Raw genomic sequence first — 62,243 nt, forward strand, 5'->3', positions numbered from 1 at the left:
CCAAATATTCCAAGTTTTTGCATGTCAGTATCATGTCATTACACATGAATAGCAGTTACTTTTGGGTATGTCTATTTAGGGTGTCTGAGTTTAAGTACTCAGCTATGTGGTCTGATGAGAGGCCAACGTGGAAGAGACATGTTGAGCATATTGAAATGAAGTGTAGAAAGGTGCTGAACCTCATGAGGGCAGTGGCAGGATATGATTAGGGGTCGGATAAACAAACACGGTTGTATATGTACCAGGCATTGATCAGGTAATCTTTGGATTATGGGTGCTTTGCATATCAATCGGCAGCCATAACGCTACTACAGCTCCTGGATAGCATACAGTCAATGGCTATGAGATTGTGTGTGGGTGCATTCAGGACGACACCTGTTGAGGTTAGTGCAGGTAGATAGTGGGGAACTGCCACTGAGTAAAAGATGTGACAAACTTGCATTAGTGTACTGGGTGAGGTTGAACGGGAGTTCAGAAGGACATCCTGCAGTCAGGATAACTGGGGGAATGCTGGGTTTGAGGAGTGTGTAAGCAGAGGGTGTACGGGTGGACAATCGGGCAGAAGGTGGTAGAATATGAACTGGGGGAGAGAGAGAGGCGGCTGGCAATTGCATTGGGGAACATTCCTCTGGCTGTTTCCGAAACCAAGTGTAATTTGGACATGATTGAGGGCAGGAGAGAATGGGGTGAGGATGTGAGACTGGGTGGAGAGACACCACATGACCAAAGGTATATGTGGACACCTGCTCATCGAACATATATTTTCAATAATAAGGAGTTGGTACCCCTTTTGTTACAGAAGCAATCTTCATTCTTCTGGGAAAGCTTTCCAATAGATATTGGAACATTGCTGTGGGGCTTGCTTCCATTCTGCCACGAGCGTTAGTGAGGTCAGGCACTGATGTTGGGCGATTTAGGCCTGACTCAGTCGGTGTTCCAATTCATCCCAAAGGTGTTCGATGGGGTTGAGGTCAGGGTTCTGTGCAGGCCAGTCAAGTTCTTCCACACAGATCTCGACAAGTATGGACCTCACTTTGTGCACGGGGCATTGTCATGCTGAAACAGGAAAGGGCCTTCCCCAAACTGTTGCAACAAAGTTGGAGGCACAGAATTGTCTAGAATGTCATTTGTATGTTGTAGTGTTAAGATTTCCCTTCACTGGAATTAAGGGGCCTAGCCCAAACCATGAAAAACAGCCCCAAAACATTATTCCTCCTCCACCAAACCCAGATTAATCCGTCAGACTGCCAAATGGTGAAGCATGATTCATCACTCCAGAGACCGTGTTTCGACTGCTTCAGAGTCCAAGGGTGGCAAGCTTTGTCCCACTCCAGCCGATGCTTGGCATTGCGCATGGTGATCTTAGGCTTGTGTTTGTCTGCTTGACCATGGAAACCCATTTCATGAAGCTCTCGATGAACAGTTCTTGTGCTGACATTGCTTCCAGAGGACAGATGATTTTTACATGCTTCAGCACTCGGCGGTCCCCTTCTGTGAGCTTGTGTGGCCTACTTTGTGCTCCTAGTTGTTTCCACTTCACAATAACAGCACTTACAGTTCACCGGGGCAGCTCTAGGAGGGCAGAAACTTTACAAACGGACTTGTTGGAAAGGTGGCATCCTATGACTGTGCCACTGAGCTCTTCAGTAAGGCCATTCTACTGACAATGTTTGTCAAGGGAGATTGCATAGCTGTGTGCTCGATTTTTATACACCAGTCAGCAACGGGTGTGGATTAAATAGCTGAATCAACTCATTTGAAGGGATGTCCACATACCTTTGTGTATATGGATATTTGTTTTTATTTGTTTTTAAGGATATATACAGATGGTTCAAAGGATTCAGTCAGTGGTAGGGTGGGGGCAGGGATGTATATCCCAGATTTAAATGTTAGAGAAATGTAAGCGGATAACTAATTTTGTCAATGTATGTGGCCGAGTTCATGGCCACTCAAGAGTGGTGATCTGCTCTGATTAGGCTGCAGTGTCGAGTAGTGTATAGACGAGCAGGTCGTTTAGGGGAGAATTGTTTGTGGAGGTGGTGGTGCTGTTAATGGGATTGAAGAGGATGGGAGTGGTGGTAAGTGTTTGCTGGGTTCCCGCCTATGTGGGTGTGGAGGGTAATGAGAAGGCCAATGCGGTGGCTAAGAGTGCTGTGAGGAGAGGGGTAGATATTTGGGTGCCGCTTGGTCGCAGGAAGTTAAGTCCTTGATCCGGGGAAAAGGGCTCAATCTTTGGCAAAGGGAGTGGGATGCTAGTATTAAGGGGAGGCAATTGTATTGCTTGCACTGGTCAGCAAAGGAAGAGGTGGTGTCTAGGGCTCTTTCACTTAGAGTAAGAGGAACAATGAAGATCATTTAATGTAGGTTGGCCATGACTGGGCTTACACTCCAGTACAGTAGGTGGCAGTGTTTGCACCTTAACGTTGGATTCAATCTGTCAACCCAATCCCAAAGAAGAACTGCGTGGTCAGCTGACTAGCAGCGTCTTTGGCTGTCACAACACACCGTATGCTGTGTTCAAAGTGCTGCTACAAAACACTATTGCGGCTCGACTAGGGCGTTATGTTACGGATAGCCAAAACCAGCTAGGCCTACACCTCCGGAATGGCGGCAGAAATACAACCCAAACCGCAGACTCGGACTCCTGTTCTGCTCAACAAAATCGAAGCTTCCCAAGATGTTGTGAACACAGCGGTCATAATTCCAAAGGAGGACGGGGTGATCAGCGTCTCAGAGGACAGGTAGGATGATACTGTTTAAGACCTTTTGAAAATAAAAGAGAGCCGCACACTATAGGAGCTCAGATGCAAAAATGTAATAGCAACGTTTCGACAGCCAAGCTGTCTTCATCAGGGTATAATCAGAAGCACTGCGGGATGACTCGTTTATATAGTGTGTCAAAAGACACAGGTGTCTGTAATCATGGTCAAGAGTGGCCTAATATCATTGGTTAATAATCAAATATTAAAATGTCATACAAAGAACAGCATTACAAACAACACATGGACAGCATACGATCATAGATTAATTTAACTACACAAGTTTACGAACTGCAAAAATCTCTGAAACTGGAAACACTTATCTCCCTCACTAGCTTTAAGCACCAACTGTCAGAGCATCTTACAGATTACTGCACCTGTACATAGCCCACCTATAATTTAGCCCAAACAACTACCTCTTTCCCAACTGTATTTAATTAATTTATTTATTTTGCTCCTTTGCACCCCATTATTTTTATGTCTACTTTGCACATTCTTCCATTGCAAAACTACCATTCCAGTGTTTTACTTGCTATATTGTATTTACTTTGCCACCATGGCCTTTTTTGCCTTTACCTCCCTTCTCACCTCATTTGCTCACATTGTATATAGACTTGTTTATACTGTATTATTGACTGTATGTTTGTTTTACTCCATGTGTAACTCTGTGTCGTTGTATCTGTCGAACTGCTTTGCTTTATCTTGGCCAGGTCGCAATTGTAAATGAGAACTTGTTCTCAACTTGCCTACCTGGTTAAATAAAGGTGAAATAAAAATAAAATAAAAATTACAAAGTCACAATAATCACAAGAATGGCTTCAGATCAAAGTCTACGTTGAGACCGAAGGGCGCAAGGGTCTTTAAATTAAACTGTTTGAGACCATGTCAAATATGTGACCACAGTAGGTAAAATATAATATTACAGATTGTGCACTATTTATAGCAACGCAAACATGTACTGGCACTATAAGCTCCCTATCGCTACTCGTTAACGTCATCATGGTCGGCGTTAAAACGGAGACAAATTACCATCTCTTCACGCCACTAAGATACGAAGTCATTTTTGTAGCAGGTTAGGAGAGCATTTTCTCTAGCCCTAAACCAAACTATAACCTCGGAATCCTAACTGAGGAACGCGCAACTCCGTTCTTACTTCGAGACGGAGTTGAGTATTGATAACTGGTTGCGCCATTTGCTAGCAATAACAATGCGTCACCATCAGTCAATGCTTGTAAAAATGTAAATTCTGATAACTGTTAGGCCTGCCAGTACCTACAATTGCGGTCTTTCCGCGGGGTTCTGAAATCATTACTTGTCATGACTTTTTTTCAAATATATCCACCGACTTATGAGGAAAAGGTCGGTGGTTTTATTCGCTAAAAGTATGAACCCCACAGTAGTACAGGACAAGCATGGGTACAATAATTTTCAGATTTGACATTTTTACAAGTATCGACAGGTGGCGACTCAATGGTGTTCCAAGCAAATCGCGCGACCAGTTATCGATAGTCAACTCCGCCTCGATATAAGCGAACGGAGTTGAGCGTTCCTCCGCTCTCTTCTAACCTGCTGCATAAGTTCTCATAACCTGTTATGAAAAAGTCACTTCGGTAACGAAGTGGCTTGAAAATAGTTTTCTTAACTAAAAGATGCAGAGATTGAAACTCAGCAAAAAATGAAACGACCACTCAGTGTCAATTGTGTTTATTTTCAGCAAACTTAATGTGTATATATTTGTAGGAACATAACAAGATTCAACAACTGAGACATGGCACTGAACAAGTTCCAAAGGTATGTGACTGACAGAAATAGAATGTGTCCCTGAACAAAGGGTGAGGGGGGGTCAAAATCAAACATAACAGTTAGTATCTGGTGTGGCCACCAGCTGCATTAAGTACTGCAGTGCATCTCCTCATGGACTGCACCAGATGTTACCCCACTCTTCCACCAAGGCACCTGCAAGTTCCTGGACAATTCTGGGGGGGAATAGCCCTCGCCTTCACCCTCCGATCCAACAGCTCCCAGACGTGCTCAATGGGATTGAGATCCGGGCTCATCGCTGGTCATGGCAGAACACTGACATTCCTGTCTTGCGGGAAAACACGCACAGAACGAGCAGTATGGCTGGTGGCATTGTCATGTCAGGATGAGCCTGCAGGAAGGGTATCACATGAGGAAGGAGGATGTCTTCCCTGTAACGCACAGCATTGAGATTGCCTGCAATGACAACGAGCTCAGTCTGATGACTCAGTGACACACCGCCCCAGACCATGATGGATTCTCCACGCTCATTCCTTTGACGATAAACTCGAATCCAACCATCACTGCAGGTGAGACAAAACCGAAACTCATCAGCGAAGAGCACTTTTTGCCAGCCCTATCTGGTCCAGTGACGGTAGGTTTGTGCCCATAGGCGACGTTGTTGCTGGTGATGTCTGGTGAGGACCTGCCTTACAACAGGCCTACAAGCCCTCAGTCCAGCCTCTCTCAGCCTATTGCGGACAGTCTGAGTACTGATTGAGGGATTGTGCATTCCTGGTCTAACTTGGGCAGTTGTTGTTGCCATCCTGTACCTGTCCCACAGGTGTGATGTTTGGATGCACCGATCCTGTGTGTTGTTCCACGTGGTCTGCCACTGCGAGGACAATCAGCTGTCCGTTCTGTCTCCCTGTTGCGCTGTCTTTTGTGTCTCAAAGTACGGACAATGCCATTTATTGCCCTGGCCACATCTGCAGTCCTCATGCCTCCTTGCTACATGTTCATGCAGATGAGCAGGGACCCTGGGCATCTTAGTTTTGGTGTTTTTCAGAGTCAGTTGAAATGCCTCTTTAGTGCCCTAACTGTGACCTTAATTGCTTACCGTCTGTAAGCTGTTAGTGTCTTAATGACTGTTCCACAGGTGCATGTTCATGAATTTTTATGGTCCATTGAACAAGCATGGGAAACAGTGTTTAAACCCTTTACAATGAAGATCTGTGAAGTTATTTGGATTTTTACGAATTATCTTTGAAAGCAGGGTCCTGAAAAAGGAATGTTTCTTTTTTTGCTGAGTTTATTATATGCTACTGTATTTTAGTCAATACCTCTCTGACATGGTGGTGCCTACGGCAGTTTGATAGTCGCGACCAATACATAACCAGAATGGCTTTATGTGACCCGCAGGACGATCCGGATATGGCTGAAGAGAGACAGTGGTCAGTACTGGCCCAGCATTTACCACACAATGCCAGGTGAGTCATCACCTTTCATGTGTTACTGGGCGATTCCGCGACAGCAGGAGTGGAAATGTTTGGTATCTCTGATTGTTCTGGCAATTCTCACGTTAGAACTTCATTGGGAGGAAGAATGTTTCATATGTTTTTTACATTTGTATTGCAAACAATTTTTTGGGAAAATCATGATGACATTTTGCCATTTTAGGTCCTATTTTGACCTATACATGCTTCCTGTAAGACTTTATGATCCGTGAACCGTACAACAACATTGTGTCGTGATACTCCTTTATAATGTGCTCTAACACATGGAGTATGTCTAGATTAGAGGTCGACCGATTAATCGGAATGGCCTATTAATTAGGGCCGATTTAAAGTTTTCATAACAATCCTAAATCTGTATTTTTGGACACCAATTTGGCCGATTTTAAATTATTATTATTTTATTTTTTTACACCTTTATTTAATCTTTATTTAACTAGGCAAATTTAGAACACATTCTTACTTGCGATGACGGCCTAGGAACGGTGGGTTAACTGCCTCGTTCAGGAGCAGAACAACAGATTTTTACCTTGTCAGCTCGGGGGATTCAATCTTGCAACCTTACAGTTAACTAGTCCAATGCTCTAACCACCTGATTACATTGCACTCCACGAGGAGACTGCCTGTTACGCGAATGCAGTAAGAAGCCAAGGTAAGTTGCTAGCTAGCATTAAACTTATCTTATAAAAAACAATCAATCAATCTAAATCACTAACTACACATGGTTGATATTACTAGTTTATCTAGCGTGTCCTGCATTGCATATAATCGATGCGGTGCGTATCGTTGCTCCAATGTGTAACTAACCATAAACATCAATGCCTTTCTTAAAATCAATACACAGAAGTATATATTTTTAAACCTGCATGTTTAGCTAAAATAAATCCAGGTTAGCAGGCAATATTAACCAGGGGAAATTGTCACTTCTCTTGCGTTCATTGCACGCAGGGTCAGTGTATATGCAACAGTTTGGGCCGCCTAATTTGCCAGAATTTTACATAATTAAGACATAACATTGAAGGTTGTGTAATGTAACAGGAATATTTAGACTTACGGATGCCACCCGTTAGATAAAATACAGAACGGTTCCGTATTTCACTGAAAGAATAAACGTCTTGTTTTCGAGATGATAGTTTCCGGATTCGGCCATATCAATGACCTAAGGCTCGTGTTTCTATGTTATTATTATGTTATCATTAAGTCTATGATTTAATAGAGCAGTCTGACTGAGCGATGGTAGGAAGCAGCAGGCTTGTAAGCATTCATTCAAACAGCATTTTCGTGCGTTTGCCAGCAGCTGTTTATGACTTCAAGCCTATCAACTCCCGAGATTAGGCTGGTGTAACCGATGTGAAATTTCTAGCTACTTAGCGGGGTGCGCACTAATAGTGTTTCAAACGTCACTCACTCTGAGACTTGGAGTGGTTGTGCCCCTTGCTCTGCATGGGTAACGCTGCTTTGAGGGTGGCTGTTGTTGATGTGTTCCTGGTTTGAGACCAGGTAGGAGCGAGGAGAAGGAAGGAAGCTATACTGTTACACTGGCAATACTAAAGTGCCTATAAGAACATCCAATAGTCAAAAGGTTAATGAAATACAAATGGTATAGAGGGAAATAGTCCTATAATTCCTATAATAACTAAAATGTCTTACCTGGGAATATTGAAGACTTTCATATGTTCTCATGTTCTGAGCAAGTAACTGAAACATTAGCTTTCTTACTTTTACTTTCTTCTCCAACACTTAGTGCAAAAACCATTTAAACCAAATTGAACATGTTTCATTATTTATTTGAGGCTAAATTGAATTTATTGATGTATTATATTAAGTTAAAATAAGTGTTCATTTTGTAATTGTCATTATTACAAATTTTAAAAATAGGCTGATATAATCGGTATCGGCTTTTTTTTGGTCCTCCAATAATCGGTATTGGCGTTGAAAAATCATAATCGATCGACCTCTAGTCTAGATTTCGAAATTCATCTTCACATTAATTTATTAAACATAACATGAATATCTTAAAAGTACCCTTTGTGATGTAGTTAATTTTAAGACTTATTGTTTGGAACAATATACAATATAAGTGCATAACATTTCCAGAGAGGGCTCTGCTAATTCTGAAGTTTACGAGCACCACCAACAATAAATGGATTCAAAGAGAACCCTCTGCTGAATGTGCAATCCTAAAAGAGGATTGTGATTGGTTAATGACCTATGGTCAATTTCTATGTATGAAATGTAAAGTAACAGAGAACCCACTGGAAATTTTATGTTTGAAGATAATTGGTGTGGAAAAATTCTTACACATAGGGACACTCAATTTCAATCTTGAATGAGTCATTGTTCATTGTCAGTGCGCAGGAGAGGTTCCAACCAACTCAATGCACCAAAGTACACATGTCAATCAGGAGCTTCTCCTTGGGTAGACCCAGCAGCTGTCTGATATACGGCTATACACAGACAAGTTATATTTGCATAATTCATGAATCATTACCATTTTGTTTCATTCATGTGACCTATCAACACCTCACAAGGCTTCTCTCTAAGCTGAGAACTTGAAACTGAGATATCGTTAGTTTGTTCTTAAAACGTCTAGGCGTACTGCCAAATTGCAGCTACTGATAAGTGAGGATTTGTAAACTCAGCCACTTGCATGAACACAGAACTTGGTTTAGAGAACAGCACATGAATAGAACACCTATATTAGTTATAAGAAAAGCACGAACATTCAAATTCCCATTACAGTATATTGTTCCAAACCATTTGTCAGAAAATAAGCCAAATCAAAAAGGGTAGTTGAGATATTTACATTTTTAATGTTCAGGAAATGAATGTGAAAAAATGTATTTCAGAATATAGACCTCCAAATTTCAGAGCACACTATAAAGAGTATAATGACACCAGGATGTTGTCTGTATCATGAACCAATCACGGCTCATAGGGTTTTACAGTATTGTATTGGTCTAAATAGGACCTAAAATAGAAAAAAATTCAATAAATCCTCTATTGGGAAAAATGAGTGGTGGAAAAACAATTGGAACCGTTCCCAGGTTGTGAGTATGATGACTCGTACTGTGGTACTCTATGGCCACTGGCATGGATTTGCCCTACTTATAAAAAATGATTGGTCGCGTACACATATTTTGCAGATGTTATCGCTGGTTTAGCAAAATGCTTATAACTGAGTTAGGCGCCTCGGCCTAGCTATTCCATTGGCCTCATTTTGTTAACAGCTCTTCTGCCTGTGTGGTTTTAACATCTGTTCCAGTTTGAATGAGTTAAACAACCATTTAGTCTATATTTCTGTTTGACCCAATGTTTTAAAGGTCCAATGCAGCCATTTGTATCTCTATCAAATCATTTCTGAGTAAGGGCCTCCCGGGTGGCGCAGTGGTCTAGCTCCACCAGAGACTCTGGGTTCGCGCCCAGGCTCTGTCGCAGCCGGCCGCGACCGGGAGGTCCGTTGCGACGAGACAAGATAGTAATTACTAACAATTGGATACCACGAAATTGGGGAAAAAAGGGGTTGAAAAATATTTTTAAATAATAATTTCTGAGTAACAACTAAGTACCTTAATTCAATTAAAATAGTCAAAATACAGCTTCTCATCCAAAAAATGTTGCTGGGCTGTCTGGGAGTGGGCTGTCTGGGAGTGGGCTGTCTGGGAGTGGGCTGTCTGGGAGTGGGCTGTCTGGGAGTGGGCTGTCTGGGAGTGGGCTGTCTGGGAGTGGGCTGTCTGGGAGTGGGCTGTCTGGGAGTGGTCAGTGTGGGCAGAACAAAACTAGCTGTTATTGACAGAGGTTTGGAACACTCTTATTGTCTAACTAATGTACTGCCTGGGGATGTCACCAGTAGAGCTGGGCGATATGGACAAAAATCCATATCAAGTTAAATTGACTGAATATCACTGATACATTTAACAATACGTTTATACCATGTGCAACAGTTATTTTTTTAAACATTTTTTTATATTACCCTAAACTACTGCATTGAATGATGAAGCTATCAATTGTCCCATTAACAATCACCCATATTAGCTAACTTCTTTAATTTCGAGCTTCACGTATCTCTAGTAGGGGCCTGTAGGTTATTTATCGTAATGAACAATATCAGCAAAATGTCCATGATACAGTGCATTTGGAAAGTATTCAGACCCCTTGACTTTTTCCACATTTTGTTACGTTACATCCTTATTCTAAAATGTATTACATTGTTTTTTCCCCGTCATCAACTACATACAATACCCCATAACGACAAAGCAAAAAGTTTTTTAAAATTTTGTATCTAAACTGAAATGACATTTACATAAGTATTCATACCATTTACTCAGTACTTTGTTGAAGCACCTTTGGCAGTGATTACAGCCTCGACTCTTCTTGGGTATGACGTAACAAGCTTGGCACACCTGTATTTGGGGAGTTTCTCCCATTCTTCTCGGCAGATCCTCTCAAACTCTGTCAGATTGGATGGGGAGCGTCACTGCACAGCTATTTTCAGGTATCTCCAGAGACGTTTGATCGGGTTCGAGTCCGGGCTCTGGCTGGGCTACTCATGGACATTCAGAGACTTGTCCTGAAGCCACTCCTGTGTTATCTTTGCAGTGTGCTTAGGGTCATTGTCCTGTTGGAAGGTGAACCTTCACCCCAGTCTGAGGTCTTGAGCACTCTGAAGCAGATTTTCATAAGGATCTCAACTTTGCTCTGTTCATCTTTCCCTCGATCCTGACTAGTCTCCCATTCCTTGCTGCTGAAAAACATCCCCACAGCATGATGCTGCCATCACCATACTTCACCGTAGGGATGGAAGGTTCTCCAACCTCCACAGATTCTTGGTCACCTCCCTGACCAAGGCCCTTCTCCCCCGATCTTCTTCCATTTAGAAATGGAGGCCGCTATGTTCTTGGGGACCTTCAATGCTGCAGAAATGTTTTTGTACCCTTCCTCAGATCTGTGCCTCGACACAATCCTGTTACAATCCAATTACTTCGACCTCATTCATGGCTTGGTGTTTGCTCTGACATGCACTGTGAACTGTGGAACCTTATATAGACAGGTGTGTGTGCTTTTCCAAATCATGTCCAATCAATTGAATTTACCACAGGTTGACTCCAATCCAGTTATAGAAACATCTCAAGGATGATATATGGGAGCAGGATGCACCTGAGCTCAATTACACGTCACATAGCAAAGGTTCTGAATACTTAAATAAATAAGGTATTTGTTTTTTAAATTTGTAATACACATTTGTAAAACATTTCTACAAACCTGTTTTCGCTTTGTCATTAGGGTTAGATTGTTGAGGATTTAAAAAAAATTAAATACATTCGAGAGTAAGACTAACAATGTAGAAAGTCAAGGGGTCTGAATACTTTCTGAAGTTTCTAGTTTGGACATTGTCAATAATTTTTGGTTTATTGTCCTAGCTCTAGTCACCAGCTAGGCCAAAACTCCATCTCACCAAAACAGGCTAACATTTCAAACAGCTCTTACACTAATTGTCCATTATCATATTGTTCACAGTTTCACAGTATTAGGCTATTCCAACCTCCATAGTGTGGAAATGTATAAAACACAGGAAAATCACTTGACTGCACTGGGCCTTTAATGACTAATTGGTGCATTGTGCCTGGCAGGCTTAAGTTTTAAATGCATTCCAAATTGGGATTCCTAGAGATAAGCCTATGCATGTGCCTGTCTGGAAAGTCTGTCTTAAGTTATTCAGGAAGTCACCACCCTCTTCAGTTCCATTTCCTCAAGTGTACTGCAAGTAATCATCTTCATTTTGACATGTTCCCTACTTCCCTTGTTTTTTCTTTCTGCATGTTGTGCAATCACTTAAATTCCATCATGTAGTCACTACCCCAGTCAGTGATTTCCCCCTCAATGCACATGGCAATGGCACTGGAGAGTGGAGACACCCCACACTTGTATAAGTTACAGGCATTTAGTTCCTTTCTCTTCCTAGATTCTTGCTCCTGTATGTCCTTTAACCCAGAGACCAGGAGGCTGTCTATGGGGATGGAGAATGGAACCATCTCTGTAAGTGACTGTTTCTGTTGTCTAAGATACTCATGATTGGGAGTCATACTTTTATACCAAGCATCCAGCCTTATCCCCCAGTCAAGCCTGATACACATACTAAAACCCCAGGGCCAGATTGGGGTCTGGTTGTGTTGGTTCAAGTCATGATTTCATGTTTAACATTTAGCGGGCCACTAAGTAGCTAGCTACTGTCTCTTGCTCTCTGCTGAGTCTTTGCTTCTCCATACAACAGCACTGATCAATACTGCCAGAGGGGTTGCATCTGAGTAACCTAATCTTCTGCGTGATTGGCTAAGCAGTCAGGTGGATCAATCAACACATGGATACTAAATATGTCTATCTACAGGAGGTGTAGACCTGGGTTTCCTTATGGGATTCATAGCCTAAAACTAACATGGATATACTTTGCTAAACCTAAGCTCTTCCTTTTGAGTCAGAAGGTAATTACAAGCGTTGTGTAACTTTGACCTAAAAGTATGCCCATATCAAAGAAATACTGTGCTTTCTCTTGGGAAAACCAGTGAGTGACATACTTTCTGTTTTTCAGGAGTTCATCCTGTCAGAAGACTACAACAAGATGACCCCGGCACAGACCTATCAGGGTGAGATGGGAAGTGTGGCCACAGGCTGTGTTCTTTGTTTGTGTGACTCAGCTGACTCTGGTCAATGGCAGGAAGGGATGAAACATGGCAAAATAATGTATTTTTTTCTATTCATGGCGCTTTGGTTGGTTTTAGCTACAAGGCCTCTGAAAGCAATGTACTAATATTGAGCTTGCTGCCAACAGCTCTACTGTACGACTGCCATCTTGTCTGTTTTTATCCATTTTAAAGGATGCAAAGAACACCAATCCGTCTACTTTTTTTGTACAGTATATGACCAGTATTTTTTGTTTATTATCATGACATTGTGTGTGTTCTGTATCAGCCCACCAGGGCAGAGTGACAGTGGTGCTGTTTGTTTTGGAGATGGAGTGGGTCCTCAGTACAGGACAGGACAAGAACTTCACCTGGCACTGCTCTGAGAGTGGAACACAACTGGGGTTATACCGCACCACCGCCTGGGTCTCTGGACTGCAGTATCCTTCATCTTTTACAAACCACATTCCTCTATTCTATTCATTCCATTCCATTCACATGCTGTTGCTGATTGGGTAAAACAAATCACTACAGTTACATATCGCAATATTATTTTGGGATGATATTTGATTCCAAGTATCAATTTGTAAAAAATAATAAAGATTTAAAATAATATGCTACTGTAGGTAGCGTTAGCTATTTTTCAATCTATAGCTTTTGTTCTCCATCTTCTTTATAAATATTGAGCCAACATGTTTTCAGTACTTTTACTTCCCTGACTGATCAAAACTAGTTTTCTCATGCTGTCTTGTCTCTCTGCAGAAGACATATAGTGAGCAAAATGTTTGAGAGATTAAATCGCAAAATCAAATCATAAGAATCGCAATACATATTGTGTTGGCACCTAAGTATCGTGATAATATTGTATTGTGAGGTAATTCCCAGCTCTAGTTGCTATCTAGCAAGTATCTTAACAAGTACTACCTGTGTGTGAAGTCTAAAGCCACAGACAACATTTCAAGTGGTAACAGCGCACTCGACTGGGTCTCCTTCACCTCAAACAAGTATATATTTGAGGCGTTAAGGGAGGATGTGGCCCGCTTGTGCTTTCTCCTACAATGCAGTAGACCAGAGAGGGAGCCAGGTAAGCGTCCCAGTAGCTTTTCTTAATTGGGAACGCTAACGATAGCCTTCAGTCATGTGGCCCAAGGCAATGGTCCGGGAGATTTCCGTAATGGCAAGATAAAAGGTCTGGGTCCACTCTGCTGTGGTGGGCTCTCGATATCAACTAGCTCTGTGAGGTCTTGAGACTGACTTATGCTTCAAAGACCGGGATAAACAATTCCAATGTTAAGTACAACAACAACAAAAAAATCTGATTTCTTCCTGACATTCATATGGCAACCATTTTGTTTGTTTTGGTTTTGTATAGCTTTTTACAAACCCAGAGAAGTCATTATTACATTTGCACACACTGTACATAGATTTTTATATTGTTATTGACTGTCCGTTTGTTTATCCCATGTGTAACTCTGTTGTTTTTGTCGCACTGCTTTGCTTTATCTTTGCCAGGTCGCAGTTGTATATGAGAACTTGTTCTCAACTGGCCTAACTGGTTAAATAAAGTTGAAATAATTGGTATTATATTTTTTATTATGTTATTCAAAATTCTTGAAATGAACTACTTGGAATGTATTTATTTAGTATTTCATCCAGCAAATGTTTCTAAAAAACCACGGTTCCGAGTTGGCCTGGGATCAGATTAGTACAGCAACCTTTTTCAGGAGGAGAAATGTGTGTTCTTAGAAGATTTGTCTTATTGTTTTCTCTCTTTTGATTGCTTTTATTTATCATTTTGGCCTCATTTTGGTCTCTTGAGTTCAGAGACTGAATACGTATGATTTTGTAGCTAATGAACAGTTAACTGTGGTAAGTTTTATCTGATGTGGGTTGTTTTTGTTGGAAATTTAAGAGGTGTAAGGCAGTCAGTCCTTCACTGAATAGAATGAACCACATACGAGGTAGGTTTCAACCAGGAAACACTGATTGAATAGAATAAATACAGTGTGTGCAAATCCCTGAAGTTGTTCCGATGCAAACAGTTCAGTTAAACGATCATTGGCATCCTTGACCCTGCCCCTCCCAGGTTCGACGTGGAGACTAGGCACGCCTTTGTGGGTGATTACTCTGGTCAGGTGACCATCCTCAAGCTGGAGCTGGACAGCTGTAGTCTGGTCACCACCTTCAAAGGACACACCGGTATTACTACTACACCCCATGTTGCAAAACAACACTAGTCCCCTAACCCCTAGTACCCCATCCTCCCCCAGCCTTGAAACACCACCATTTGGGACTCCTCAATTGGTTTCAATACACAGAGGAAGCAAAATAAAGTGCCCCTAAAAATTTGAAAGAAAGCACACATACTATTTTAAACCCTTGGAGATTTTATAAATCGGTCTACTACCCACTTTTTATTTTCACCCTAACTGACCGTCCCTCCTGTCCACTCGGGCCACCTGCCAGCAGGGCTAGAGGTAGTGTGGGACATTGTATACGCCAGAGGACAACCCTCACAGCTATTTATAAACCCTCTGTTCTGATCTGGGGTCAGTTGTTTTAACACTCTCACATCTCCTACTTCCTATATTGACAGAAGAGCGTGTGACAATGCTGCTGACAGCACCACTATTCCAGGCCTATCTGTTATCAGTGGGGTTACACATGTTTGTCATTATGCAAATATCTGCCGGTGAAAAGCACTGGAACATATTTCTCTTTGAATTAGACACAAGGGTGCTCAAGATGGATGAATTGTGGTTCATTAAAAGCAAAAGACTTGGCAGTTATTGAGAGGTTAGTTAATTTCAACTTGAATTTGCTCTGAGTCACTTTTGTCCACTTTCTAATAATTGAGGCCTTTTAGTTTCTTGTTTTTGTTCCACTTGACCAGGTCAAGTTTAAGATCCAGTGATGAGCTGAGGAATGTGTGTTTTGTGTTCTGTTCTCTTTAGGCAATGTGACAGCTCTGTGTTGGGACCCGGTCCAGAGAGTGTTGTTCTCCGGCAGCGCCGATCACTCCATCATCATGTGGGACATCGGGGGAGGCAAAGGCACCGCTATTGAACTTCAGGGACACAAGTAAGATTCACACACTGAACCTCAATAGAGTACTCCAATACAGTCTTCAAATGTAGTCTCCATTGTAGTATATAAAAAAAACATTATAAACTGCTTGTTTCGAGTCCTGAATTCTGATTGGCTGACAGCTGTGGTATATCAGACCGTATAAAGGGGGAAAAAGGGGAAAGGGGAAAAGCAGTTGTAATTGACAGAGGTTTGGAACACTTATTAGTTTATTAATTAATGATGTGATGTCACCAGGCAGGCCAAAATCCATCCCACCAAAATAGGTGGAAATTTCAGGCGGTCTTTTCAAACAGCTCTTAACACGAAAAGGGCTTTATCATAATTTTCACAATTTCACAGTATTATACCAACCTCGGTGTGGAGATGTTCTATAAAACCACAGGATAATCACATCTGACTGCACCTGGGCCTTTAATCAATATGATAGTCTTAGAAAGTGTTGAAATGTCCTTAGTAGTCTCCTTTAGGGCGCTTCATTATCCATAACTCCTGGATGTTTCACGGTCAGTTAAAATTTTGGGAGCGTTTGAAAGTGACTTATGTCACACCCAAGGATGTCATTCCGGTGGTGGGGAGAATCTACACTATTTCTGTACCACATTCTCTTTACGTGTGTGTGTTAACAATGCAGTGAGAAGGTCCAGGGCCTATGCTACGCACCACATACACGTCAGCTGATCTCCTGCAGCTCAGATGGGGGCATCGTCATCTGGAACATGGACGTGACCAGACAAGAGGTGAGGGAGGGATGGACTGATAAAGATGGAGGGATGGATCAGAAGGAGGGAGGAAGACTAAACCTCAAGGCTGTGTGTGTGTGTGTGTGTGTGTGTGTGTGTGTGTGTGTGTGTGTGTGTGTGTGTGTGTGTGTGTGTGTGTGTGTGTGTGTGTGTGTGTGTGTGTGTGTGTGTGTGTGTGTGTGTGTGTGTGTGTGTGTGTGTGTGTGTGAAGTAGACAGGTTGAGTTCCTGGCACATATTGTCACCAGGGGGGTTCAAAGGTTCACACACACCCCACAGACTTAAGCAACTTGGATGCAATAGGACTTTCAGGGAGAGGGTGGGAGAGGGAAGGAGAATGAATGTGCTATGGAGCTAAATCTGCAGTGAGGCCTGAGTGTTGGGCAGGGCTGTGTATAGGATTAGCTGGAGCACAGGGCCGGGTTGTGTCACTCCGATATAAGCTCAACTTTCTTCCGTAGAATCTGTCTAGCCCTAGATATGGGCCAGTCACAGCTCTGTGAGTGCAGTGTCACCTCTGTCATTGACAGCATGGTATGGCAGAGTGCTTTGTCTGGCTGTTTCTGTCACCATGGAGGGATACCTGAAATGTGAACATGTACAGAGAGAGAATGACAAACTTAATTAAATTCAGAATGGTAATGTACTGAATGCAAATGAGTGTTCAGTGTAGACTACCTGTGGCTCTGACTGGTTCTTTCTCTCACTTACGTTATACTTAACCACTTAATCTGGGTTAGTTTCCTTTTAAAACTCCTGGTGGTTAAAGGTAGGATTTAGTAAGGAAAAGCTGACTAGAGTAGTATTTAGAGTCTGTACTTAACCTGTCTGTGTTCCCTCAGACCCCAGAGTGGCTGGACAGTGATTCGTGTCAGAAGTGTGAGCAGCCATTCTTCTGGAACTTCAAACAGATGTGGGACAGTAAGAAAATCGGCCTGCGACAGGTACTGTGGGCACCATACTGTCACTGTGGGATATAGTTCAAATATTGTCCACAAGAGGGCAGGAGAAAAACGTAAATGTTCCTATAAACTGGCTCGGGTCACAAACAATGCTCGCTCTTCAATGGAGCAGAAGTTTGTGTTGTTTTTCTGGGTGGCTAGATAGCTCGCAACAGTGACAAGAAGCTGCCATGGGGAATCATGGCTCGTTTTAGCTAGTTTTATCTTGTTCTTGATACCATGTCTTGTTTTGACTGAGGTACTCTTGTCTGCTAATATGGCCAAAATTTGATGTAGGTGAGAGACAAGTGCTCATTGTGCAAATGTATTTCTGTTTTCAATAAACATTGGAGACAAAATGGCCAACCCTGCCTGTTTGCCCCATAATTGCTTTCGTGCATCAGTTTTGTTGCTAAACAACCAAATTGTATTTGTCACATGCACCAAATACTACAAGTGTAGACTTTACAGTGAACCCCTCTATGGCAGTGTAAAATGCAGAAACATAGACCCGGTGTGGCCTCCGCTGTTTGTGACTACATGAGTGAGGGCAAGTGAGATATATGCACATTGGCCTTATCTGTAGGCTGAACCCAAGGCTCAGTGTCTCCTGTCTCCTCTCCCCAGCACCACTGCAGGAAGTGTGGGCAGGCAGTGTGTGGGAAGTGCTCGGCCAAGCGCTCCACCATCCCTCTCATGGGCTTCGAGTTTGAGGTGCGGGTGTGTGACAGCTGCCACGAGTCCATCACGGATGAGGAGTGAGTAACATGCATGCACAAAATAAGCCACAAATATCATCCTCTGGTCATCACATATTATCCTATACTTTAATTCCCATGGTGATAACACTATTTTGCCCCCTCCCCATGTCTTACAGCCGGGCGCCCACGGCGACATTCCATGACAGCAAACACAGCATAGTTTACATGCACTATGAGCCTACCATGGGCTGGCTACTGACCTCTGGGGCAGACAAGGTCGTCAAGGTGAGACAAACACGATGTCTCTTAAGGCAGCGTTTAGATAGGCAGCCCATTTCTGATCTTTTTTCCACTAACTGGTCTTTTGACCAATCACAGATCTTTTCACATCAGATATTTTTCAGAGTTGAGCAGATTGAGGGAAGACCAATTAGTGAGAAAAATATCAGTTGGATTTGCAGCCTAATACAGGAATGGGAGGCATTGATACAATGACCTTTTAATGACAGTGCATATCCACATATGAAGGAGGCATTGTTTTTTTATACACCTTTATGTTTGTGTCAACAGCTCTGGGACATGACTCCAGTGGTGTCCTGAAGGTTATTGTTGATGGAGCATCATGGAGCTCCATCCACCTATCAGGTGAGAGCTTACATCATGGTGGCCGTCATCCTGAGAGGAGGTGGTACAAGAGGTGGTACATGTCCACAAGAACAACCACCACAACAATAGTAACATCCACAGAACCTAGAAACACCAGGCCTTTCTTACCTGCCCTTGTCCCTCTTGGTGACTAAATGTGCTGAGGAAGAGCTGTACTCTGGCTCCCGATATGGATGGAAAGATTTGGAATAGAGACGCCTTGAAGAGGACGAAGGTGTGCGTGCTGTATCAGGACTATGAAAGAGCATTTTTTTGTTAGTTTTATGGATCCCCCTTACCTACAGTATGTCACTCTGGAACAACATTTGGAACTTCAACTAAAATGTTATTGTGCATACATAATTCCCTATATTCTTTGGTTTATTATATTTAAAACAATGGGTTCATAGTAAAAGAAACTCCGTGTAGGCTACCTGCTGAACAACACATACAGCTAGTCGGGCAAATAAAAATATTATATTTAAGTGCCTTCCTGATATCATATTGCAGCTCTCACTATGGCAAACAGAGCATGAAAAAAGTAGGTGAAACAATTGTTAAAATAAAATTATAAAAAAATGTACTGGGGTTATATTAATATCAGTGAGATATGTAACCTGGAGTATGTACATTAGCAAGATGGAATACTCTAATATAATCACAACTCAAGAAGTTGACCTCTTATAACTCATCCTGTTTTGATTGGCTCTTTGCTTGTTAGCTGATGTACATAGAAGCAGCAGGTGGAGGGTAGAATAGCCCTGTTTCTGGGTGGACCCTGTTTCAGTTGAGGTGTCAGAAGTGTTCATAGCCTACAGATAACTGCCAAAATAAAGGAACCACCAACATTGTCTTAATAGGGCATTGGGTCAACAAGCTGCCAGAACAGCTTCAACGCGCCTTGGCGTAAATTCTAAGTCTCTGGAACTCTTTCGGAGGGATGTGTCACAATTCTTCCACAGGACATCTGTAATTTGATGTTTTGTTGATGGTGGTTGAAAAGGCTCCGCTCCATTGTTCAATTGGGTTGAGATGTGGTGACTGAGGCACACAGTTTTAAACCCCCTATGCTGATTTGAGACCCACCTTTCAAATTCACTAATATCGCTTCTAACCATGCTAGCCAAAATAATTGGGCAACTTTGTGCATGACCCTAAGCATGATGGGATGTTAATTGCTTAATTATTTATTTATTTGACCTTTATTCTAAATTCTTATTTTCAATGATGGCTTAGGAACGGTGGGTTAGCTGCCTGTTCAGGGGCAGAATGACAGATTTGTACCTTGTCAGCTGGGGGATTTGAACTTGCAACCTTTTGGTTACTAGTCCAACGCTCGAATCACTAGGCTACCCTGCCACCCCAAATTAACTCGGGAACCACATCTGGGTGGAAGCACCTGCATTCAATATACTTTGTATCCCTCATTTACTCAATTGTTTCCATTTACTTTGGCAGTTACCTAGCTTATAGGCTCTCCTGTAGTCATACATACACACAACTGGTGAACAAGTCTACATGTGGTATCTCACTGTCGGGTAACGGTTGACGACCACAGATGTAGGAGACGTGGAGAAAGACATTTCATTCTTTAGTATTTTTTTTTTCAAATGAATATTGATTTGCTAACTGAAGGTCTTGATTAGGCTTGCCAATTGAAATGATAAATCATAAAGAACAAGTTAATTCCAATCATCTTTTTATGATTTATTTTTACTCTATTGTAGAGTTATTGAAATGTCACCTACGACTCTCTGGACTTTGGTGGTGGACCAAAACATTATTCACCACGTGTCATCTGTAGTTTCTTTGCACTTCAGTTGTTACGGTTTGATTTCTAAGAGAACAAAATCATAGCTAAGCACTTTTTGTCCAATGCATACACTTACAATATGTTGTTATCTACAAATGACATATGGTTGAAGTCTGAAAATATTAGATTTTTCTATTGCGTACGTATAACAGACTGGTGATATGTTAGTGGCTGTGTGTCAAATGTATTTGTGTTGTGAGTTTATTTATTGCTGTGTGTTACTGGTGTCTCAAAGCTAGACATCTCTCATGTAGCCTACTACACCACACGTGTAAAGTTAATTCTCAAATTGTATTGATGGTTATTATGGATATAATATAGTTCAAGTTAAGTTCATGCACTGGATTTGCTTTTGGATTTGTTTTTAGACAGAACCACGATTGTAAAACAACAATCTGTCTGCATGTTGATATTTGGGATATAAAACCTAATTACCCATTGTCATTTTTCACAAGTACTAGCATGTTGTTTTAATAATCAGTGAAGCCACACATCTTGGGCCTAGGCTAATGCATATCTACTGGTGGAGAATGGCTCTCAGGCTGTAGTGCTATTTACAGAGGTAGTCAATCACTGGATTGAATAATTATACTATCCCTATTCGTGTCCTCATTTAATGCCCTCTGTACAGTAAAGAACAATATCTGTTATCATTGTTGGCGGTAAAAATGTGAGTTCCATGCTGATTCATACAGCAATACTGATTTACATTATCTGAATGACTGCCCTAGGATTTGAATTAACTTGATGATGATATTATTAGGTGTGTTTTGTAGCCTGGATACCAGTCTGTTTTTCTGCTTATGTCAACGTTTTGTCATTGGCAACCATGCTGATAATACAGGAGCTGTCTTGTTCCTAGGCTAGTGCTTCTGTGTGGTGTAGTATGATGCTCACAGGTGGCTGTACTATGTGTGTGTGTGACTCCGAGGGGGGGTCGTCACAAAGCCTGATCTGTCTGTCAAAGTAAGGTGGATAACTCCTTGATCCTGCTTTGTGACATTCCCCTCAGGTCTTGATGTGCGTGGTGTGTCCAAGCAGCAGATTAATGAAGATCATTAGTCCTATAGGAGTATCATTACTGCATGTCTCATCCTGGATCAAAAACTGATCTGGGTACAGGTCATCCTGAGTAGAGATGTGTACATATCATTCCATAATTACAGTTCCTCTTGTTGTCCTGCTGCTGATGTACTCATGTTTGTATTTGATTAAATTGATATGAGGTGACTGAAAGACAGGATGTCTCTTTTTCACGTGAATGTTTGGGCTTATGTTTCCATGTAGAGATTCAGCTGGTGGTGTTCAGCTCATCAGTTCTCCCCATTGATCAATATCTCTATTAAAACAAGTTTAGCTTTATCCTATCCTTAACCCTATCAGAGAAAATGTGAAAAGTTATCAAATCAAAGTTTATTTGTCATGTACGCCAAAAACAACAGGTGTAGTAGACCTTACAGTGAAATGCTTACTTAAAGGCTCTAAACAATAGTGCAAAAAAAGTGTGTAGGTATGTAAAGAAATAAAACCAGTAAAAACACAATTTTGACAATAACAGTAGCAAGGCTATATACAGACACCGGTTAATCAGGCTTATTGAGGTAGTATGTACATGTAGGTATGGTTAAAGTGACTATGCATATATGATGATCAGAGAGTAGCAGTAGGGGGGGGAACACAATGCAAATAGTCCGGTTAACCATTTGGTTACCTGTTCAGGAGTCTTATGGCTTGCGGGTAAAAACTGTTGTGAAGCCTTTTTGTCCTAGACTTGGCACTCCGGTACCGCTTGCCATGCGGTAGTAGAGAGAACAGTCTATGACTGGGGTGGCTGGGATCTTTGACAATTTTTAGGACCTTCCTCTGACACTGCCTGGTGTAGAGGTCCTGGATGGCAGGCAGCTTTGCCCCAGTGATATACTGGGCCGTACCCACTACCTTCTGTAGTGCCTTGCGGTCGGAGGCCGAGCAATTGCCGTACCAGGCAGTGCACCATGCTCTCGATGTTGCAGCTGCAGAATCTTTTGAGGATCTCAGGACGCATGCCAAATCTTTTTAGTTTCATGAGGGGGAATAGGCTTTGCCGTGCCCTCTTCACGACTGTCTTGGTGTGTTTGGACTATTCTAGTTTGTTGTTTAGGTGAACACCAAGGAACTTGAAGCTCTCAACCTGCTCCACTACAGCCCCGTCGATGAGAATGGGGGCGTGCTCTGTGCTCCTTTTCCTGTCGTCCACAATCATCTCCTTAGTCTTGGTTACGTTGAGTGATAGGTTGTTATTCTGGCACCACCCGGCCAGGTCTCTGACCTCCTCCCTATAGGCTGTCTCGTCGTTGTCGGTGATCAGGCCTACCACTGTTGTATCATCTGCAAACTTAATGATGGTGTTGGAGTCGTGCCTGGCCATGCAGTCGTGGGTGAACAGGGAGTACAGGAGGGTACTGAGCACCCACCCCTGGGGAGCTCCAGTGTTGAGGATCAGCGTGGCAGATGTGTTGCAACCAACCCTCACCACCTGGGTGCTGTCCGCCAGGAATCCAGGATCCAGTTGCAGAGGGAAGTGTTTAGTCCCAGGTTCCTTAGCTTAGTGATGAGCTTTGAGGGTACTATGGTGTTGAACTCTGAGCTGTAGTCAATGAATAGCATTCTCGCATAGGTATTCCTTTTGTCCATGTGGGAAAGGGCAGTGTAGAGTGCAGTAGAGAATTAATCATCTGTGGGTCTTTTTGGGCGGTATGCAAATTGGAGTGGGTTTAGGGTTTCTGGGATAATGGTGTTGATGTGAGCCATTACCAGCCTTTCAAAGCACTTCATGGCTGCGGACGTGAGTGCTACGGTTCTGTAGCCATTTAGGCAGGTTGCCTTTGTTCTTGGGCACAGGAACTATGGTGGTTTGCTTGAAACATGTTGAAAATGTCAGTGAAGACACCTGTCAGTTGGTCACCACATGCCCGGAGCACACGTCCTGGTAATCCGTCTGGCCCCACAGCCTTGTGTATGTTGACCTGTTTAAAGGTCTTACTCACGTCGGCTACGGAGAGCGTGACCACACGGTCGTCTGGAACAGCTGATGCTCTCATGCATGCCTCAGTGTTGCTTGCCTCGACGCAAGCATAGAAGTGATTTAGCTCGTCTGGCAGGCTCGTGTCACCGGGCAGCTCACGGCTATGCTTCCCTTTGTAGTCTGTAATATTTTTCAAGCCCTGCCACATCCGACGAGCGTTGGAGCTGGTGTAGTATGATTCAATCTTAGCCCTGTATTGATGGTTTGCCTGTTTGATGATTTGACACAGGCCATAGCGGGATTTCTTGTAAGCTTCCGGGTTAGAGTCCCGCACCTTGAAAGCGGCAGCTCTACCCTTTAGCTCAGTGCGAATGTTGCCGGTAGTTGGGGTATGTACATACAGTCACCTTGGGGACGATGTCCTCAATGCACTTATTGATAAAGCCAGTGACTGATGTGGTGTATTCCTCAATGCCATCGGAAGAATCCCGGAACATGTTCCAGTCTGTGATTGCAAAACAGTCCTGTAGTTTAGCATCTGCTTCATCTGACGACTGTCACTGGTGCTTCCTGCTTTAATTTTTGCTTGTAAGCAGGAATCAGGAGGATAGAGTTGTGGTCGGATTTACCAAATGGAGGGTGAGGGAGAGCTTTGTATGCGTCTCTGTGTGTGGAGTACAGGTGATCTAGAATTTTTTTCCTCTGGTTGCACATTTAACATGTTGATTTGGTAGAACTGATTTAAGTTTCCCTGCATTAAAGTCTCCGGCCACTAGGTGCGCCACCTCTGGGTGAGTGGTTTCCTGTTTGCTTATACTCTACTTCAGGCGAGCAAAATCTAGAGACTTCCTTAGATTCCGTGCACCAGGTGTTGTTTACAAATATGCACATGCCGTGCCCCCCCCCCGGCCCCTGTCTTGTGCTGTTCTATCCTGCTGGTGCAGCGTGTATCCCGTTAGCTGAATATCCATGTCGTCATTAAGCCACGATTCCTTGAAACATAGGATATTAGTTTTTGGTGTCCCGTTGGTAGGATATTAGTGATCGTACCTCCAATGATTGCATGTTGGCGAGTAATATTGACGGTAACGGCAGCTTTCCTACTCGCCTTCTGCGGGTCCTGACGAGGCATCCGGTTCTTCGTCCTCTGTACCTGCGTCGCTTCCTCTTGCGAATAACTGGGATGTCGGCCCTGCCGGGTGTTTGGAGAATATCATGTGAGTCTTGCTTGTTGTTGAAAAAATCTTTGTCTAATCCGAGGTGAGTGATCTCTGTCCTGATATCCAGAAGCTCCTTTCTGGCGTAAGATACAGTTGCAGAAACATTATGTACAAAATAAGTTACAAATAATGCGAAAAACCCCCACATAATAGCACAATTGGTTGGGCGCCCGTAAAACTGCTGCCATTTTAGAATGGCGGCAGAAATAGAGATGAAGCAAGGTTTATTTAAACAACAATTACAAAACATGATAATGGTCAACCCTGAAGTGAAAAGCCCATTGAAGATGAGCAGTTCCATTCTAGCCAAATTTGACTTCAAGACAAGTTAAGCTAATTTATTTAACCCTACATCCAAGAAAAAAACTAAGCACAAATCTTAACTACAATTCTAAGAATGGTCTGTAATAACCTTTTAAATATTTAATTATATCAGAATGATAAATCAATGGTTATAAACTGAGGAACTGACTTCTGTGAAGTGACAGCTTGTTTGGCCCCATTGTACTGTTGTTGCACAGCAGTCTTTCTGTTGCACTATTTCCTAGTAGCTCTTCTGGTTAATGTTGAGACTGGAGAAAGGTGTGGCTGCTGATCTGGACCATTGACCAATCTCTGGTGAATTCTTTACACCTCTGAGCCAGGGCTTTTGCCAGTTGTACCTGTGTTGACTTTGGGCAGAGTTGTGTCTTTAGAGTTGCCAACTGCTCCTGTCTTGAGTTTGGGTGTGGCCGTCTTGCTTGAGTGTCATGTGCTCCTTGAACACAATCGCCTTGCGTTGCTCACAGGCTTTCTTATAGTTCAAGTAGTGACCTAAGCCATTGCTGACACTCTCCATGACACCATGTGCTATGGCTCTGAAGTTACAAGACTGCTCTTCCTTCTCCTCGCGCTTGGCCTCCTCCTTCTCTCTCAGGCTCTCTATCTCCTCATTCATGGCTGCCTCTTTCTCTGTGAAGCTCTTAGCCATCAGCTTTTCCTGCTCTTGGAGCTTGCTATCTAGTGCTCGCTCCAACTCCTGTGGCTCCTCCTTCGCCTCCTGGACCATCTTAGCCTAGATTCACAGAGGGAGAACAACACAGACATCATGGTTATGGATTTGCAGGCAAACTGATAGATTTTTGGTCTGAAAACTATTCGAACACAATTGTGGCCTGTTATCAGAGATTGAAGTAAGAGGAACGTCAGGCCACAAAGGCAAAATGGGGTTTCCAGATGTAAATCAGTTAGACTACTACTACTTACATAAACACTAACAGATTCAAAGGGGATTCAAAACAACACATTTATTCATAAACTGATTTAAGACTAATTATATAATATTCAAATGAATGATCTGCCTCTAGGCAACGTTCTCAAAGAATATAAGAACATAAAAATATGTTTAAAAAAAAATAATTAAAGCTTCTACATTTTAAGTGCTACACGAGTAGAGAGCATTTCACCAAAATATGTCAACACGCAAGAAAAATAATGAACTCTTTCATATAAAGCGGATACTGATTCTCAGTGTGGCTATCAACCTGACTTTCTGCTTTACATTGATAAAGCTAGCAAATGTGTACATGCTCAGGTAATACACAATGTTTATACTTCATAAAAGCTACCTTCATGAGCGTATATTGAAAGAAAGTGTTGGCAGCATCCAATCCAAATCGAAGAACAGGCATGACTTTAGACTCAAGGCAACCACATCCTTCCTTCTCAGGTTTGTTGCTATTCTTGAACTCCTCCATATCATCTCCTGTCTCATTAAGTCAGCCTTCTCCTTGTGGCCCTTCTCCAGCAGATCCTTCTGCTCCTGCATCTTGCACTCCAAGGCCCTGTGGAAGTCCCGTTCCTGTTGCTTCAAATCCTCCTTCATCTTCCATCTGCTTCAACTTCTCGTCTTTGCTTCTGCGATCATCCTCCATGGTGCGCTCCATCTCCAACCGTTTCTCTTCAGCAGCCTTCTTCTCCTGCTCCAGCACAGCTGATCCCTCCTTCTCCTGTGAATGGTACAAATTAAGATATTATGGTAGGGAAACACTCTAGCTTCATGTTCTCTCTCATACAGAGTCAATAGACAACCCCTGACATTTTCCATGTTCTGGAGAAGACCACAAGTTTTAGGTTAAACTTTAGCTTGCAATACCTACTGTTAAACATCCCAGATCTATGTTGACTTAGTGCAAGAACTATCAACAATGTATTTTGAGAAGTCACTTCAAACAGAAACCTGAATTAAATCAGAACATAACATCCCATGCCATATTTTGTACATTTTCAAATTTTCGGTCCATTTTTTTGTCAGCTTGCAGGATGGAATACTTCTCTAGACTCTTTTCCTTCCGGAACTGCTCAAGAATCTCCTCAGCCTGCAGAAAACATCCCAGAAGGCTTCATGTTTTCCATCAAACAATGATACATCTAAAAACCGGTTGGATCTATTTCTGGTATGATGCCTAAAAAATACATTCTGGAAGCCACTGTAAATCATAACATAACAGTAACATTAGAGGTTGAGAGAAAGAACACATCATCTATGACATGGAAACTGTTCTGATTTCTTGACTTAAGAAATCATGAAATATACTTGTGTCACTGAGGGAGAAAGTGGAATGTATAAAGTTTACATTCTGTCAGGATATGTTATCGTTAGCCGTCAGGGATCATCGAGTTCTTACTCTGATAATTATTACCTAACAAAACTAAGTGGATCGGCCTGAAAGAGGAGAACAGCTCCAATGTTCAATATGGAGTTTTTGATGAATGTTTCAGCTCTAAGGAATCAACTCGAAGCTCTTACCCCAACTCCTTTGTCGGGCTTGGCCCGGTACTGTGCCAGCATGTTCTCATGGTGATTGCAGTAAAGCTCGTAGATCCCCTCTGTAATCTTCTTGGCCATCTGAGCAGACAGCTTCTCCAGAAGGGCCGCACACTTCTTCTCATCAAGAACGAGGATGCCTCAGAGAAGGTCAGCGTAGTGCTTTGCAATGACCACCTGGAAGAGTCAAGACGTTTTTAGGGAAGCGTTTGTAAAAAAGTGGTCCTTGACAGTTAAGCACAAAGTCAGTGTTTGTACCAGGCACAGATCTCAAATGATGACCCTTACCACCAACACCTTCAAGAAATTCAAATGAGTCTTTGAAGGATCTGTTCATGAACGCCTGCGTGGCCAAGTGGTCTGAGCGGAGGTGATGAGCGCCACAGGGAATAAGGCCTTTACCAACTCCATGCCCCTCTGGTACACTTCCAGGCTCATATCTATAGCAGCCTGGTTCTCAATTTAAGTCATGGCCAGAACCGCAGACCAGGCGAAGAGCCTTTGGATATGGTCTCCACATACAGTTGAAGTCAGAAGTTTACATACACCTTAGCCAAGTACATTTAAGCTCAGTTTTTCAAAATTCCTGACATTTAATCCTAGTAAAAATTCACTGGCTTAGGTCAGTTAGGATCACCACTTTATTATAAGAATGTGAAATATTAGAATAATACTAGAGAATTATTTTCATCACATTCTCAGTTGGTCAGAGGTTTACATACATTCAATTAGTATTTGGTAGCATTGCCTTTAAATTGTTTAACTTTGGTCAAATGCTTCGGGTAGCCTTCCACAAGCTTTCCACAATAAGTTGGGTGAATTTTGGCCCATTCCTCCTGACAGAGCTGATGTAACTGAGTCAGGGTTGTAAGGCCTCCTTGCTTTCACACACTTTTCCAGTTCTCCCCACAAATTTTCTGTTCGATTGAGGTAAGGACATTGTCATGGCCAATCCAATACCTTGACTTTGTTGTCCTTAAGCCATTTTGCCAAAACTTTGGAAGTATGCTTGGGGTCAATGTCCATTTGGAAGACCCATTTGCGTCCAAGCTTTAACTTCCTGACTGATGTCTTGAGATGTTGCTTCAATATATCCACATAATTTCCATCCTCATGATGCCATCTATTTTGTGAAGTGCACCAGTCCCTCCTACAGCAAAGTATCACCACATGATGCTGCCACCCCTGTGCTTAACGGTTGGGATGGTGTTCTTCGGCTTGCAAGCCTCCCCATTTTTCCTCCAAACATAACAATAGTCATTATGGCCAAACAGTTCTATTTTCGTTTCATCAGACCAGAGGACATTTCTCCAAAAAGTACGATCTTTGTCCCCATGTGCAGTTGCAAACTGTAGTCTGGCATTTTTTATGGCGGTTTAGGAGCAGTGGCTTCTTCATTGCTGAGCGGCCTTTCAGGTTATGTCAATATAGGACTAATTTTACTGTGGATATAGAAACTTTTGTACCTGTTTCCTCATCTTCACAAGGTCCTTTGCTGTTGTTCTGGGATTGATTTGCACTTTCCACACCAAATTACGTTCATCTCTAGGAGACAGAACTCGTCTCCTTCCTGAGCGATAATGACAGCTGCGTGGTCCCATGGTGTTTATACTTGCGTACTATTGTTTGTACAGATAAATGTGGTATCTTCAGGCATTTAGAAATTGCTCCCAATGATGAACCAGACCTGTGGAGGTCTACATTTTTTTTCCTGAGGTCTTGGCTGATTTCTTTAGATTTCCTGTGATTTCATGCAAAGAGGCAAAGGGTTTGAAGGTAGGCCTTGAAATACATCCACAGGTACACCTCCAATCGACTCAAATGATGTCAATTAGCCTATCAGAAGCTTCTAAAGCGATGACATCATTTTCTGGAATTTTCCAAGCTGTTGAAAGGAACAGTCAACTTAGTGTATGTAAACTTCTGACCCATTGGAATTGTGATACAGTGAATTATAAGTGAAATTACCAGTCTGTAAACAATTGTTGTAAAATAACTTGTGTCATGCACAAAGTAGATGCACTATCCGACTTGCCAAAACTATAGTTTGTTAACAAGAAATTTGTGGAGTGGTTGAAAAATGAGTTTTAATGACCCCAACCTAAGTGTATGTAAACTTCCGTCTTCAACTGTAGGTGTTAAACCAAGTGGCTGAGCACTGCAATCAAATGGAGGCGGGAAGGAAAGTGTTTATATTTGGGGGTACAATAACATAGGCTACATTCAATGCATCTGTGCAGAATATTTGCTGATATTTGACTTATCCCGGTACATATGTGGCCCCCTTTGACAGTTTGTGTGGATCTCCTAGAAAATGAAGCGGCAGAAGGTGTCTGCAACCTTTCGGAAGCTTCCACAGAGTTCAGCCTCATCCATGGAATCCAGATGGGGCATGTTGGCAGGAGTTGTAGGGGTGGGGAATACAAAGCACTTGAGCGAGGGGAAGTAGTTCTGAATACACTCTCGTGGGAGGTTGTACATCATGTTCAATGGAGAATCTCGTCTGAGAGGCCTATATCCATCCTGCCCTGCCTGTCTAAAGTCCTCGAAAGCCAAGTTAATAAACAGATCATTGACCATTTCGATTTCCACCATAACTTCTCCGCTGTGCAATCCGGTTTCCGAGCTGGTCACGGGTGCACCTCAGCCACGCTCAAGGTACTAAACCATTACATAACCGCCATCGATAAAAGACAGTACTGTACAGCCGTCTTAATCAACCTGGCCAAGGCTTTCAACTCGGTCAATCACCGTATTCTTATCGGCAGACTCAACAGCCTTAGTTTCTCAAATGACTGCCTCACCTGGTTCACGAACTACTTCTCAGACAGAGTTCAGTGTGTCAAATCAGAGGGCCTGTTGTCCGGACCTCTGGCAGTCTCTATGGGGGTACCACGGGGTTCAATTCTTGGGCCGACCATTTTCTCTGTATATATCAACGATGTCGCTCTTGCTGCGGGTGTTTCCCTGATCCACCTCTCTGCAGACGACACCATTCTGTATACATCTGGCCCTTTGGACATTGTGTAAAAAAAAAAAACATCCAAACGAGCTTCAATGCCATACAACACTCCTTCCGTGGCCTCCAACTGCTCTTAAACGCTAGTAAAACTAAATGCGTGCTTTTCAACCGTTCGCTGCCCACACCCGCCCGCCTGACTAGCATCACTACTCTGGAAGGTTCTGAATTAGAATATGAGGACAACTACAAATACCTAGGTGTCGGGCGAGACTGTAAACTCTCCTTCCAGATTCATATTAAAAATCCCCAATCCAAAATTAAATCTAGAATCGGCTTCCTATTTCGCAACAAAGCCTCCTTCACTCACGTCGCCAAACATACCCTCGTACTGACTATCCTACAGATCTTTGACTTTGGCGATGTAATTTACAAAATAGCCTCCAACACTCTACTCAGCAAACTGGATGCAGTCTATCACCATGCCATTCGTTTTGTTACCAAAGCCCCATATACCACCCACCACTGCGACCTGTATGTTATTGTCGGCTGGCCCTCGCTACATATTCGTCGCCTGACCCACTGGCTCCAGGTCATCACTAAGTCTATGCTAGGTAAAGCTCCGCCTTATCTCAGCACACTGGTCACGATAACAACACCCACCCGTGGCACGTGCTCCAGCAGGTATATCTCACTGGTCATCCCCAAAGCCAACACCACCTTTGGCTGCCTTCCAGTTCTTTGCTGCCAATGACTGGAACGAATTGCAAAAATCGCTGAAGCTGGAGACTGATATTTCCTTCATTAACTTTAAACATCAGCTATCTGAGCAGCTAACCGATCGCTGCAGCTGTACATAGCCCATCTGTAAATAGCCCATCCAATCTACCTACCTCATCCCCATATTGTTTTGATTTACTTTTCTGCTCTTTTGCACACCAGTATTTCTACTTGCACATCATCTGCTCATCTATCACTCCAGTGTTAATTTGCTAAACTGTAATTACTTCCCTACTATGGCCTATTTATTGCCTTACCACCTCACGCCATTTGCACACACTGTATATAGACATTATTTTTTCTATTGTGTTATTGACTGTACACTTGTTTATTCCATGTGTAACTTTGTTGTTGTTTGTGTTGCACTGCTTTGCTTTACCTTAGCCAGGTCGCAGTTGTAAATGAGAACTTGTTCTCAACTAGCTTACCTGGTTAAATAAAGGTGAAATAATAAATAAATAAATGTTTAAAAATCTGTGTCTGGGAGACTGGCCCTTAGTTCACCATCCAAAAACACAATCATTAACAGACAAGCATAAGAAGAATACTTTATAACCAATAAACTGGATAAAATAATGCTGACACTTGGTTGGCCCTGTCCGGGGGGGTATCATCGGATGGAGCCACAGTGTCTCCTGACCCCTCCTGTCTCAGCCTCCAGTATTTATGCTGCAGTAGTTTGTGTTGGGGGGCTAGGGTCAGTTTGTTATATCTGGAGTACTTCTCCTGTCTTATCCGGTTTCCTATGTGAATTTAAGTATGCTCTCTCTTTCTTTCTCTCGGAGGACCTGAGCCCTAGGATCATGCCTCAGGACTACCTGGCATGATGACTCCTTGCTGTCCACCTGGCCGTGCTGCTGCTCCAGTTTCAACTGTTCTGCCTGTGATTATTATTGTTTGACCATGCTGGTCATTTATGAACATTTGAACATCTTGGCCATGTTCTGTTATAATCTCCACCCAGCACAGCCAGAAGAGGACTGGCCACCCCTCATAGCCTGGTTCCTCTCTAGGTTTCTTCCTCGGTTTTTGCCTTTCTAGGGAGTTTTTCCTAGCCACCGTGCTTTTACACCTGCATTGCTTGCTGTTTGGGGTTTTAGGCTGGGTTTCTGTACAGCACTTTGAGATATCATCTGATGTTTGATTTGATTGTTTATGAGTGCATATTTTCATAGGAATGATTTTATAATAGGTAATTTAGACACAGTCAGAGCCAATATCAATCATCTTGTTTCACAACCCCTATGCTCTTTGTGAGATAATGATTATTCCAACTGTATAATTGTTAATGGTGCACTATTCTATGTAGAGACATTGTGCACAGTTGATCATTGGGGTGGTGGCTAGTGCTAATGTCACCTTTTCTGAGTTCCAGGGAATGCTCCAGATACTCATCTTCAGTGACGTTTCTGCCGTCGATCTCGAGTAGTAGAGTGAAATCTCTGACGGCCCACACAAAATTCGGAAAGAACTGCACAAACTGGGCGCCCCCTCCTTCCTCGTCATCGTGAGAGGATGAAGCTGCACTGGAAGAATTCACCTTGATCCGCTCTGTCAGCTCACTCACATATCTTTAGGGACGGTTGAGGATTGACTGATAAAAGCTACAAAAGCTCTAAAAAATAATGTGCATGTGCCTGCGACAGTTGTATAAGGACTTGCTATACAACAGTTATAGCATACGAGCAGTTTCAGTTTATTTTTGAATGGACTGAGTAACTCCTAAGGGAATGAATCCAACAAAGTACAGTCGTGGCCAAAAGTTTTGAGAATGACACACATTAATTTTCACAAAGTCACAAAGTATATAATTGTTAGTGGAATTCTAAATTCCTCTGTATTGTTTCCCAATCAGAATTAATGACTCTGTCAATGCATTCTATGGGATTGTAAAACCCATATTATTATAGGAATGGACAGAGCCCCAGTCTTAAACTCAGGTAACAGCTTTAATTCAAGAGAGTACTGACCCAAAATACAAAGAACATTACATTTTAAAGAGAACATAAAATGACGTTATCAGTTTCTCACACTCTCTCCGATCCACACAATAACGCAGTGTCTTCAGGTCTGGAGATGTCTTCTCCTCCCCTCATAAAACAAACATTCCAATCTGTCTAAAAGATATACTTTTCTCCACTAATGGAACATCAAACAAACATTCTTATCTGTCTGAAAAGATATATGCCCTCCTTTCTCCCTTAAACCCGCAAGGTACAGACAATTTGTCATGTTTTGTCTTATATTGTCTTGTCATTATGCTTTCCCTTCTGTTCGTTTCCCCCTGCTGGTCTTATTAGGTTCGTTCCCTTTTTCTATCCCTCTCTCTCCCCCTCCCTCTCTCTCCTCTCTCTATCGTTCCGTTCCTGCTCCCAGCTGTTCCTCATTCTCCTAACTCACTCCTTTAGTCTTTTCACACCTGTCCCCTATTTTGTCCTCTGATTAGAGTCCCTATTTCTCCCCTTGTTTTCCGCTTCTGTCCTTGTCGGATCCTTATATGATGTTCGCTGTGCTGTGTCATTGTCTCGCCCTGTCGTGTCTTGTCTCCTTCAGATGCTGCGTGTGAGCAGGTGTCTAAGTCTGCTACGGTCGGTGCCTTCCCGAGGCAACCTGCAGTCAATGGTCGAGTCTCCAGTCTGTCCTCGTCACTACGAGTGGATTTAAGTTTTTTCATGTTTTGTTTTCTTCTTTAATTGTCCAGGAGTATTGCTTTTGCCTTTTACTGGAATAAAGACTCTGTTTTCGCCAAGTCGCTTTTGGGTCCTCATTCACCTGCATAACAGAAGGATCCGACCAAGAATGGACCCAGCGACTACGGATTCTCGTAACACTGCCGTCGAGATCCAGGGAGCTATGCTCGGCAGACACGAGCAGGAATTGTCTGCTGCTCGTCATGCCGTTGAGACCCTGGCCGCTCAGGTTTCCGACCTCTCTGGACAGTTCCAGAGTCTTCGTCTCGTGCCACCAGCTACTTCCTGGTCTGCCGAGTCTCCGGAACCTAGGGTTAATAACCCACCTTGTTACTCCGGGCAGCCCACTGAGTGCCGCTCCTTTCTCACCCAGTGTGATATTGTGTTCTCTCTCCAACCCAACACATACTCAAGAGAGAGAGCTCGGGTTGCTTACGTCATACCACTCCTTACTGGCCGGGCTCGAGAGTGGGGCACAGTTATCTGGGAGGCAAGGGCTGATTGTTCTAACAATTACCTGAACTTTAAAGAGGAGATGATACGGGTTTTTGATCGTTCAGTTTTTGGTAGGGAGGCTTCTAGGGCCCTGGCTTCCCTATGTCAAGGTGATCGATCCATAACGGACTACTCTATAGAGTTTCGCACTCTTGCTGCCTCTAGTGACTGGAACGAGCCGGCGCTGCTCGCTCGTTTTCTGGAGGGACTCCACGCAGAGGTTAAGGATGAGATTCTCTCCCGGGAGGTTCCTTCCAGTGTGGACTCTTTGATGGCACTCGCCATCCGCATAGAACGACGGGTAGATCTTCGTCACCGAGCTCGTGGAAGAGAGCTCGCGTTAACGGTGTTTCCCCTCTCCGCATCGCAACCATCTCCTTCCTCCGGCTCAGAGACTGAGCCCATGCAGCTGGGAGGTATTCGCATCTCGACTAAGGAGAGGGAACGGAGGATCACCAACCGCCTGTGCCTCTATTGCGGATTTGCTGGACATTTTGTCAATTCATGTCCAGTAAAAGCCAGAGCTCATCAGTAAGCGGAGGGCTACTGGTGAGCGCTACTACTCAGGTCTCTCCATCAAGATCCTGTACTACTATGTCGGTCCATCTACGCTGGACCGGTTCGGCTGCTTCATGCAGTGCCTTGATAGACTCTGGGGCTGAGGGTTGTTTTATGGACGAAGCATGGGCTCGGAAACATGACATTCCTTCTCGACCATGGTCTCACATCGCCTTAGACTTCATTACCGGTCTGCCTTAGTCTGCGGGGAAGACTGTGATTCTTACGGTTGTCGATAGGTTCTCTAAGGCGGCACATTTCATTCCCCTCGCTAAGCTTCCTTCCGCTAAGGAGATGGCACAAATCATCATCGAGAATGTGTTCAGAATTCATGGCCTCCCGTTAGACGCCGTTTCAGACAGAGGTCCGCAATTCACGTCACAGTTTTGGAGGGAGTTCTGTCGTTTGATTGGTGCTTCCGTCAGTCTCTCTTCCGGTTTTCATCCCCAGTCTAACGGTCAAGCAGAAAGGGCCAATCAGACGATTGGTCGCATACTACGCAGCCTTTCTTTTAGAAACCCTGCGTCTTGGGCAGAACAGCTCCCCTGGGCAGAATACGCTCACAACTCGCTTCCTTCGTCTGCTACCGGGCTATCTCCGTTTCAGAGTAGTCTGGGTTACCAGCCTCCTCTGTTCTCGTCCCAGCTCGCCGAGTCCAGCGTTCCCTCCGCTCAGGCGTTTGTCCAACGTTGTGAGCGCACCTGGAGGAGGGTGAGGTCTGCACTTTGCCGTTACAGGGCGCAGACTGTGAGAGCCGCCAATAAACGTAGGATTAAGAGTCCTAGGTATTGTCGCGGCCAGAGAGTGTGGCTTTCCACTCGTAACCTTCCCCTTACGACAGCTTCTCGTAAGTTGACTCCACGGTTCATTGGTCCGTTCCGTGTCTCCCAGGTCATCAATCCTGTCGCTGTGCGACTGCTTCTTCCGCGACATCTTCGTCGCGTCCATCCTGTCTTCCATGTCTCCTGTGTCAAGCCCTTTCTTCGCACCCCCGTTCGTCTTCCCCCCCCCCCCCCCACCGTCCTTGTCGAGGGCGCACCTATTTACAAGGTACGTAGGATCATGGACATGCGTTCTCGGGGACGTGGTCACCAGTACTTAGTGGATTGGGAGGGTTACGGTCCTGAGGAGAGGAGTTGGGTTCCATCTCGGGACGTGCTGGACCGTTCGCTGATTGATGATTTCCTCCGTTGCCGCCAGGATTCCTCCTCGAGTGCGCCAGGAGGCGCTCGGTGAGTGGGGGGGTACTGTCATGTTTTGTAATAATAATAATAATAATAATAATAATATGCCATTTAGCAGACGCTTTTATCCAAAGCGACTTACAGTCATGTGTGCATACATTGTACGTATGGGTGGTCCCGGGAATCGAACCCACTACCCTGGCGTTACAAGCGCCATGCTCTACCAACTGAGCTACAGAACCATTATGCTTTCCCTTCTGTTCGTTTCCCCCTGCTGGTCTTATTAGGTTCGTTCCCCTTTTTCTATCCCTCTCTCTCCCCCTCCCTCTCTCTCCTCTCTCTATCGTTCCGTTCCTGCTCCCAGCTGTTCCTCATTCTCCTAACTCACTCCTTTAGTCTTTTCACACCTGTCCCCTATTTTGTCCTCTGATTAGAGTCCCTATTTCTCCCCTTGTTTTCCGCTTCTGTCCTTGTCGGATCCTTATATGATGTTCGCTGTGCTGTGTCATTGTCTCGCCCTGTCGTGTCTTGTCTCCTTCAGATGCTGCGTGTGAGCAGGTGTCTAAGTCTGCTACGGTCGGTGCCTTCCCGAGGCAACCTGCAGTCAATGGTCGAGTCTCCAGTCTGTCCTCGTCACTACGAGTGGATTTAAGTTTTTTCATGTTTTGTTTTCTTCTTTAATTGTCCAGGAGTATTGCTTTTGCCTTTTACTGGAATAAAGACTCTGTTTTCGCCAAGTCGCTTTTGGGTCCTCATTCACCTGCATAACACAATTAATTTGTTTTATCTACATTTTCGGTCCTAGTTTAACCAAGAACCCATACATTTCATACCATAACATAATAGTATTAAAACAAATGGTTCTAGTTTAAATGTATACATAATTAATCATTTCAACCATAATTTCCTCCAACAATCCAGAATGTTACAAAGAGTGATCAAATTAATTGCAAAGTCCCGCTTTGTCATGCAAATGAACTAAATCCCCCCAAAACATTTCCACTGTATTTCAGCCCTGCCACAAAAGGACCAGCTGACATGTCAGTGATTCTCTCATTAGCACAGGTGTGAGTGTTGATGAGGACAAGGCTGGAGATCACTCTGTCATGCTGATTGAGTTCAAATAACAAGACTGGAAGCTTCAAAAGGAGGGTGGTGCTTGGAATCATTGTTCTTCCTCTGTCAACCATGGTTACCTGCAAGGAAACACATGCCGTCATCATTGCTTTGCACAAAAAGGGCTTCACAGGCAAGGATATTGCTGCAAGTAAGATTGCACCTAAATCAAGCATTTATCGGATCATCAAGAACTTCAAGAATAGGGGTTCAATTGTTGTGAAGAAGGCTTCAGGGCGCCCAAGAAAGTCCAGCAATCTCCTAAAGTTGATTCAGCTGCGGTATCGGGGCACCACCAGTACAGAGCTTGCTCAGGAATGGCAGCAGGCAGGTGTGAGTGCATCTGCACGCACAGTGAGGCGAATACTTTTGGAGGATGGCCTGGTGTCAAGAAGAGTAGCAAAGAAGCCACTTCTATTCAGGAAAAAACATCAGGGACAGACTGATATTCTGCAAAAGGTACAGGGATTGAACTGCTGAGGACTGGGGTAAAGTCATTTTGTCTGATGAACCCCCTTTCTGATTGTTTGGGGCATCCGGAAAAAAAGCTTGTCTGGAGAAGACAAGGTGAGCTCTACCATCAGTCCTGTGTCATGCCAACAGTAAAGCATCCTGAGACCATTCATGTGTGGGGTTACTTCTCAGCCAAGGGAGTGGGCTCACTCACAATTTTGCCAAAGAACACAGCCATGAATAAAGAATGGTACCAACACATACATCCTCTGAGAGCAACTTCTCCCAACCATCCAGGAACAGTTTGGTGATGAACAATGCCCTTTCCGGCATGATGGAGCACCTTGCCATAATGCAAAAGTGATAACTAAGAGGCTCGGGGAACAAAACATCAATATTTGGGATCCAAGGCTAGGAAACTCCCCAGACCTTAATCCCATTGAGAACTTGTGCTCAATCCTCGAGAGGGGTGGACAATCAAAAACCCACAAATTCTGACAAACTCCAAGCATTGATTATGCAAGAATGGGCTGCCATCAGTCAGGATGTGGCCCAGAAGTTAATTGACAGCATGCCAGGGTGGATTGCTGAGGTCTTGAAAAAGAAGGGTCAACACTGCAAATATTGACTCTTTGCATCAACTTCATGTAATTGTCTATTAAAGCCTTTGACACTTATGAAATGCTTGTAATTATACTTCAGTATTCCATAGTAACATCTGTAAAAAATATCTAAAGACACTGAAGCAGCAAACTTTGTGAAAATTAATATTTGTGTCATTCTCAAAACTCTTGGCCACGACTGTACAGTGTGTTGAACATTCTGTAAACACGTAATTAATGCTGTCAGTAACACAATATATTGCTCCAGGTCTGTAAGGGCATTTTGCTCAGCATCCAATAGATATACAAACGTACAGCACTTTCACTTTCAATATAGAAGGCATACCAAGAAATGGCCTGGTTGGGGGAAATATGTGATATCCATGTGATATGTACACCTGTTAAAGTCAACAGGTAAGAAAAGGGGGGAGGATTGCCATGGGGAAATTGATGTTAGTTTCAAGGATACTGGAGGTTCTCCACAGCTTGATTGTCGATGGTCCCTCGGCTGTTGTAAACCAGAGTAATGCTTAACAGCAACATGCCTATTGGTGATCTGGCTAAATGAAATGAAATCATTTAAAATACACTATATATACAAACATATATGGACACCCCTTCAAATTACTGGGTTGAGCAATTTATGTTTCACCCGTTGCTGACAGATGTATAAAATTGAGCACACAGCCATGCAATCGCCATAGACTGAGAATGGCCTTACTGAAGAGCTAAGTGACTTTCCAACAAGTCACATCGTCAAATTTCTGCACTGCTAGAGCTGCTCCAGTGAACTATAAGTGCTGTTATTGAGAAGTGGAAACGTCTAGGAGCAAAAGCGCAACGGCTCAGCCATGAAGTGGTAGGCCACACAAGATCAAGGAACAGAACCAGGTGCATAGAGCTTAAAAAATGCTTGTTCTCGGTTGCAACACTCACTACCGAGTTCCCAACTGCCTCTGGAAGCAACATCAGCACAAAAACTTTTCGCAGGAGGTTCATGAAATGGGTTTCCATGGCCGAGCAGCCGCACACAAGCCTAAGATCACCATGTGCAATGCCAAGCATCTGGTGGGGTGGTGTAAAGTTTGCCACCATTGGACTCTGGAGCAGTGGAAACGCATTCTCTGGAGTTAGGAATCTCACTTTACCATCTGGCAGTCCGACGGAGAAATCTGGCTTTGGCAGATGCCAGGAGAACGTGCCCAAATGCATAGTGACAACTGTGAAGTTTGGTGGAGGAGGAATAATGGCCTAGGGCTGTTTGTCATGGTTTGGGCTTGGCCCCTTAATTCCAGTGAAGGGAAATCTTAATGCTACAGTATTCAATGACATGCTTGACAATTATATGCTTCCAACTTTGTGGCAACAGTTTGGGAAATGCCCTTTCCTGTTTCAGAATGACAATTCCCCCATGCACAATGCGAGGTCCATACAGAAATGGATTGTCGAGCTCAGTGTGGAAGAACTTGACTGGCCTGCACAGAGACCTGACCTCAACCCTGCCGAACACTTTTGGTATGAAATGGACCGCCGACTGCGAGCCACGCATAATCGGCCAACATCAGTGCCCAACCTCACTAATGCTCTTGTGGCTGCATGGAAGCAAGTCCCCGAGCGATGTTCCAACATCTATTCCAACATCTATTGGAATGCTCTCCATCCAACCTCACTGAGCTCGAGCTGTTTTGCAAGCTCGAGCTGTTTTGCAAGGAGGAATTGGAAAAAAATTCAGTCTCTCGATGTGCAAAACTGATAGAGACAATACTCCAAGCGACTTACAGCTGTAATCGCAGCAAAAGGTGGCGTTACAAAGTATTAACTTAAGGCGGCTGAATAATTTTGCACGCCCAATTTTTCAGTTTTTGATTTGTTAAAAAAGTTTAAAATATCCAATAAATGTCGTTCCACTTCATGATTGTGTCCCACTTGTTGTTGATTCTTCACAAAAAAATACAGTTTTATATCTTTATGTTTGAAGCCTGAAATGTAGCAAAAGGTTGCAAAGTTCAAGGGGGCCGAATACTTTCGCAAGGCACTGTATGTCTCTCAGCATCAGTCATTCTCTCTCACCTTTTCTCTTTCCAGACAGCTTGTTCATGAGGTAAGACTTGCCGATGCGGTACAGCCCGACCACCGCCACCACTACGACTTGCTGGTTCAGTCCCATCAGGTACTTGATGGCCCCAGGAACTACATGAAGCTCGCCGTCTGCATTTTTGACCAGGCATATTGGGAAATCCATGGTGTGACTTCACAGGATGATTAGCCTACAGCTCCCAGAAATATTCAATCTATAATAAAATGATTAATTAAGTATAGTTCAGGTGAATGTGAATATGATATAGCCTAGGACTACTGCATAGGCTATGTAAAAAAATATATTAAAAAGATATGCATAATTAAAACAGCTGAGCCATATGCATATACAAATAAAGGTGAAGTTAAAATATTGTCCAATGTTAGCTTCAATTTCATTATGAAATTTGTCTTCAAAAATGAAATTGTTTTCCTGCTATTGAAAGGCATTTGTCGATCCTAGCCTACTCACATAATTGACTTCTCCAAACCAGCTGTAAAATGGCAGGGGGATGACACACTAGAATACCTACAGTGCATTCGGAAAGTAGTCAGATCCCTTGACTTTTATTCTCATCAATCTACTTGACTTTTAGTCTCATCAATCTACATACAATACCCCATAATGACAAAGCAAAAACTGGTTTTTAGAAATGTTTGCAAATGTATTATAAATAAACTTATCACATTAACAGAAGTATTCAGACTTTTTACTCAGTACTTTGTTGAAGTGGCTTTGGCAACGATTACAGCCTCGAGTCTTCTTGGGTATGACGCTACAAGCTCAAGTCTGGTGTCTTGGCTGTGTTCTTAGGGCCATTGTATTGTTGGAAGGTGAACCTTCACCACAGTCTGAGGTCCTGAGTGCCCTGGAGCAGGTTTTTATCAAGGATCTCTGTACTTTGCTCTAATGTGCCTTTTACTGAGGAGTGGTTTCTTTCTGGCCACTATCATAAAGGCCTCATTGGTGGAGTGCTGCAGAGATGGTTGTCCTTCTGTAAGGTTCTCCCATCTCCACAGAGGAACTCTGGATCTCTGTCAGAGTTACCATCGGTTTCTTCGTCACCTCTCTGACCAAGGCCCTTCTCCCCCAACTACTCAGTTTGGCCAGGCGGCCAGCTCTAGGAAGAGTCTTGGTGGTTCCAAACTTCTTCCATTTAAGAATGTTGGAGGCCACTGTGTTCTTGAGGACCTTCAATGGTGCAGAAATGTTTTGGTATCCTTCATCAGATCTGTTCCTCGACACAATCCTGTCTCGGAGCTCCACGGACAATTCCTTTGAACCTCATGGCTTGGTTTTTGCTCTGACATGCACTGTCAACTGTGGGACCTTATATAGATAGGTGTGTTTCTTTCAAAATCACGTCCAATCAATTGAACAATCAAGATGCACTCCAAACAAGTTGTAGAAACATCTCAAGGGTGATCAATGGAAACAGGATGCACGTGAACTCAAATTTGAGTCTCATAGCAAAGGTTCTGAATACTTATGTAAATAAGCTATTTCAGTTTTTTTTAAATACATTTGCAAACATAAAAAATAAAATAAAAATCACTGTCATTATGGGGTATTGTGTGTAGATTAATGAGGAAAACATTTAATTGAATCCATTTTTAATAAGGATGTGACGTACCAAATTGTGGAAGAAGTCCAGGGGTCTGAATACTTTCCGAATGCACTGTATTCCAAGGGGGTTTCCACTAGTTACCACAACCACAAAGTCAAAATTGTCAATAATCATAAAGTTTTTTGCTTTTTGTTCTTAATGTAAGGTTAGGCATAATGTTAGCGGTGTGGATAAGGTTAGGATTAAAATAACATTTTAAGAAGGGACATAACTTGTGACACCCATTTGCCTGCAGATACAGAAAGTGAAAGTTGCCTCGTCTATTTTTCTTCAATTATTTTCACCAGTTTAAAAAAATATGGAATTTAAGTATCCGACTTTTTAACGAATTAACTAAATGTTAAATTGTGTGAACGTCGTTAATGAGCAAATTATCGGGCTATTGTTCTCGGTAGGAATAGTGCCTCCTTCAAGGGGCGGCAGGGTAGCCTAGTGGTTGGAGTTTTGGACTAGTAAATCCCCGAGCTGACAAGGTACAAATCTGTCGTTCTGCCCCTGAACAGGCAGTTAATCCATTGTTCCTAGGCCGTCATTGAAAATAAGAATTTGTTCTTGACTGACTTGCCTAGTTAAATAAAGGTGCTATTTGGACTTGCTAATTGGTTGTAGTTATGTGTTGGTTATACACACGGGAAAGCACGACATTTATTAAAAAATAAATCCATACTCAGCTTCAGTGAAACATGACCGTTTAAGCCATAAGTAAGTCGTTCCTGTCAGAGTTCCTAGTATCTACCAGCACATGAACGCGGCATAACGATGTTATTTTGTTTTATAAGTCGTGCCTTCCCAGAAACCAATGATTTAATTTACAGACTGAACAACAACCGTACTGTACACCGTCGCAGAGGTAAGCAGAACGACAGATTAGCGCTGCAAAATGTTAGCTTTTTTCTATATGCTATATAGGTATTGATTTGCAAGTTGACTGGTTGTAATGTAAGCTGGTGAAACACCAGCCATCACAAGTCGACTGTTGAATTAACTTTATTTGAACGTACTTTACCTGTTGTCTGCTGGTTTTGTCCTCATGTAAGTGGTCATCTGAAACAATATCCACAAGGATGTTTTATTAGCTCGATTTAAGCATGCTGGTCTGTAGGCCTATTTGGTTGGTTTTTCTGTTTTTATTTTCAACACTGGTGCAATTAGTAGTCATTGGCTTGCGAAAGATTCACCCCCTTGGCATTTTTCCAATTTTTATTACAACCTCATTTGATTTACTCAACTTGTCTATTATCACTTTGAAGATGCAATATATGTTTTATTGTGAAACAAACAAGAAATAAGACAAATAAACAGAACTTGAGCATGCATAACTATTCACCCCCCACCCCCCAAAGTCAATACTTTGTAGAGCCAACTTTTGCAGCAATTACAGCTGCAAGTCTCTTGGTGTATGTCTCTATTAACTTGGCAATCTAGCCACTGGGATTGTTGCCCATTCAAGGCAAAACGGCTCCAGCTCATTCAAGTTGGATGGGTTCTGCTAGTGTACAGCAATATTTAAGTCATACCACAGATTCTCAGTTGGATTAAGGTCTGGGCTTTGACAAGGCCATTCCAAGACATGTAAATGTTTCCCCTTAAACTACTTGAGTGTTGCTTTAGCAGTATGCTTAGGGTGATTGTCCTGCTGGAAGGTGAACCTCAATCCCAGTCTCAAATCTCTGGAAGACTGAAACAGGTTTCCCTCAAGAATTTCCCTGTATTTTGTGCCATCCATCATTCCTTCAATTCTGACCAGCTTCCCAGTCCCTGCCGATGAAAAACATCCTCACAGCATGATGCTGCCACCACCATGGGATTCTCGGGGTGATGAGAGGTTTTGGGTTTGCGCCATACATAGCGTTTTCCTTGATGGCCAAAAAGCTAAATTTTAGTCCCATCTGACCAGAGTACCTACTTCGATATGTTTGGGGAGTCTCCCACATGCCTTTTAGCGAACCCCAAACGTGTTTGCTTATGTTTTTCTTTAAGCAATGTCTTTTTTCTGGCCACTCTTCCGTAAACCACAGCTCTGTGGAGTGTACGGCTTAAAGTGGTCCCATGGACAGATACTCCAATTTCCACTGTGGAGCTTAACAGCTCCTTCAGGGTTATCTTTGGTCTCTTTGTTGCCTCTCTGATTAATGCCCTCTTTGCCTGGTCTGTGAGTTTTGGTGGGCGGCCCTCTCTTGGCAGGTGTGTTGTGGTGCCATATTCTTTCCATTAAATATTTTTTGATTTAACGGTGCTCCGTGGGATGTTCAAAGTTTCGGATATTTTTTTATAACCCAACCCTGATCTGTACTTCTCCACAACTTTGTCCCTGACCTGTTTGGAGAGCTCCTTAGTCTTCATGGTGCTGCTTGCTTCATGGTGCGGTGCCCCTTGCTTAGTGGTGTTGCAGACTCTGGGGCCTTTCAGAACAGGTGATGAGGTATGCTATCTTCGAGTGGTCGAAGGGGAAGGAGGAGGCCTGCAGCTCGATGATAAGAGAACACTGTGCGAGAAATACCCGACAGGTTCCAGACTCTCCAACGAAGCATTCCAGGGGAGGTAAGTTGGGTTCTTGGGAAACCGGAGTGGCCAGGGAGGCCGCGTTGCTAACAGCCGGGTTACTGAGGGGCTGGGAGGTTACAGTTGTGGTAGTCTGCCTGACAGACAAGCTGTGGAATTGCTCCAGCAATGTGTTCAACGCACCATCATGGCATTCGGCTAAGGTATGGAACCCACAAAGAAACTCCATGTACCTTCCAATGGTGGCTCCTTGGGAGGAGACTGTGTTACGGCGCTGGTCTGAGTCTGCAGGGTCCATCATGGCCAGTTTGTACTGTCAAGACTCAGGAGATGACCCAGATGCAGACAGTTTCGAAGTAACAACAGTTTATTTCAAAAGCAAGAGGGTAGGCCAATGACAGGTCAAGGGCAGGCAAAGGTCAGTAATCCAGGGTGGTGTGACAAAGTACAGAATGGCAGGTAGGCTCAGAGTCAGGAATACTAGAAAACGGGAACTAGAGAAAGACGGGAGCATGGGTAAAATGCTGGTAGGCTTGACGAAACAAAACAACAGACAAACAGAGAACACCGGTATAAATACACTTGGATAATGGGGAAGATGGCTGACACCTGGAGGGGGGTGGAGACAAGCACCAAGACAGGTGAAACAGATCAGGGTGTGACACCTCCTACTGCCAAAAGGACTAAGAGCATGTACAACGGGTAGAGTAATAGCATTCAAATTCAAGCTTGTAGGAGACTATTGCCTCTTTTTTAGGGCGACTTTGGTCAGACTAATAATCAATTTGATTAGCGATCTGATATTTGGACAATTCATGGAGCAATTTTTTGTCCGTTTCTTGTAAACTAGAAAATGTGATATAGGCTTGTCTCGTGTTGAAAGAAACCAAGTAACAATTTAAAATATGTACCTTTTTTATGAAATAATTATTTTGTGTCACTGTAAACCCAATCTGTTATGATAAGCTTTTATTCACTCCATATCACCAGCTCCTGTGGTGCCTTTATCACTTTAAGTTTAATTGCACAAAAAAAGTTGAGGGACTTTTATGACACAAACAATCAAAAGTTCTTATGTGTGTCCTTGCCAGTGTTTCTATAGGTCAGCATCATGACAGGCCAGACAGTATCCATGAAGGAACCAGTATGTCTGATAGAGAACGACAGTGATGGGAAGCTGCGTGTGGTCCGCAGTGCACTGGGCATCCTGGACCAGATTGACCAGCATGTGGTAGTGGTGTCGGTGGTCGGTCTGTACCGCACCGGCAAGTCCTACCTCATGAACAAGCTGGCTGGCGAGAAAAAAGGTGAGTACATCCACTAAAGCATTTTTGAATCTATGGTCCGACCAGTCCAAACTAAAATATAAACACAATATGTAAAGTGTTGGTCCCATATTTCATGAGCTTAAATAAAAGATCCCTGAAAATTTCCATATACACAAAAAGCTTATTTCTCTGAAATATTGTGCTTGAATTTGCTTGACAGGTGTGGCATATCAAGAAGCTGATTAAACTGCATGTACAGTTGAAGTCTGAAGTTTACATACACCTAAGCCAAGTACATTTAAACTCAGTTTTTCACAATTCCTGACATTTAATCCTAGTAAAAATTCCCTGTATTGGGTCAGTTAGGATTACCACTTTATTTTAAGAATGTGAATTGTCAGAATAATAGTAGAGAGAATGATTTATTTCAGCTTTTATTTCTTTCATCACATACCCAGTGGGTCAGAAGTGTACATACACTCAATTAGTATTTGTTAGCATTGCCTTTAAATTGTTTCACTTGGGTCAAACGTTTTGGGTAGCCTTCCACAAGCTTCCCACAATAAGTTGGGTGAATTTTGGCCCATTCCTCCTGACAGAGCTGGCGTAACTGAGTCAGGTTTGTAGACCTCCTTGTTCACACGCGCTTTTTCAGTTCTGCCCAAAATTTTCTATGGGATTGACGTCAGGGCTTTGTGATGGCCACTCCAATCCCTTGACTTTGTTGTCCTTCTGTAGCTCAGTTGGTAGAGCATGGCGCTTGTAACGCCAGGGTAGTGGGTTCGATCCCCGGGACCACCCATACGTAGAATGTATGCACACATAACTGTAAGTCGCTTTGGATAAAAGCGTCTGCTAAATGGCATATTATTGTCCTTAAGTCGTTTTGCCACAAATTTGGAAGTATGCTTGGGGTCATTGTCCATTTGGAAGACTCATTTGCGTCCAAGCTTTAACTTTCTGACTGATGTCTTGAGATGTTGCTGCAATATATCCACGTAATATTCCCTCCTCATGGTGCCATCTATTTTGTGAAGTGCACCAGTCCGGCCTGCATCAAAGCGCCCGCACAACATGATGCTGCCACCACCGTGCTTTACGGTTGGGATGGTATTCTTCGGCTGCAAGCCTCCCCTTTTTCCTCCAAACATCACAATGGTCATTATGGCCAAACAGTTCTATTTTTGTTTCATCAGACCAGAGGACATTTCTCCAAAAAGTATGATCTTTGTCCCCATGTGCAGTTGCAAACCGTAGTCTGGCTTTTTGATGGCGGTTTTGGAGCAGTGGCTTCTTCTTTGCTGAGCTGGCTTTCAAGTTATGTCAATATAGGACTCATTTTACTGTGGATATGGATACTTTTGTACCTGTTTCCTCCAGCAGCTTCACAAGGTCCTTTGCTGTTGTTCTGAGATTGATTTGCACTTTTCGCACAAAAGTACGTTCATCTCTAGGAGACAGAACAGTCTCCTTCCTGAGCGGTATGACGGCTGCGTGGTCCCATGGTGTTTATACTTGCGTACTATTGTCTGTACAGATGAACGTGGTACCTTCAGGCGTTTGGAAATTGCTCTCAAGTATGAACCAGACATGTGGAGGTCTAAAAAAAATTCTGAGGTCTTGGCTAATTTCTTTTGATTTTCCCATGATGTCAAGCAAAGAGGCACTGAGTTTAAATACATCCACAGGTACACCTTCAGTTGACTCAGATGATGTCAATTAGCCTATCAGAAGCTTCTAAATGCATGACATAATTTTCTGGAATTTTCGAAGCTTTTTAAAGGCACAGTCAACTTAGTGTATGTAAACTTCTGACCCACTGGAATTGTGATACAGTGAAATAATCTGTCAACAATTGTAGGAAAAATTACGTGTGTCATGCACAAAGTAGATGTTCTAACCAACTTAACAAAATTATAGTTTGTTAACAAGAAATTTGTGGAGTGGTTGAAAAACCAGTTTTAATGACTCCAACCTAAGTGTATGTAAACTTCCGACTTCAACTGTACCTTGTGCTTGGGACAATAAAAGGCCACTTTAAAATGTGCAGTTAGTATACAACACAATGCCACAGATGTCTTGAGGGACTGTGCAATATGCATGCTGACTTCGGGAATGTCCACCCGAGCTGTTGCCAGAGAATTGAATGTTCACTTCTCTACCATAAGCCGCCTCCAACATAATTTTGGCAGTACGTCCAACCGACCTCACAACAAAGACCACACGTAACCAATCCAGGCCAGGACCTATATAACCGGCTTCTTCACCTGCGGGATCATCTGAGACCAGCCACCGGGACAGCAGGTGAAACTATGGGTTTGCTCAACCGAAGAATTTCTGCACAAACTGTCAGAAACCATCTCAAGGAAGCTCATCTGCGTGCTCATCGTCCTCACCATGGTCTTGACCTGACTGCAGTTTGGCGTCTTAACAGTCTTCAGTGGGCAAATTCTCACCTTCGTTGGGGTCATGGTATGGGCAGACATAAGCTACTGACAACGAACACAATTGCATTTTATCTATGGCAATTTTAATGCACAGTGATACTGTGACGGGATCCTAAGGTCCATTGTCAGGCCATTCATCCGCCGCCATCGCCTCATGTTTCAGCATGATAATGCACGGCCCCATGTCGCAAGGATCTGTACACAATTCCTGAAAGCTGAAAATGTCCCAGTTCTTTCATGGCCTGCATAGTCACCAGACTTGTCACTCATTGGGCATTTTTGGGATTCTCTGGATCAACGTGTACTACAGCGTGTTCCAGTTTCCACCAATATCCAGCGACTTTGCACAGCCATTGAATAGGAGTGGGACAACATTCCACAGGCCACAGGCCACAGTCAACAGCCTGATCAACTCTGTGTGAAGGAGATGTGTTGCGCTGCAGATACTGACTGGTTTTCTGATCTACGCCCCTACTTTTTTTAAAGCTATCGGTGACTAACATATACATATGAAATCCATAGATTAGGGCGTCATTTATTTCAATTTTCTGATTTCCAGCTTTGGACGGTAACTCAGTAAAATCTTTGAAATTGTTTCATGTATTTTTGTTCAATGTACATAACAATATGCATGACCTCAACACTGTTATATGGATAAGGAATGATTATGTATAAGATAATTATTTGTCATAAAGATATGGTAATAGAAATGTGAATCAGAAAGTATTATCTTATGTACTGCATTTGTCATTCAGAGTTAGAGACAGATTTGTCCTGTTCTGACCACATTATGCTATTTTTATTTCTCTCCAAAATTGGAAATTCGACACTGTTATTGCATTGTGGAAACTACAGTTTCTCTTTGTTTTACAGCATAACATACAACCAGACAGCAGGGCAAACATCAAAAATACATTTTGTTCCGACCACATTTGTTCTGGGTGGTTTGTGTAGATCAGGGTGCCGTTTTGCACTGGTTGCTAGTTTCACTTTCAGTCTGTCACTATGGTATGCAGTATAACTAGACAAACAGGTTCATCTGAAAACCAGCAGCCTTGAGTTAACACTTTACATCCTGCTGCCTCTTTACAGATTCCATCCTAAGAACCGTTTTTATCCTCTGTCCTCAAGGTTTTGCCCTGGGAGCCACCATCCAGTCCAAAACTAAGGGCATCTGGATGTGGTGTGTGCCTCACCCTGAAAAAAGAGACCACACCCTGGTGCTGCTGGATACAGAGGGGCTGGGGGACGTGGAGAAGGTGGGAGGTCAAAGTTCACTCTGGCAAAAACCTTTTATGGCTCAGATTGTTTAGATGACAGAATATAACATTGCTATGGGTAAAATCCCATGTTATCTCAATGAACTGTGTCTAGTACTGATAGCTGATGTCATCATCTGTATATAATGTCTGACTTATAAATGTATGATGTATACCAATTGATTCTAAAGAGTACAACAAATAAATAATGACCCATGAGCTTAGTTCAACTGTCATACCCCATCAGAACCCAAAATATAAACTTGTTTAACTCCAATGTTTGTAAATGTAATTAAACTCTGTATAACATCATGGTTAACTACAATTATGATGTCACGGATGGTGAGTCATTGCACCCATAGCTCTATGAATTTGAGTGGTTACATTTCTCCAGGCCCATCCCTAATTTATTTATATTTTTTTACCAAAACAGAGTTAGGGTGCAGCTTTGTTATTGTTTCAATTAAGGATTCCAGCTTTGACCTTTATTTAGGGAGGGAGCCCATAAAACGGCATATGGAGTAGACATTTAGTTACTGACTTAATTTCACTCTAGTATGAACAGAGTACCAATGTGTTCCTTCTGTTGTGTCTGCAGGGTGATGAGAAGAATGACAACTGGATCTTTTCCCTGGCTGTCCTACTCAGCAGTACTCTGGTGTACAACAGCATGGGAACCATCGACAACAATGCCCTAGAGAAACTACAGTATCCTTCAGCAGGCCTATAATGAAATATAGATTGATGTCGTCTACTTTGGTTAGAGGAAATGTACAAACACAATCAGAGTAAGAATCAATCCTTTCTTACTCTTTGAACCAACCAGCAGTTTACTGTGTAGTGTTGTCTATCTGGGTTCATTTCGTCCTCAACCTCTCCCCACCCCTACAGCTATGTGACAGAACTGACAGAGCACATCAAGGTGAAGTCCAACCAGCGAGACGGGGAGGAATCTTCAGAGTACCTGCGTTACTTTCCTTCCTTTGTGTGGACAGTCAGAGATTTCACCCTGACCCTGGAGGTTGATGGGAGACCCATCACAGCCGATGAGTACCTGGAGAACGCTCTTAAACTGAGAACAGGTGAAGAGAACACCAGCTAGCACAGCTAACTTTATCTCTGAATATAAACTATGGTTAGATTGAATTTACCAAAGTTAACAATACTTTTACAAATGACACGTTGGACATAAAAATATGAAATGCTTTTCTTCCACAAAAAATGTCACGGTTAAACATTTAATTAGTTAATTAATGATTGATGTACTTTTCCTTTAATTTACAAAGGTCATAGTAAGAAAGATCAGGCATACAATCTGCCTCGTAGCTGCCTGCGGAACTATTTCTCTCCTCGCTGGTGCTTTGTGTTTGAGAGGCCAGCCAGCGGAGACAAAATGAGACGTATGGAGGAGCTGACCGACGCTGACCTGGAGCCTGCCTTTGTGGAGCAAGCCAAGGAGTTCTGTGACCACGTCTTCAATGAGGCCAAGACCAAGACCCTGAAACAGGGCCTGAAAGTTACCGGCAGACGTGAGTATTACAACCCTGATATTGAGGATGGAAAGCGGTTATGAAAGTGGGTCATGATGTTTGATAATACAACTAAACTACTGCTGCTACAATTACCACTTCCTCTATTATTATAATTACGATTACTACAAGTACCATGACCAGTACAACTAACAACACCATTAGTACTTAAATTACTACTAATTCTACTACTTACTTTACTTCTATACAAGCACCACTGACCACCACAGTACTACCACCATCACTACCACATCTACCAGATATGCTGATTTCCTGCCCTCTCCTGCAGTGCTGGGGAACCTGGCAGAGACATATGTGTCTGCCATCCGGAGCGGGCAGATCCCCTGCCTGGACAATGCTGTGTTGGCGCTGGCCCAAATTGAGAACTCCGGTGCCATCGAGAGGGCCAGGGCCCACTACCAGAAGGGCATGGCTGACTGGGTGGCCTACCCCACAGAGACTCAAGAGGAGCTGTCTGAAGTGCATGCTGTCATGGAGAAGGAGGCTGTGGCTATATTCATCAACAACTCCTTCAAAGACGAGGACCAGAAGTACCAGTTGGAGCTCATGGTATGAGAATGTAGATTCTATATTCAATGAGTCAATATTCAATTCAGTGATGTATGGATTTTCAAGATGAGGATAATCTGTCATTTGGGTGAGCTACCCCTTTATGCTACACTTACATGTACATTTTAGTCCTTTAGCAGACACAACTTATCCAGAACGACTTACAGCAGCAATTAGGGTTAAGTGCCTTACTCAAGGGCACATTGACAGATTATTCCCAATTTTTTACCTCAACTGAACCAAAACATTCTGGTTTGTTCTGGTACATTCTGAACCAACCTCTTTCTATAGAAAGTGGTTCAAGAGGAGTATGAGAAGATCTGTGAGAGGAACTACAAGGAGTCCCAGAAGGCATGCGAGTCCAAAATCCAATGCATCTTTGCCCCCCTGGAGGAGAAAATAAGGGATGGCTCCTACATGACCCCTGGAGGATACAAAGAGTACTGCAACGACCTGAAACTGGCCACCAGCGAATACAGATCTGAGGGAGGAAGGGGAGTGAAGGTATGTTGGGGAGGTGGTGCTATTTTAGGATATTATGTAATTATCATGTTTTGTGGATGCTGGTCAAAAGAGTTATGAATGCACTGATGTGATGTTGGAAGTTAAATATAATGTGTGGTGGTTCCAGGCTGAAGAGGTACTGAAGGAGTACTTGGGAAGGAAGGCCAGCATTGGTGAGGCCATCCTGTCAGCAGACCACTCCCTCACTGAAGCTGAGCAGAGAGCCGAAGGTGATATAGTTCATCATGAATATGCACTCCATGACCTGGCAACAACATTCTAATGACTTTCAAATGGAGGCTTACCTCTCGTTCTGTTTGATATTTATCTCACTCTCTCACACATACTCTGTCCATCTTTCTCTGCAGCGGAGCAAGCAAAAAGGGAGGCATCTGAGCGGGAGAATCGAGCCATGGAGGAGCAGCTGGTTGTCCAGGAGAGGTTGAGAGCGGACCAGCAAAGGACGTATGACGAGAATGTGAATCAGCTGATGGAGAGGATGGAGAGAGACAGCAGAAATGCCGTAGCAGAGCACGATAGAGTTCTGCAGGCCAGACTCAAGGTAGGAATAAAAAAAACACAAACATTGAGAAGTACACTTTGAAACTACAGTAACTCTAGCGGTAAGATTAACTGTGTGTATGTATTTTGTTTTAATGACACAGTCCGTGATGTGTAAAAACAAACCTTGTAATTTCAGGAGCAGAATGACCTTCTCCGGCAAGGGTTTGATGACAGAGCACACCAAATGCAAAGAGAGATAGATGCCCTTAAGGGTGCGAAGGCACAAGAGGAAGAGAAAAAACCCTCATTTATGAGCACAGCTCTGGATACTGTTGGGACTGCAGCTGCCTTGTTCCTACCAGGAATACTTCCAAAAGTAGGAGGAATGGTTGTAAAATGGCTGTCTAAGTTGTTCTGATGTAGGTTCCCGAGGAGGATGACAAGCTATTATTTTTATAGACGTGGATTGATTGAATCTGTATTTATTGATAGTTGATTCATGGATTTAGGTTAAGCACTCAGTTAAGGTTTTAGTTTATTTTTTTAATACATATTTTGAATGCCTAATTATGATAAACTAATGTTTTTAGAAAACACACTTAAATGGTTTTGCACGGGTGTTTTTTAAATGTTACTATTACCAAATAGGCCTAATTTTTAACACTGATGATGTTTATATGCACACCAATATCCCGTTATTATTCGGGATACTCAATTATTCTATTCTTGAGTTGACTCATATAAACGTCATATCCCATTTACAATAACCCGGAAAATCTTGACGTATACTGCGTCGTAACTGTTGCTCATTTAATGATTAAAGGTTTTTAATTGCGTGATGAACTGAATCAAGTAATTATTAACTCATTAACCTGGGGCACCATGGGAAAATTAGTTTTATTAAGTTTCTATTTCCCAAATTAACTCTAAGAATATCAGAATATCGATTTTACAACAGCCGCTAATTAATCGGTTACCTCTACAGTCTCGTTCTGAACGTTGCATAATCCGGGAATCTGCACGGACCCGGGTCTCACCAATGAGTTCGTACCACACCAATCTTAGTTTAGTATTTATTTACTAGAAAGCTAAAATGATGATAAAAGATATACATACACAAAAACACATTATAGGCTATTGATTAGAACTTAGTATAATGGGCCAACACACTATGGTGCATGTTACCCAAAATGGGGATTTAAAAGAGAGAAAAAGAGAAAGTACACGAGAGAAATATACATTTGGCTGCATTTGCCAGCTATGCTTATTCTAACCCGAGCCTTGCCCCAAACTGCCGCTCTTATGGGTCAGAATATAATGATGTAATTACGTGGGGAAAGTCTCTGTGGATTCACGGTCTCTGAGGACTGTTCAGGCTGCTCAATGACGCACTTCTCCGGCGCAACTCTTTGGTGTTCCTCACGATGTCAGTGTCCTTTTGGCTTAGGAGTCTGTTCCCTGGCCCTTGCTCTGGAAGGGCTCTTCTGAGGACAGACAGCTCTGTAGCTCAGAGCTCACAGTGTAGGAATGAAACAGTGTAGATACCACGATTCGATGGGGAGTGGAGGCTTGGTGGTTCGACTTGAATTCACCCACTTAGACACAGCTACTCATCCGTAGCTTGGGTAGAAAAATATTTATTTGTCTTCAAACTTGTGTTGCGTTTTGGGTTCGTTGACTTTTTAGACCTCGGCTGCAGCTTGGGTCACTTAGTCTTGTCAAGATGTTGGCCTGGGGGTAGGTTTATGACAGTCATAAATACCTCTTCCCCCCCTTTTTGCTTTCTCTACCCTACTGATGTTACATTTGCAAAACCCTTGGTTAACATAGAGATTCTGGGAACATCAGAAGGTGGGGGGAAATGAACTATATTCTGGTAATCTGACCAATTGAACATATGCGGTGGTACTTAATGAATATGATGTCAGTTCGGTTGTCATCTGAGACATTCTCATCAATGATAAGATGACATAAACTCTACATTTACATTTACATTTAAGTCATTTAGCAGACGCTCTTATCCAGAGCGACTTACAAATTGGTGCATTCACCTTATGACATCCAGACATCCTCTACACATCAGAGTTATCAGATTCACAGGGAATTGTTCAATTTAAATGTTTGAATAGGAAATTATTTGTGATTGGATGAAATGTGATTTTAGCTTCTAAAATGTGAGATTTGGGTTTTCATAAGGTTAGGGCTCTTCTCAATCAGTGACCGGCCCCTGCGAAGGGACATGGGCTGTCAAACACGCCCTCCTCTCCCTTCCTATATAAAGCCTTGACGACAATATAACCTCCTGTTCGGAGGATGTGAGGACGACGGTCCGATGTCAGAATGGTTCAGATAATAACTACAGAACGAAGCCAACATCAGTGTGAGCTTTGGTTGCGAATGGTATGAACTTTGAACTCTTATTCACTACAGAAGTGATACCGCCTAGCCGTTGAATTAGCAACAGCAGCTGCAAACGCAGGTTAGGAAGGAACAGACAGAGTATTCCGTCTACCACACAACGACGTTACTACAACGTATTCAATTTACTAGCAGAGACATTCTTCAAAGGACTCAGTTGGGCAACATGGCCTTCCATCTACCACCGACCTACCGAAGCGCAGCTCAGAGTAAATATTTATTGCATTTTCCTTTTCCAAATGGGCGGTAATTTAGAATGCATAAAATACTGTATTTATGATAGCACAGCTTCTCCCTGTGTCCCTCAGTCTTCTCACTCTTTCACTCAAACCCAGCCCTTTTTCTTTTGTGTAACCTGCTGTCATATCTGTTCCGCCCGCTAGGGGCGTTTTCCTTTATGACGTAATTTGTAATCATGTGTATGTGTAATTCTGTGTGATTAGTTAGGTATTTAGTAAATAAATCATTAAAACCAATTTTGTATTGCTGATTCAACTTGTTAGCCAGGGTTCGTGCAGATAACCAAGAATTTACAACTTTCAGATGAGACTGAATTAAGATGACGATTAATATTGACTGCTATTGATGTAAAATATTACTAGGTCTTTAAGAGTTTATTCAGAAGATAACAGCTCTATAAATATTATTTTGTGGTGCCCTGACTCTCTAGTTAATTACATTTACATGATTAGCTCAATCAGGTAATATTAATTACGGATACATTAATTTAAAGAATAGCATGTCATATCACTTAATCTGGCATGGCCAAAGACATGACAGTCTTATCTGTAAATTCTTCACTCACAGGTTTTATACCCTCAGGTCAGAAGCAGGCGTATCCGCCTTTAGGGCAATTCTCTGGACGAAGTTAAAAAGCAAGGTCTAGATTTTACTCGAATCCAATTTTAGACAACTAACTTGATTCCGTCTCTCACAGTTGAAGTGTACCTATGATAAAAAAATTACAGACCTCTACATGCTTTGTAAGTAGGAAAGCCTGCAAAATCGGCAGTGTGTCAAATACTTGTTCTCCCCACTGTATGTAAAAGGTCTTGGCTAAATTACTCTATCATGGCGTAGAATGTATGCACACATGACTGTAAGTCGCTTTGGATAAAAGCGTCTGCTAAATGGCATATATATATATATATGGCATTGTCTCTAATGTCATGTCTAGGGTCATCCTACTTGCAGGTGGGTAGTTAAGGCACTTGGAAAAACTTGGCCCCTGAAGGCCAAAGCTTACATTGGGCACATTACTGGATTGACCTAGCGAGTTCGGGAGAGGAGGCTGGGACTGGGCCCCCTAAGGGGCTTTCAGGATCTATTGCCAACTTTCCAAAAATCAGGATCGCTTCCTTCCCACGGGTGATCCTTGTATAAGACCTCATTAGGTCATCTTTGGTTAGAGTACACATTAACAGGTTATGGGTGAGATAGAAATCTGCGTTGTTTTCCTGGTAAGCTACAACTGGGGGCGTGGCAATCTTTACATGGGTACTATCACGCCAAAATCCTACATTGAGAACTGTTTTCAATCTATAGATATTCTGCAGTTCAACAACCGGCAGCGTCAGTAGAAATCCCACTTCATTACGATCAAGATCAACGTGTATTGGGATGGCCGACCCCAGACTATTGGCCAAATGTGACTGTAATGGCCTTATCGTGGTTGAAGTAGCTGAGGTCAATATGTTGTGCACCATTGAGAGGGGCACTAGATATGAGGGGATTCTATTCATGGCCTAGTGGTCCATAGAAAAGCTAACTTCACGGATAAAATCTTCCAGTAACAATCGAACCAATTGGACATGGGCATAGTCATGGTTCATGACCTCTGCTAGCTTTCCTACAGACAGGATAGTTTTGTTCAGGACAGTAGCGTGTGTGTTGACCACCAGAATTAGTGTCCTGGAGAGACTTTCCCACATGTTGCAACCTGAGGGCCTGTGCCTTAATCTGCAGCTGGATAAGTGGCATCTCTTCAGTAATCTCCCTAACATTCCTCTTGACTGTGGCTAGACTGACTGCGTTGACGGCAGTGGTACCTAGGGCAAATAGTCACCCTACGGCTGCCCCTATCGATAGTAGCACCCCGACAAATTGTTTCTCTCACCTGGGCTCGGCTAGTTCTGACTGGGTTACTGTGAACTTTTGGAGTTGAGCCAACATATGGACAGTGTCTAGCTGGGTGTGCTTAATTGCCTGGCTGGTCCAGTCAGCCCCGGCCCAAATCAAATGCGCCGCAGGTGGAATGTGTTGGCGGTACACATTCTCTGCGTGCAGCGAACGCAAGTCGTGTGAACCTGCCAAAGCCAGTTCGGACACTGGGTGGTTGACAGGATCCGACAGGAACGCCATCAAAGTGGCGAGGGACTCATCTTGGTGTTGCATTGCTACCAGGTCGCCATTCAGGAATTAATGCGTTAGCAACACATTATGTTCGTGCGAAGATGTTTTCTGTGGTGCTACATGGCTACGTGTTACCGCAGACACCATAGCTTCCTCAGTGGTTTTTTCATCTCAAGCATCAAACATCCAAGGGGTGCCGTGAATTGCACCGGATTTCGCCATGCTGTCGCATGGTCGTTGCCAAGTTTGTCACAACCAGGTGATTTGGAGTGTCCTTTGACTTTCTCCCAATACACCTGTATGTCGTGTTTGGTGATGAGGTCATCACAAGCTAAGATGAGCTCTTTGTTTTTCACCTCTTTACCACTTGACGTAGTCATGTGCTTTGTTTCCAAAATGGCAAGTGGCATAAGAAGGTGAGTCGGTGCAGATCGCCAGTTCTGAGAATTTGTGTTTCACCGCCGTTTGCAGGGTGATCAGCACGCCAGCCACTTCTGCAAACTGGCTGGTCTTGTTGCCAAGCTGAAATTGAAGTGGTTTGCACGGAGTGACATTGTGCCATACCAATCCCACCCCAGCTTGCAAGTGGTCTAGATAGTGGTAAGAACACCCATCTACAAATTCCATCGGCATTTCAAGACACACTTTCTCTTCGAAGTAGTGATGGTTCGAAGGCAATGGCGGAGCGATGTCATGCGGGGGTGGTGCGGAGTCGGTTTCATCGTCACCACAGCGTTGACACACCGCCAAAGCACTGCCCAAAGGCAGGTTGATTACTACATCATGGCTCCGCTATCCTGCTGTTGTGTACAGCACCCGGCTTTTCAGAAAAGTCACAGGCTGGTGACATGTTTCTATGATCACCTTTTGTCCGCCGACATAACTAGTGAAGTGTTTGCCCAGACTATCGACACCAGCGCTTTTTCGCAGTCTGAGTATTTGTGTTCAGCGGGGTTGAGTGTTTTGCTCGAGTAAGCAACCACACATTTGTCTTGGTCGTATTTATGGTACAAGCGCTAAGGCAGTGCTCTGAGAAACGACTTCTAAAAAAGAATGTCCTGTCTTTGTTGGGGTATACCAGGCAGGGTGCCATCACAAAGCAGGTTTTTCAAGGAAGCCACAGCTTCGCTGTGAGTGACATCCCAAACTAATGGGGTGTCTTTCTGAAGATGACGAGTCAACGGTTTTGACAAGTCCTCTTAATTTTTGATGAATTGACGGGAGTAAATACATACTCCCAAGAAGCTGCGCACTTCTTGGGAGGTTCGTAGGTGTCTCGGTGTTGCGGAAAGCTTTGATTCGGTTAGACTGTGACAGGATGCCCTCTGCACCCACCAGAAGCCCAACGTAGGTTACCTTGGTCCTGCACCATTGTCCTTTCATGATGGCCAACTTAGCCCCTGAAGTCCCGAGTTGGGTGAGAACGTGGTCAATTTCATTGAGGTGATGTGACCAAGTCTCACTTCTCATGAGAACGTTGTCCACGTAGATTATCGTCCCCCTAGATGCTGCATCTGGCATTGCCTTGTGCAGGAAGATGTTGAACTCTGAGGGGGAGTTCCCATACCCGAATGGGCAACGATTGAATGTGAAAGCCAACTTGTGTTGGTCATGAGGGTCGACTGTCATGGTCCAGAAACCATTAGCCACATCGATGGTGAAGAAGTTCTTGGCCACCTTTGCCAACTCTTGGTCTAGCTGTGTCATTGGCCAACGAGACAACGGAACCAGTTTGTTGAGTTCTCTATAGTCAACGGTAAGACGCCATTTACCCGTTATTTTCAGATCAGGCCACACGGGAGCGCTGTACATACTATTACATTCCCTGATTATCTGTTTATCTAATAGGGAGTTGATAACCTCTTGTACCGCTGTGTATGCTGCGAGCGGGATTTTGTATTGTCTAACAAATGTAGGAGTTGCTCCGGGTGGCGTAGGAATACGCACCACATGGATACCCGTAACACCACAATCCAGTGAGTCTGTTGACCAGATCTCACTGTGTTTGTTAAACAATTCTCTCAACTGATGGCGTTCAGTGTCATTGACAAGAGCATCAGCCTCCGACAGTAGTTGTATTACCTGTGCATGGAAACCAGGATATGGTTCGGTGACATTGTACAGGTCTTCATCGGGTGGTGATGGCATGTCACTTTTGGGAGAGTCATCGGTTGTTACCTCACAAGAGTGTACTTCGCCTGCAGGAGGAGACACGATATCATCCTCTGTGACGCTGGAGTATATTAACAGGTTGCTGCCAGAATCGACATCCAGCCTGAACGTTGATGTGTCGTCAAGTGGTAATACAGGAGTTAGTGCGATTGCTTTTGACTGACAAGTAAACAGCGTACCTCCCTCTCCATCTAGGTCTAGGGAGGACGGAAGAGGCTCAATCACGGGAACAACCAGTTCAAAATCGTGGAAGGAATAATCGATCAATATTCCTAGCTGAGTGTGCCGAGAAATGGGAATATCCGCTTGAGTCAGATTTTGTGCCAGGAGGTAAGTGGATCTAGCGGTTAGTTCAAACAGCGGGTTGCCATTGATAGTTATCCCCAGGTCGAATAGTTGCAGAGAGGGTTGGAAGAACGCAGTGGTGCCTTCCATCCGGTATCCGGGCGCCAGGTTCAGTCTTACAGATACCTCTGTGGTTCTTGAATCAACATGGCGGACTCAATTATCACCTTGCAAGCTTCAGGAATAGTCTGCCCGGATGCCATTTGCAACAGGTCGAAAGACAAGGCATGTTGGTTTGGCCACGCCAAAGACCAAAGAACTTGGTGTATGGTGTCGAGTTTAACACCCAATCTTACCAAAATGTCCACTCCCACATTGACTGTATGTGGGAGGTCCGCGACAACCAGTAAGTAGTGAGATACTTCCTTGGTTCCAATGCGGATCGATAGCACACACACCCCTATTGCGGTGAGCGTCGTCTGGGGAAGGGGGTGGCAGTTAGGCGTTTTCGAAATTTTGTTGAACATTTCCAAACTGATTGCGGATTTTTCTGACCAGGTTGCCAGTCTGGCATCCTCAACCATAGTGCCGTTTAGGCACATGCCCCTTACCAGAGGAGGGCGGTAAGTGTCGGCTGGTGAGTCACCCAAGCCACACAGGAAAATCTCATGTTCGGTTAAGTTCCGAGTTGAACTCACCTTGACATTTGCCACCAATGGCGGGCTCATGGCCAAGTTGACCGGGTTTGTGTCAGATGCTGACGTCGAACCCACGTCGTTGCACAATGCGGTGAAGTCAACGGAGTTGGCATAGGTATTTGTGACCAGATTTGATTGGTTTTCCAATCCATTAGTGGTACCAAACGGTCAATTAAATCGATCCCAATCAGCATCCGTTCAATTTTGATGCTAGTCACATAAACGGGGTGCATTAGTGACACGCTTTCGAAGTTGAGTTTAAGTAGGAGACGTTTGGTTAGGGGCGAGGTAGCTTGAGTGAAGCCTCGAAGATTCGTATCGCAACGTTCCGTTTTCAACCAATGTTTTGCAGGGTCCACTGCCCTTTTTAGTTCATCCAGCAAGGTTTCGGATAGGAGGGAAATTGTCGAACCCGAATCTATCAGATTGTGACAGGTCAAACAGTCCTCCAGGACTAAGTTATGGCCTGTTCGAGTTGTTTTTTCTCGTCATATCCCCAACAAAATGGAGTGGGTTGGGAGAACGGAGCGGTTTGTAATCTGTGTCGATTTCCAAGACAGATAAGTCACCTACGTGATCCAGTGGGTCCTCTATCAGAATGGGAGAGGAATCATCTGTTGCAAAGCTGCTTATCTTGTGCATCTCCACATCCGTATCCAAGTCTGTAGACAAAACCTGCGGGCTTGTGTCTAGAACGAGCGGTTCCTGGACAGGGATTTGAGTGGGGTCGGGGGTAATGGAAATGTTTGTGTCTTCTCGAATTGCATGAGTTTCGGCGGACTTGGTTTCCAACGATATTACGCCTAGTCCTGATGACTTATCCTTGTCCTCTTTCTCAGATTTCTTACGATGCAGTACATCTCTTATCAGAGCTTCTAGATCATTTCGGTTAGCGTTTAGATCATTGTTGAACACTTTGTTTCCCTTGTTACGCTTGTTACCCTTAGGTCCTGACCCTTTGTGCAGGGGCATAATGGCTAGGTTGATCTCTACGAGACCTGTTAGATTAGGGACGTTCATCGTAGCTATTGTTATGGCGGTGGTTGTCGGGGTAGTGGTTACTTGGTAGCCACCCCCGTTGATCGGCATCTTTTACCGCACATGTCCCCGATGCAGCACCTTCTAATTCGAGTGATGGTTCCCGCCTAAGCTCGAAAGTCGAGGTGTCCGGGCTCTTAGCCTGGCTTGCTTTTTGATGCTTCGAAAGCGGTGCTTGCAAATTCTCGGAGTGTCGAGATTGGCAACCCAACGTGGGCAGTAGGGCCTAAGTAGTTAATGAAGTTGGGAGACATGTTTGACAGGAACAGTTGTTTAAATGGTAATAGATCTTTATTCCAGTTTCAGTGAGCATGCCAAAGTAAGCTGAACGAAGCCGGTGATAGTAGGCTTGTGGATGTTCATTTTGAGCTTGTCTGATATTGTTAGCCAACGAGCTATCGTGTTTGCGAGTCGCAGAACCACTGTATTCTATTTTCAAAACCGTGGCAAGTTTAGATTTGTCGTTTTGCACGTGTTGTACTTGTAGACGGATGAAAATTGTCACGT

General features: G+C 43.4%; 2 protein-coding genes and 1 long non-coding RNA gene across 13 annotated transcripts; 2 read left to right on the forward strand and 1 right to left on the reverse strand.

Annotated features, from left to right (window-relative positions):
• The first annotated feature begins 2,461 nt into the window (after nt 1–2,461).
• On the forward strand, nt 2,462–28,706 carry LOC124046542 (WD repeat and FYVE domain-containing protein 2). 8 transcript variants are annotated; one of them, XR_006841026.1, is made up of 15 exons: nt 2,462–2,741; nt 5,922–5,989; nt 6,654–6,665; nt 11,976–12,049; nt 12,600–12,654; nt 12,980–13,130; nt 14,777–14,889; nt 15,645–15,771; nt 16,412–16,517; nt 17,362–17,463; nt 18,088–18,218; nt 18,338–18,446; nt 18,732–18,806; nt 26,630–26,860; nt 27,137–28,706. XR_006841026.1 is itself a non-coding variant. In XM_046367042.1 (14 exons), the coding sequence occupies exons 1-13, from the start codon at nt 2,605–2,607 to the stop codon at nt 18,759–18,761; spliced, it is 1,215 nt and encodes a 404-aa protein (XP_046222998.1). In that variant the 5' UTR covers nt 2,462–2,604; the 3' UTR covers nt 18,762–18,806; nt 26,630–28,706. The 8 variants fall into 8 exon arrangements, 6 of the variants coding, with proteins under 6 accessions (XP_046222998.1, XP_046223005.1, XP_046222989.1 ...); XR_006841027.1 differs by having other exon boundaries at nt 26,630–26,840; XM_046367042.1 differs by having other exon boundaries at nt 26,630–28,706.
• On the reverse strand, nt 27,328–43,360 carry LOC124046577. Of its 2 annotated transcripts, none has more exons than XR_006841028.1 (3): nt 43,197–43,360; nt 40,557–40,777; nt 27,328–27,826 (listed from the first exon to the last, which is right to left on the reverse strand). It is a non-coding gene; the product is annotated as an uncharacterized LOC124046577 (long non-coding RNA). The 2 variants fall into 2 exon arrangements; XR_006841031.1 differs by lacking the exon at nt 27,328–27,826 and adding an exon at nt 37,450–37,511.
• On the forward strand, nt 42,719–53,609 carry LOC124046535 (guanylate-binding protein 1-like). 3 transcript variants are annotated; one of them, XM_046366998.1, is made up of 11 exons: nt 42,719–43,040; nt 44,572–45,999; nt 49,539–49,666; nt 50,265–50,374; nt 50,558–50,748; nt 50,953–51,195; nt 51,485–51,765; nt 52,057–52,269; nt 52,397–52,499; nt 52,638–52,831; nt 52,970–53,609. In XM_046366998.1, exons 2-11 carry the CDS (start codon nt 45,804–45,806, stop codon nt 53,189–53,191), a joined length of 1,881 nt encoding a protein of 626 aa, XP_046222954.1. In that variant the 5' UTR covers nt 42,719–43,040; nt 44,572–45,803; the 3' UTR covers nt 53,192–53,609. The 3 variants fall into 3 exon arrangements, with proteins under 3 accessions (XP_046222954.1, XP_046222974.1, XP_046222965.1); XM_046367018.1 differs by having other exon boundaries at nt 45,784–45,999; XM_046367009.1 differs by lacking the exon at nt 42,719–43,040 and having other exon boundaries at nt 44,485–44,731; nt 45,784–45,999.
• The last annotated feature ends 8,634 nt before the right edge of the window (nt 53,610–62,243 follow it).

This window comes from Oncorhynchus gorbuscha, linkage group LG01 (assembly GCF_021184085.1).
Source record: "Oncorhynchus gorbuscha isolate QuinsamMale2020 ecotype Even-year linkage group LG01, OgorEven_v1.0, whole genome shotgun sequence".
NCBI lineage: Eukaryota > Metazoa > Chordata > Actinopteri > Salmoniformes > Salmonidae > Oncorhynchus > Oncorhynchus gorbuscha.

Excerpts from the sequence above, each read along its gene's own strand:
- LOC124046542 (XM_046367042.1), top strand. The coding sequence starts at position 2,605 with ATGGCGGCAGAAATACAACCCAAACCGCAGACTCGGACTCCTGTTCTG. Across the intron at positions 12,050-12,599 it reads TGGAGAATGGAACCATCTCT|GAGTTCATCCTGTCAGAAGA; the intron begins GTAAGTGACTGT and ends TCTGTTTTTCAG. Across the intron at positions 14,890-15,644 it reads CACCTTCAAAGGACACACCG|GCAATGTGACAGCTCTGTGT; the intron begins GTATTACTACTA and ends TGTTCTCTTTAG.
- LOC124046535 (XM_046366998.1), top strand. The coding sequence starts at position 45,804 with ATGACAGGCCAGACAGTATCCATGAAGGAACCAGTATGTCTGATAGAG. Across the intron at positions 49,667-50,264 it reads GGCTGGGGGACGTGGAGAAG|GGTGATGAGAAGAATGACAA; the intron begins GTGGGAGGTCAA and ends TTGTGTCTGCAG. Across the intron at positions 52,832-52,969 it reads TTCTGCAGGCCAGACTCAAG|GAGCAGAATGACCTTCTCCG; the intron begins GTAGGAATAAAA and ends TTGTAATTTCAG.